The following is a 71,436-nucleotide window of genomic DNA, read 5'->3' on the forward strand; positions in this document are numbered from 1 at the left end:
CCCTGGTCCTGATGGTTTTGGAGTTGGCTTTTTCAAAGCTTTATGGAAAGATATAGGCAAGGTGGTGTCCATGGCAGTTCTTGAGTTTTTTGACACCAGGTATATTCCTAAATTTCTGAACAATACTATCTTAGCTCTCATACCTAAGGTTGATAATCCTGTTAATGTTGCTGATTATAGGCCCCTTGCTTGTTGCACGACTATTTACAAATGCATCTCCAAAATGCTATGCAATAGACTTGTTTCTGTTCTCCCAAATCTGATTAATCAAAATCAGGGGGCTTTTATAAAGCATAGGTCACTTGCTCATAATGTTCTCATTCTTCAAGACCTAATTAAGGGTTATAATAGGAAACATTGTTCTCCTCGCTGCTTGATGAGGATTGACATAAGTAAAGCTTATGATTCCATAGATTGGGACTTCTTGGAGAATCTGTTGAAAGCTTTTAGATTTCCTGGTCGTTTCATCAGATTGGTCATGGTCTGTTTAAGAGGCACCTTCTACTGTTTATTGATGAATGGTCGGATTCAAGGTTGTTTTCAAGGAGGCAAAGGGCTTTGTCAAGGTGATCTTATCTCTCCAATGCTCTTTGTAATAGTGATGGAATACCTTACCCGTCTATTACTTAAAGCTTCCAAGGATAAAGGCTTCAGATTCCATCCTTTATGTAAATCTTTAAATATTACTAGTGTGACAGTTAGAATCTCGTGATCCGTAACGGGAAAGACCGGGTAAGCTGTGCAATCCCACACCGCCTGGGGAAGGTCAAGTGTGATGATTCTAAGGCTGTGTAGTTATGGGACTACACAGTTGAGGAGGGCTTAAATGGATTGATGGGTACTACCTATATCAACAAGATGCATCTTCTTTTCGGTAGCCCATCACTTGAGAACTCCAAAGTTAAGCGTGCTTGACCTGGGGTAATCTAGGGATGGGTGACCTCTTGGGAATTTTTCCTAAGAAGCATGTGAGTGAGGACAAAGCACGCTGAAAAGACTCGTGTTGGTTTGTAGGGCCAGTCGTCATTCCAGAAAGCAGCCATAGTGACGTGGGGCGTCATAACTAGTCTTTGCTTTGCTGATGATTTACTTCTTGTTTGCAAAGCTAATGAAAGTTATGTTTAGATTATTCAAAGAACATTTGAAGCCTTCTCCTCTTCATCGGGTCTGGTTATTAATAATCATTAGTCCATAATTTTCTTTGGAGGAGTTTCTGACCCTGTGAAAGACTCCGTGTTGAATCTTACTCAGTTGGCTGAAGGGGTTTTTCCTCTGACCTATCTTGGAATGCCGTTGAGACCAACAAAATGGAAGGCTATTGACTGTGATATAATACTTAAGAAAATCATATTGAGGTTACATGTTTGGGCCAGTAGAAATCTCTCCTATGCAGGTTGGGTTCAATTAATCCATTATGTTTTGTTGGGAATAAGAAATTACTGGATGAGCATATTTCTATTACCTCAGGGTGTCATTAAAGACATTGATCGCCTTTGTAGGAATTTTCTGTGGGGAGAAAAAGGTTCCTGAAGTAAATTTCACCTTACTTCTTGGGAGCAAGTTTGTCGTCCTAAAAGTTATGGTGGTTTGGGTTTTAAAGAGGGGCCTATTTGGAATAAAATATTGCTAGCAAAATACATCTGGGCTATATCCTCTAAACAGGACCTGCTTTGGGTAAAATGGGTGAATTGTATCTATTTAAAAGGAGCTCAGATCTGGGACTATGTTTTGCAGCAAGATTCTAGCTGGTACTGGAGAAAATTGATCAAGCTTAGCAAGTCTATATCTAACTCGACTTTGGAATCTGCTGTTGTGCAAGGGAAACTTCATTTGAGTAAGCTGTATCACTTGATCATTTATGGTGTTCCAATTAGTAGCATGAAATCTGTTTGGTGTAGTCTTTCAGTGCCCAAGCACAGGTTCATCTTGTGGCAATCAGTAAACCAGAAGTTACTCACAAGGGATCTGTTAAACTCTTTCCATTTGTCTCTTCCTTGTTTGGCTTGTCCAGTTTGTGATATTGAGGTTGAAAGTCATTCCCACCTCTTTTTTGATTGTGAGTTCTCCAAGAGAGTGATTCAGTCTGTCTATGGATGGTTGGGAGAGCTCATTTGGCCTAAGAAGTTTGAAGACTGGTGTTCTTTGCTGGCTGAAGATAGAAGAGGTTGCCTGGCTCGGGTAGTGACTACAGCTCTAGCTGCCACAGTTTATTATCTCTGGTTTAATAGAAATAAATGCTACTTTGAGTATAGCTGGACTACTGTTTTTCAGCTTAATTCTTTGATCAAATATTCTGTTAAAGCTAGAGTTCTTTGTCTTAATATTAGAACTAAGAAGGTGTCTTCCAGAGAGAAACAATTGATTCATTTTTTCTCTAGTTTGTAATTTGAGGGGGAGTTATTGCTCCGGCCTCCTGTTGTATTTGTTTGTTTGATCAATATAATTTTCCCTTCTTGATAAAAAAAAAAGTCCATTTGAGTTATAAAGTTCTTTACTTTAAAAGCACAATGTTAATCTTATGAAAAATCTAAAAATGACAAAATACCCAAGGGCAATAATGCAATAGAGGATTAGATATAAACTTATGTATTAATATTACTTTTACTAATTAGAAGCACATAGAAAGAGCATGACTAATCCTATATACTATTAGCATAAGTAAATAAAGATGACAAAATAGAGATGGAGATGAAAGAACATAAATAACTCAAATATTTTATATTAAGAACATAGTAAATCAAAGTAGCAAAATAACATCACTAGCATATGGAATCATCCCTAACCTTCCTAGAAAGATTATGCCATTATGCTCATGATTCTCACAAAATTCTAAGAAGAAAGTGAGTAGAAATTTTGCTATAGTTTCTTTATTCTAAAAATTACATACTAAGTGTGAAGAAGAAGTCCCTATTTATAGAGGGAGAAAATGACTAAAAAGAAATTAAACAACAAAATGGGGTTTACAAAATAAATCTGAAATATTAATAATAAAATATGATTTTGAAAAATCAAATCTTATTATTAATATTAACCTAGCTATTTTGGTGAATGGTCAATTTGATCTTTCTCTAAAACACCGAATGAGCTTTCAAGCTCAAAATAGAAATTTGCAAGGCCCAATATGCATATGGGAGTGGGCTGGTGGCTCTTATGGCAGCTGGGTTTGACCCAATCCACAACCAATGACAGGAGGACACATGGCACGGCTGGTGAGGAGGGGGACAAAAAGGCAGCTGAAATATTGATGTGGCGACGCTTGATTGGCTGGAGGAATGCGAGTTGACCTGGTTAACGCAAAAGGAGAGGCTGGAGGCTCGCAGGGTTTGTTGGGATTGTTGGACCGCTGGGGTGGGAGCTGCCTTTGGGCCGCTAGAAGCTTGGGAGAAGTTGGCTGGGTCTGGACACGAGTCAAGGCAGAAGGAGAGCTGAAGGGCTAGGCTGCTGGTAGGGGGCTCGGATGCAGCTCGGCTGGGACGCGGACAAGTTGCGCAGTGTGACGTGCTGCGTCATGGCACATCTCCAAGGGGCCATTTTGTATGTATGAGCATGCCTTGGTGCTTGTTCATTAGTCAAGTCTTGCACCAAGTAACCTCAGGGGTAGGGAATGGCACTTTTGTAATTATGTATATGTCTCCCAGACAAAAATCATATATGTTCCTGGGAAGACTTCATTTCCTTAGAAAGCTCCTTAGGGTGGGGGGCGGGGTGATTTGGTGACTTAAGGAAACACCATGGCCACCAGCAGATAGGGGCTTAAGCTGTGTACTCCCTTGCCCTATCAAGGCCTTATATGAATAAAACGATGCTTTGCCATGTCCCTTTGTGTATGCTTTCTTTACGGTCTATGTGTTGCTTGTTTATTACCTTCGTTGGGCCATTGATGCCACTTGACTGTGTTGTATACTCTGATTGTTGTGTGGGATGTTGTCTCTGGAATGCTTTCCTCGTGCTTGCTCCCGCTTCATAATTGCCCTTACTTGTATGAGACTTGTGACGTGGCTAACCATTGAGTTTGCTTGCCGCAGGTGTGAATTCTAGGCTGACTTGCTAGCTAAGAGCGCTAACAAGTGTCGCACATTCCGTCGATTTGAGTATCGAAGTTGGCGGCCCGTGACAGTTGGTATCAGAGCTAAGTTTGAGAAAGCTTGGTGACCCTGCAGGATGGTGAGCAACACTCAAAGGATTGAAGCGCTGGAGAGGCGCGTTGGAGAGCTAGATGGCCTGGACGAAAGAGTCAGAGATCTTGGCTCTGTCAGGCTAGAACCGGAGACGACTAACGCACTAAACCGCGTGGCTGCGTTGGAGCGGGATACGACCAATCTACTAGCCCGCATAACGGTAATCGAGCGGAGAGAAAACCTTTCAAGCACATCCAATACTCCTCCGAGGGTTTGAGGCAGTGGAACGAGCGGTGAAGGACCTACAAGAAGCATTAAATGACCTTGTAGAGAATTGTAGGGAGTCAGTTGAGGCAATGAAGGATGAAATGTTGGAGATGAACACCAAGCTGAACCTCACCATGAGGGTAGTTGGGAATCAGCCTGCAACTGGACCCATTGGCATGGAATATGGGAGAGTAAAAGTCCTTGAGCCGAGGCCCTATGGGGGGGCTAGAGACGCGAAGGACTTAGAGAACTTCCTCTTTGATATGGAGCATTACTTTAGAGCCGTGAGAGCGGAATCAGAGGATGGCAAGGTCGCCATGGCAACGATGTACTTGTCTGCAGATGCCAAAGTGTGGTGGAGGAGGAAGTACGTTGATATTCATAACGGCAGATGCACCATAACAACATGGGAAGATCTCAAGAGTGAGTTGAAGACGCAGTTTCTCCCCGAGAATGTTGCCTACATAGCTCGACGCCATTTGAGAGAGCTGAAGCGCACCGGAACAATCCGAGAATACGTGAAGAAATTCTTTGGGTTGATGTTGGATATCAAGGACATGTCCGAAGTGGACAAACTCTTCACGTTCTTAGAAGGTCTGAAGCCTTGGGCAAAGCAAGAGCTCGAGAGACAACGAGTGGCTGACCTAGCCACTACTCAAGCTGCTGCCGAACGACTGACTGATTACTCATTAGGGAACATTCAATCCAAGAAGACCAATCTGTCGACTAGTGGAAGTAATGTTGGGAGTAAAAAGTTTGGGAAGTCTTGGCAAAGCAAGAGGGGGGGAGGAGAGAAAAGAAGTGTGGAGTCTAACTCTCCTAGCAAAGGTAGTAACCCCCATTCAAGAAGCCTCTTACATGTTGGATCTGTACCGGACCTCATAAGTCGACAGAGTGTCCTCACAGATCCAAGATGAGTGCCATTCAGGTGACATTTTCTCAAGGAGAACAAACCAATGAAGAGGAGGAGGAGGAGTATACGCACATGGGTGCCCTCCGGATGCTGAATGCTCTCAAGAAACACGGTGCGAAAGTGAAGAAGACCCCCGAAAAGGGACTAATGTATGTGGACGCCGCTCTAAACGGTAGGATGGCCGGAAGTGTGATGATCGACACGGGCGCCACTCACAACTTCATTTCGGAGATTGAAGCTAAACGTCTGGGACTGAAATGGGAGAAGGACCATGGCCGCATGAAAGCGGTTAACTCAGAAGCCTTGGCCACAACCGGTGTGGCTAAAAAGGTGAACATGAAGATCGGCTCGTGGGAGGGGCAGACTGACTTGGTGTTCGTGCGAATGGATGACTTTAATGTGATATTGGGTATGGACTTCCTTACGAAAAAGGGAGCCATTCCCATCCCAGCTACGGGAAGCTTACTCATAATGGGGGAGACACCTACAGTGGTGCCTGCTAAAGTAGAGCAGCCCCCAGAAACCAAGCTGCTGTCAACCTTACAATTGAAGAAAGGCGTGAGAAGACAAGACCCCACGTATATTATCCTACCCACAATATACAAGGATACGGTGGATGAAGTCATCGCACCAGAAATTCGAATGGTCTTGAAGAAGTATGGGGATGTTATGCCGAACCAACTCCCTAGAGCCTTACCACCTAGAAGAGGGATTGATCACCAGATTGAGCTGGTGCCGGGAGCCAAACCACCTGCAAAGGCGGCCTATAGGATGGCACCCCCTGAACTAGCAGAACTGAGGAAGCAGTTGAAGGATTTACTAGAGGCAGTCTTCATCAGACCATCGAAGGCACCATATGGTGCACCCGTGCTATTTTAGAAAAAGCACGACGGGAGCATGAGACTATGTAATGATTATCGGGCTCTCAATAAGGTGACAGTGCGTAATACGTACCTCATCCCCTTGATCGCCGACTTATTCGACCAGTTGAGTGGAGCGAAATTCTTTACGAAACTGGACTTGAGATCAGGCTACTATCAAGTGCGGATAGCAGAAGGGGATGAGCCGAAGACAACGTGTGTGACTCGATATGGAGCATACGAGTTCCGAGTCATGCCGTTTGGGTTGACAAACACACCGGCCACATTCTGTACGTTGATGAACCAAGTTTTCCAGGAATACCTAGACAAGTTCGTGGTAGTCTACTTGGATGACATTGTGGTCTATAGCTCCACAATAGAAGAACATCAACGACACTTATCTCAAGTGTTTTAGAAATTGAGAGAGAACCAAATCTATGTGAAGCGAGAGAAATGCTCCTTCGCATGAGAGAGAATCAAGTTCCTAGGCCACATAGTAGAACGTGGTCGGATCCGCATGGATCTAGAGAAGGTGCGGGCCATTCAAGAATGGAAGGCCCCCACCAATTTGAAGGAATTACGCTCTTTCCTTGGTTTAGCCAACTATTATCGAAGATTTGTGGAAGGCTATTCAAGAAGGGCGGCACCCTTGACCGAGTTGTTGAAGAAGGGTGTAACTTGGACGTGGACCGATAGGTGTGTTAAAGCATTTAAGAGTTTGAAGGAAGCCATGATGCGAGATCCTGTCCTCGCCTTACCAGATGTTGATAGGCCCTTCGAAGTGTAGACAGACGCGTCTGATTATGCTTTGGGAGGGGTGCTTGTACAAGAGGGCCACCCCGTAGCTTATGAAAGTCGCAAACTCACGGAGGTGGAGAGGCGTACACTGCACAAGAGAAGGAGCTTCTTGTTGGAAAAGCTTATACAGGATCTTTATTTATTTTTATGTATATCTAATATTAAATAAATTAATACGAGAAAGCCTAAAACATGTTTCTAAAATTGAATTCAAAGAGAAACAAAGAATAGAATACTTACAGTATACGCAGCGGAATTAAGAGTCCTTCCTTCAGTTTCTCTAACTTTTGTATCCTTTCTGTCGCAGAGTATTATCAAGAAACTGAACCGATCTTCTATTTTCTTCACAATATTCCAATGTATCCTTAGAACCACCTAGACTAGTGTGGACAATTCTCAACACATGAGATAGATATAGAGAGAAGAAGAGAAAATAACAAAGTGGCTTAGAAAAGGACTTGTGTTTAGAGATAATATAAAACTATCAAAAAATCTGACTTGTGACTTCTCAAACTTCTGTTTTGACTTCTCTCTAAGCACTCATTTTATAGACTCAATTAGGCCATTTAATTTAATTAAAAAATCAATAAAATAATAGCCATTTTGAAGCCCTAGGTCGAAATTATCATGGGCTATAGGCCCGTAAAATTTCTCATTTGATTATAAGCCCATTGGACTTAAAATCAAGGCCTGTATTATTTTCTATTGATTTAATTAATTAAATAATTATTTAAATCCTTTATCAAATTAATTATTTATAATTTGAACCTTAATTTAAACTTATTTATTAATTTAGACACCAATTTATCTTAATTAATAAATCTGCCATAATTTCTCTTTTCTTCTCAAAATTACACAACTCTGTGAAACTATCCAAAATTGACCTGGTCAACTTTGATAATTCTAATTGATGATTAAATCAATTAATTGAGACTATCTAGATGATTTTATCCAAGGTACAATGGGGACCATGGGCCTATGAAATCAAGCTCCAATAAGTTATCATAAATCTAACAAATAAATTTACTAACTTATTAATTCCTCGTGACTCCACTATAGACTTGAAATTGCACTCTTGAATTCATAGAATGTTCTATAACAAATATAGATACGCTATTAATTATCCATTGTTACAACCATAATTGTCACTCAATCCTCTATAAACGGTCTACAATGAGATAGGACTAAAATATCGTTTTACCCCTCATTGTATTTTATCCTTAAAACACTTAGTTCCTTGTAAATGATATTTCGGTAAACTAATTTAATTACTGAAATGAGATCTCTATCATTTAACACCTTGAACCAAACTAAAAGGAAACCATCGTTTCACTTCCTCATCAGAAGCTATAGATGTTCATATCTATGATTAACACTCCCACTCAATTATACTACTGAGTTCCCAAGATGTAAGTATGAGCTAGTCCGTAGGGTAAGCTGGTAACGAACAAGTCAAAGAACTCAAATAATACAATCAATTAGAATACTAACCACTCAGAATTGAGATTGAATTGACCTGTGGTCAAGTATATGATATGACTAGAATAGATAATAACGGTATGTTTACTTATCTTATCAACAGTCAATATCGGTCCAATCCGATGTAACAAATACATCTGATCTTATCTACTTTGCTAATGTTCTGGAAAGAACATAACACTACAATGTGTAAGTAGATCATATCGTAGATTGACAAGTCAGTGTAAATCCTGGGCACTGACTAATCTTAGGACTAACTTATTTTGAACATATAATCATATTTATATTCCACTGTGATTACGTCACTATAAATAAGATTAGCTATATGCTCGGGATTTAATAGAAGTTTATATTAAACAAATAATCATGAAAATAAAACATGTGAGCAAAGTGATTGACCGAGTCAAAAAATGATTTCTATTCTTTTATTGATAATAAAATGAGATTACAAAGAATTTGAGCTTTAATTAGGGCATAAAACCCCAACATGCTATCCCACAAAGGGCTCCGATAAGTTATCCTAGCGGATATTGCAACCATCTTCCCCTCGTCTCCTACAGCAATTGCTCTATTGGCTTCTCTCATGAATCTCTGTATATAATTCTTTAAAGACTCATCTTTTCCTTGTTTGATATCTGCCAAGTGGTTGGCATAAACTGGTGGAGTCCGGGCAGTGTTGAATTGTCTACAAAACTCCTTCCTGAATGCTTCCCAAGAGGTAATGGAGTTCGGCTTAAACTTCCAATACCATTCCTGGGCAGTATCCGATAATGTCGTCGGGAAAACTCTACACCGATAATCGTCACTTACTCCGAGCAATTCCATCTGGTCCTCAAATTTCCCAACATGTCTGATGGGATCTGCCTTTTCTGTATATACTAGCAGAACCGATGCTTTATATTTTGCCGGCGGCTGGGCTGCTCTAATCCGGGCACAAAATGGGCTACCACTCTGGTGGTCTATCGCATCTATCCCGGAAGGTCGTTTTGACAAACCTTGCACTGCAGCTGTTAGCACGTCAAGCTGGGCTTGGATGGCTGGTGTAACTGATGAAGTTCCAAGGTCTTGACCGCCTGGCCGGGCATTACCATCTGGTGCACTGTTGTCAAGTATTTCTACTTGACTGGCAGGGCGGTTCAGATTTTGCCCTTCGACCGGGACGGTCCTCCTCTTGTTGGTGATAACGTCCCTCAGATCCTTCCGGGAAGCATGCTCTCCTGTCCGATCGAACACCGTACTTTTTTATTTTTCAGAGGGCTTACTACGCGGGACTTGTGCTCTCCCACTACGCTGCTGGCCGGGGTGCAGTGGAGGCCTTTCGGTACACCCCGGGCAGTCTTTTCCTCCTTGTTGGTCGTTGCCCTCCTTTTCCTTTGACTGGTCGGTGTGATGACTATCAGCCTCATCACGACCATGCCCATATTTGAATTGTGAAGTCCTCTTATCTCGAGTAGTCTTGGTCTGATCATGCCTGGGTGGAGTCTTTTTACTGCCCAATCGGTGACTCCCTGATCTAGAAGTCTTTGATCGGTGGCTCCTGGAGGGGGTTCTAGAGTGCTCCCTTTGCGTCGAGGCAGTTCTGGATCAGTCCCCATCATCTTCCCGACCAGGGGGGTTACTCCTGCTTCTGTCCGGTCCCCGAGAATTGGCTCTGTCAATGGTCTTCCAACCAGCATTATTATTTCTTGCTCCCTAGGTGGCTGCTTGTGCCGCGATTTGAGCATTGGCTTGGGCCAATTGGGTAGCCGCTTCTATAGCAAGTGCTGATTCATGATGTCTCCGGTCGACTACCTCTTGTCGCTGTCTGAGCTCTTCGCTTCTGGCCTCCATATCGCGCCTTTGCTGCTCTAACACAGCTCTCTGCTTGGCCATCTCTTCAGCAAAAGACTCCTGCCGAGCATTGAATTGCACCATCTCCTCTTGGAAAGCACCTATTGCTTCCTGGAGTTGTTCAACTTCTGGAGTGGTCTCCTCGAGAAAGACCCTGGGCTCAGTCTCTGGGTTCTGCGGTCCAGGACCTTCTGATCTAGCAGGCTCTTTTGACGTGCCTGACTTTTTGGATGCCACACTGGTATTCTTGGGCGCCATCTTGATACGATAGTCGTGTGTTTCTTCTCTTCAGGCTCTCAATGAAAGCACCAAAATGTTGACCACGATTTTGGCCAACGACGAGTAGACGTCAAAACTACAATGAACCTTCAAGAGAAAAATACGACACAGATAATTTTATAGTGGTTCAGCCCCAATTTGTTGGTAATAGCCTAATCCACTTGGAGTTGTGATATATTTAGCCTACACTTAAGATCAGATGAACTTGAGTCAACTGAGTTTCTTAAGTGCAAGTAGAAAAATATAGAGTTTCTCTCTCTAGAGAATACAAGGTTTATCTCTCTAACCTCTCAGAAAATGCCCCAAGAATGCCCCAAGTAACAGTCCCCAAAATCTCAAAACGAGAGAGTTTTCTCAGTCTAAAAAGATCAAATCCCTAAAATGATGCCATGAGCCATTTATTTATAGGCTCATGGATCGTACATCAGATATTCCCTTTGACCGGGTCATTTGTTCTTCCAACAGACTTTAATTAATAAAATATAAATAAATCTAATATTACAACAATATGGCTATTATTTCGGGATATTTGAGAGATTCCCGCGGCAGTTGAGAATGATTCAGGTTGAAGCTGTTACTGAGGACATAGGCAAACACCTCTCGTCGGCAAATCACACCTCTAGCACACTTCATGACACATTTCTGGTCTAGCAAAACGGGCTGACTGGTCGGCCAAAACAGATGACCGGTCAGCCAAAATGACTGACTGGTCGGCCAAACACCCGACTGGTCGGACAGGTACCTCACTGGTTAATCATGACACCTGACTGGTCGGTCATGACACTTGACTGGTCAGTCAAAAATCCTTATCGGACTGACAGAAACTCTACCAGGTCGGTCAGATCACTTTATCACAACTCTGAAGAGCCAATACATTTATTGACTATTAATGTGTCGTTTACGGACCATGTATTGCCACTTGTCACTTCTGATTGCCACGTCATCAAACTCCAATTTTTGGGGATAACATAAAGGATAATTTATTTAAATAAAATAAAATACATAATAATGCGGTTGATAAAAATACATAGCAATTACAACTTCAGGATATTATTCTTAATATAAGTACACAAGTTTTCATGATATTTCTTTTATTCAGGAGTCATATGCGACGTGTCCATGATGAGATAATCCATGTATTTTGTCATCCTATTATCTTCTGCCTTTTTCTCCTTTATCGCCACCAATTTCTCCAATGCAAATGCTTTCCGTTCACTTTATTTCTATAAATCTAGTATGTGTGTCTTTTTTTTTCCTTCCCTTTTCTCTGTGCTGCCTTTTGGCTAGTAGGGCGCACTTCACATACTTCATCATCACTGCTGTTTGCATTGGAAGAAGAAGTAAATGTCCCTGATTCTGACACCTTTGTTCTCTTACCACATTTTGGTTGGTACATTGTATTCCATTTCGGCTCATCCTTTAGCAATCTCCAACAATTCACAAGCAGAAAATTTGAGTTGCTATTTTCATATTTGTACAATTGATGTGCATTATCAAGAATTTGCTCATCAGACCAACCACTGTGATGTGCATGTTGTACTCGTTTATAACACCCATTGAAACGTGCCACCTTTTAATTCATCTTGTTCCAATGATCTTTGCATTGCCTTCCAGTTCTTGCTTGCTCGCCTTTTTGGTTGGTGTTGTAGTATTCTGCGATCCGAGCCCAAAAATGTGTAGAAGTTTGGTCATTCCCCACAATGACATCCTTAGATGTATTAAGCCATCCACTTATCAGAAGTATATTGGCTTCCTTGCTCCATTTGACTTTACCTTTATGCCTTGATTCATCTTCATTGTGTAGAACTACATTTTTCAATCCTTCAACACCATGTTCAGGTTGGGTTTCAGAGACAGATGTTGATGATGTTTCACGATTCAAATCAATACTAGACTTTTCCATACTTGGCCTGTAATTTCTTGAAACCATTTCGGATTGGTGTAGGGAAGGTATATGAAAGGCATATGGTAGTGAATTTGTTGGTGTGAAGAATGGAGCTTGTTGGGGCGTCTCAAAAGAGCCAAAATTTTGGAAAGGGTAGGAGGATATGAGATCATTTTGAGAATTTGGAAAACTTTGGTTAAATTGATAATATTGAAAATTTGGATTTTTGGGATTAGTAGAGGGAGTATTTTGAAAATTTTGATTGAAATGAGAATATTAAAAAATTAGATAGAGGGAGTATTTTGAAAATTTTGATTGAAATGAGAATATTGAAAATTTGAATTTTGGGGGTTGGTATGTAGTGAATATGATGAAATTTGAAAAACTTGAGAATATTGAAAATTTGGATTTTGGGTGTTGGTATTTGGAGAATTTTGGGAATCCATTGGTAAGAAAAGAAATTTTGTGATATTGATAATTTGAAAGAAGAATGTATAAAATTGTGTGAAAATTGAATGAAATAGATAAGTATTTATAGATTTTTTTTTTTAATAGATTGTGTGCTAAGAACGATAATAATTTAGATCGTTTTTTTACATCAACAGTAATAATAATTGTATGCTAGCTGTATTTTACATACATATGTAATATTTATAGTTTTTTTTAAAAAAAATATATAGCAACCGTTGCCTCTGTCAGACACCGACTGTTTCAAATTTGAAAAGCAATCTCTCTATGCACTGAAGTTGCTCTAACAACCTCAAATTTTTCTATATAAAAAAATTATAGTTTTTTTTATATAGAAAAAAGTTACAGAATGATTTAATTTTAAGAGTGAAATAATATTTTTCTTAAAATATTTTATTAAAATATATGCGATTGGAAATATTTTTGCTTTTTGTTTTTTGTGGACTCCAATTTTTTTTTCAGTGTCCTTCGAAAATGGAGCCATAACTCAGCAATCAATTTTTTTTTTCTTTTTTTTTTCTCATTTTCAAAGCTAATTTAAAATTTTTGGCCTTCAATTTTTAAATACAAAATATATGATTAAATTTTTGTGAAAATATGGCTGAAAATATATTTTGCTTTAACTTTTTATGCAATTTGATGTTTGTGTTTTTGAAATTTGAAACTCGAATTCGGAGTATGTTATTAATTTGAAAATTTATAGAGGACTGAACGTTTATTTTAAAAATGAAAATTTTAAAATACTTAACTAGAAGAGAATTGCTAAGGGTATTATTAGTGTCCCTTAGCAATATCGGGTACCACTTATTTAAATTTAATAAGTATTATGATGTATCGTTAACCAATCATAAGGTGCCACCTCACGTGTTGTTGCACGCCTTAAGATCTTAAGATGTCAAAATGCAACACTAAAGGGCTGATTGGTTCGTGATTAGAAAACTGAGTTTTCTAAAATTATGATTCTGAAATGAAAATCTGAATTTAGTTATTGAAAACATGTTTCTGAAAATATGTTTGGTTCACTATCTGTAAATTATTTTTGAATTTTAAAAAACTGAATCTGTGATTGGTAATAAATTTGAAAATATAACAGAAACAGAATATGTGATTGGTTCACCTCAATCTGAAAATTATTTTAATTTTATATATTTTATATATATATAGGTTGTATTATATTAAATTTTGATTTTTTAAATAAACTTGATTAAGTCAAAATTAATAATATTGTATTATATATATAGGTTGTATATATAATTTTGATATTTTAAATAAACTTGATTAAGTAAAAATTAATAATATTGATAAATCAAAATTAAAATTTAATAATAGTACATTGATTATATTCATAATAATATTGCATGGTTACTAATTTTGGTTTTTTTCTAAATTAAAGTTACATTTTTTCAATTATTTAAGTATTGTTGTTATAACTAAGCCACATTTGTCCAGCAATGTCATCTCTAACATTTTCCATCTGGGCCATATAAGCTTGACTGAAATTCAACTCTGGTGTCTCGGAAATTCCTGCTCCATCTCCTTCTTGTTGGTTTTCATTTGTTGTATTAGATTGGCTTTCAGTTCCTTCAATATCTTCTACAGTTCTGGCATCAACTGAATATTGTTCAAACATTTTATTATTAATAGAATGCATTCTAATCCAGTTATGGATAACACAACATGCTATTGGTATTCGACGTTGCTTTCCAAGCAAGTATGGAGGCATTGACTTCAAAATTGGAAACCTAGCTTTTAGAAGTCCAAAACAACGTTCAATCACATTACGCAATGATGAGTGTCTATAATTGAATAACTCCATCGCACCTCTAGGATGGTTCCCTCTTCCTCTAAAACGACGCAAGTGATAACGTTTACCATGATATGGTGCTAGAAACCCAGGCATATTTGGATAACCAGAATCAACAACATAGTATTTTCCTATATTAAAAGAAATTATTAATATATAAGAACATTTTAAAGAAAATTATAATGTATCAAAATTAGTTTATTTTAATACCTTGTGGTGGCATAGGGAAGTTATCATCTTTTCTCATTGCATCAAGAAGCACTCGGGAATCATTGGCTGTTCCTTCCCATCCAGCGTAGACATAAGTAAACATCATATTAAAGGAGCATGCAACCATTACATTTTGTGTTACATCTACTTTTCTTCCTCTAAATGCAAGTTGTTTTAGAGTTGGTGCAACTACACTTACATGAGTACCATCAATTGCTCCAACACAATCCTACAGAACAAATTAGATAAACCATTACCAACATCAATTAAATTGATATGAATTATAACTGGTATATTATTAAAATTAACAAATAAAATTTACCTTAAACCATGGGAAATACTTTGAATTATTTTGAATTTCTGCTTGCACAGTGTTAAAGTCAAGAGGCCTTATTACTTCATTTCCTAAATAACACAATGCATCTAGCACTCTACCAAATTGACGACAAACAGTTTCTCCTGAATGTTGATATCTTTCAGCCGCAGTTCTAACTCGTTGGTTGTGTGTAACTATCCATAGAAACATGACAACAGCTTTTTCAACACTAATTACCCTATCATGTTCTATGACTTCCATTTCAACTAATCGACGACATAAAGATCTAAAAGTATTAATGTCCATTCTAATTGTGTAAAACAATCTATCAGGGTGTCCATTAAACAGCTCAAGTAAATATTGACGTCCAGACATATTTGAAGTGCATAGTGGTCGTCTAATGTGTTGAGATTTTTGCATCTCTTGTAATCGATTAAGCATGATAACTTGACCAATTAATTCATCGCTTGATGAAGGAGAAGTATCACCAAATAATATTTCAAACTCCTCATCTGAATCATCCATCTTAGGTACCTAATTATGACAATAATAAAAGTTTAATTCGAAAATTCACAAAGGTTAAAGAAATAACAAGGAACCACATAAGATAGTTCAATCATGACAATAAATACCAAGTTAAGTTCATTACACATTATTTAAGAAAATGTAAACTTCATGGTTTAGTAGTTCATGACAGACAAACTCATAATAAATAAACAATATTAAATCACCCCATCAACGAATCAAGATAAGCACGACGACGCTCCTCATTCATTCTCATGAATATTCCACGCCATTCTGGGGTTGCTACAAACTCTTGCAACGCTTTGAGGTATATTTTGTTATCCAGATTTGGAATACCATCTAGAATGTTTTGACAATCTTCCACATTGTAAGAGTTAGTGACATTGCTGGTTTCCTCGCTAATTCTCCTTTCTCTCGATTCATAATACTTACGCATAGTCTCACTCTGTACTAGTGATGCCTCAGTCTTAGCAGAAATACTTTTTGCAAGTTCTTCCATCACATGGTCAATGGATGGATTGGCCCCTTTGTTCTTTTTCTCTTCTGGTTTTGGTGCATCTGGTGGAGCAGAAGTAGCTCGACGACGTACACCAGTAACTTCTTCCTCCTCTCCATAATTATCACCATCAAATTCAAAACCAACATCAACATGTGCTTCAGTTCCAACAAAATGACGCTCTTGTTGGCGTTCTTCAACTGAAGAAGGCGGAAGTTGAGTGTAGGCATAACTCATCCCACCAGTGGCTGTTGTATTATTGAATATTTCTCCAAGCATCTCATAATGTTGCAATCCTTTTTTTCAAAATCTTTTCGCATTTGGATATTTCTACAAAAATCCAAAAACACATAACGTTACAATGTAACATGAATTTAGAATAATCAAGTAATCAACAACACACGTATAATATAAGTATATTACATTTAGATAAGTGTCACATACATCATCATTTGCTGTAACAGTATTTGTTTGAGGATCCCATCCCATACCAGTTTGTTCCAAAAGATGAGAAAATTCACGATGTGCCTTTCTTAACCGATTGAATTTGGATTTCAATTGAGGCATTTTATATCTCTTTCCAAAAGAATTCTTTCCAAAAAAGAATTGAGGCATTTTCTATTTTCAGCCATCCTTTTTTGTCCAAGATTGTTGTTTGTAATCCTTTTTTGGCTTCTTCATATAGAAGACTAATAAAATGTGATTCAATAGCCTCAGGCCAAGAAGCATGATCGTCAATGTCTACATTCTTCTCATCCATCTAATCATAATTTTAACTATCACAATCTATGTCTTCATAAATAATGCTTCTTTTAAATTTAATAGCCCAAGTTTTCAAAATCAAACATTCAAATCAAAGAATTCCAGAGATGTAAAGAAAGTAGAGAGAGGGAGAGATAGAGCTCACCTTAGATGATGCAGGTTGAGCGTAAAGGGACTACAATGGTGTGATGGTGTTGTGGTCAGCTGTTGCTTCAAACAAAAGATATAAAAAAAAAGAATGCAAAACTTTTAGATTGGTATTCATGAATATATGCTAATATACTAAACTCAACACAAAACAGAACACTATAAAGATTAAGCAAAACAAGAGAACTAAACTTATGAATCAAAACAGAAAGTAAAAATAAAAGGCAAGAAATTTTATTTTGTTTCGGCCTCAACAGCAATGGCCTACTTCCAGATGTTTCACTCCAAACTAGAAATCAAAATGTCAACTAATTAATATTGTTGGCTGCCAATCTGTCAACTTAAGATTGTCGCCAATATTTTTCATAAGGTTTTCCATTCTCTTTTTTAATTTTGATCCTGTTATAGATTTATTTCACAGTCAAATTCCTAAAAGAAAACAATTTATATAACAATACTTTTATCAGCACCACCCATTTTAATATTTCCTGAGAAAAAATTAAAAAATGGTTTGCACACCATACATGACAACGTGTCTATTATTCCTTATATTCCTTTCTTAAATTGAAAAGTTTGTCTTTCAATAAATTCAACAGAATTCATCACAAAATAAAAAATAAAAAAATTAACTCATCACCTCGTTCAAATAAAGTACAAACTTCATTCTCTTTTTTTTTTCCAATGAAACCCGTCACAAAGGAACAAACCAGTAAAACACAAAGGCAAAACAAAACCAGGAAACACAAATTCAAAGTACTGCAAAACTGAAAACAAAATATAGACCACAAAAAATGAAGTTGCAGACATATAAATCGAACATGCTTATACAAAGAAACCTCAATCCACTTAGCCAGACTATACCTCAACCCAACTGTCGCACTCAGTCCGGCAATGGTGTCTCTCCGTCAACCCGCAATCTTAGGTCGAAAATGCTTCTCCCCTGCTTGTCGCCGGCAACGGCGTCCCTCTGCTGCAAATCAGTCAGCTGCACATGAGAAACCCATATGTATATATATATATATATATGGAAGACTTCTCAATGGTTACTACTCATAGATGGGTACTAACAATTATGATAATGTGGCAACATAGTGACTTGATATAGCAAGTCAATAACAGGTAAATATTTTTTTTCCACATTAATTTTGAATTTAGTTTTTTTTGCCATAATTAATGTTATTTCCAAGTAATGAGAGACATTAGCTATATTTAAAAATTGACATGCATTTTAAAAATAAAAAGTTCACAATATTATATTTTCATAATAAATACACGTTTTTCATCAGGTTACCCTTGCAAAAATTTGAAAAAATCAAAATTTATTTTTAGAAATATTAATTAACAACTATAAATATGAACAATTGATCTTAATCCAATGGTTAATATTAAAGTAACCATCCATGGGTAGTAACCATTAAGAGTGCACCCATATATATATATATTCGAAACTATACTTAAATATATATATATACCCCTGACCTTCACTACTCAAAGCTATACGAGCTTTACTTAAATCTTTATATATATATAGATATATATATATATATATACTCAGACCTTTACTACTCAGAGATACTTAAATGTATATATATATATATATATATATGTAGACTTGTGTGAATAATACTTCTAATCTAATTTTATTGATGAATAGTATGACCTATATATAGGCTGAATACAAAGAGCTAGACAAAAAATACAACCTAAACATAGTTGTCAATTACAACCTAACTTAGCTGTAAATTACAACCTAAAAATAGCTGTACAAAATGTATTTACAAAGATATTTCTACACTCCCCCTCAAGCTGAGTTGTATATGTTATACAAACCCAGCTTGGAATTAAATTCTTCAAAACTTGTTCTTGGTAGTGCTTTTGTTAGAATGTCGGCAATTTGTTTCTTTGTAGGAATGTAGTTGAGCTCAATGATCTTTGAATTCACCTTCTCAGAAATGAAGTGTCTGTCTATTTCAACATGTTTAGTTCTATCGTGGTGAACTGGATTTTAAGCAATACTAATTGCTGCTTGACTATCACTGTACATTTTAAAAGACTTAGGAGAGTCAAACCTCAATTCATTCACGAGTCTTTTGATCCACATCCCTTCACAAATACCCAAGGCTAAAGTACGATATTCTGACTCTGCACTACTCCTTGAGACCACAGACTGCTTTTTACTACGCCAAGTAACTAAATTACCCCATTCATAGGTGCAATAACCACTAGTTGATCGTCTGTCAGTCAGCTCTCCAGCCCAACTAGAGTCTGTGTAAACTTCAAAGTCTCGATTGTTGTGTGTTTTTGAAGTGCAAACCAAGACCTGGTGTCATTTTCAAATATCTTAGAATACGATACACTGCTTCCAAGTGCTCCTCACAAGGACTGTGCATATGTTGACTAACAACGCTGACAGGGAAGGCGATATCAGGTCTGGTATGAGAGAGATAGATTAGCTTTCCTACTAATCTTTGATAGCTCCCCCTCTCTACTGGAGTTGAATCCTCTCTTCGATTAACTTTCAAGTTTGGATCCATGGGAGTGTCAACCGGCTTGCTCCCAATCATTCCAGTTTCCTTTAGAAGATCTAGGATATACTTTCGCTGAGATATAACAATTCCTTCTTTCGATCGGGCTACTTCCATACCAAGAAAGTATTTGAGGGTTCCTAGATCTTTGATTTCAAATTTGGAGGCAAGAAGTCTTTTGAGATCTGAAATTTCTCCTAAGTCATCTCCAGTTAAGATTATGTCATCCACATAGACAATGAGAATTGCTAGCTTCCCAGTTGAAGAGAACTTGAAAAATAGAGTATGATCAGCCTAACTTTGAGTATATCCATGTTTGACAACTAACTTTGCAAATTTGTCAAACCATGCTCGAGGTGACTGTTTCAAGCCATAAAGAGATTTGAGAAGTTTGCACACTACTCGATCACTGGAGTGTTTCTTCATACCTGGTGGAATTTCCATATAGACTTCTTCTTCGAGATCCCCATTCAAAAAAGCATTCTTCACATCCAACTGATATAAAGGCCACTCACAATTTATAGCAAGTGATAATAAAACTCTTACTGTATTAAGTTTGGCGACAGAAGCAAAGGTCTCCTGATAGTCAACACCATATGATTGAGTGAATCCCTTGGCAACTAATCGAGCCTTGAATCTGTTGATACTCCCATCTGAATTATATTTGACGGTGAAAATCCACTTGCAACCAACTGTCGGTTTTCCTTGAGGTAACTCAGTGAGAACCCAAGTACCATTTTTCTCAAGAGCATTCATTTCTTCATCGACTGCAGTCTTCCATTTTGGATCTTTCAAGGCTTCATAAATGTCTGTGGGAATCTGAATAAGATCAAGAGAAGAGACAAAAGCTCGGTACATAGGTGTTAGTTTCCCATAAGCAACATACTTTTCAATGGGGTGATTGGTACAAGTTCTAACACCCTTTCGATGAGCAATAGGTAGGTCGAGATCATCAATAGTAGGAGAAACTAACCCATGAACCACATAATCCTTACCTTCATGATTTTCGAGGTTGAGAGGGCTTTGATGAGTGTTTGAGCAGTTCTTGTCTTGCATGTTGACCTCTATATTTCCAACTTTTCTCCTACTATAAACACGAAGTTCTTTGTTACCTATATCAAATTGTGCTTGAGTTTGAGGTGGTGGTAAAGTTGAAGGAGTGTTTGGGTTTTCTGAGGAGAAAGGTGAGAGCGGATTAACTATAGAGAAGGACGAGTTGGGTGTGTTTTCTGGACTGATATCTGGTTGGATAGGAAAAGTGGGTAAGGAAGGACCAGTTGATTGATCTAGTTGGATAGGCAAAGAGGGCAAATACTGAGCACTTTGATGTTTGTGTGTCACAACATTGGGTTGAGGAAATGCAGCTTGATGATCCTGAAGCTCCCCTTGAATACCAGATTTGGGAAAGAAAGATTGATGTTAAAAAAAGGTGACATCCATAGTGTTATAGATCCTTTTTGTAATTGGGGAGTAACATTTATACCCTTTTTGAGTGTTGGAGTACTCGATGAAGAGACACTTGTGAGACTTTGGATCAAGTTTGGTTCGTTTGTGATCATAAATATGGACAAAAGCCGTACATCCGAAGACTTTAAATGGAAGATCGGAGGAGAAAGCTGAGATATGAGGGAATGTGGCAAGTAACAGATTTCTGGGAGCTTTGAATTGTAGTACACGGCTAGGCATACGATTGATGAGATAGGTGGTTGTGAGTAAGGCTTCCCCCCAAAACTGTTTAGGAACATGATTTGAAAACATGATGGATCTAGAAACTTCAAGAAGATGTCTGGTTTTTCGCTCAGCCACTCCATTTTGTTGCGGAGTATCAACACATGAACTAATGTGAACAATACCTTGATCTAACAAGTATGAATCAAGAATGGAGTTAAAATATTCCTTTCCATTATCAGTTTTCAGGATTTGGATTTTTCGGCGAAATTGATTTTGAATCATGGAATGAAATTTTTTAAAAATAGAAGCAGTATCAGATTTTTCTTTCATAAGGAATGTCCATGTTGTCCTAATATGATCATCAATAAAGGATACAAACCATCTAGATCCATTAATATTAGTTACTCGTGAGGGTCCCCAAATATCACTATGTATCATCGAAAAAGGTTGTGAAGGTTTGTAAGGAAGACTGGGATAAGAGTTTCGAGTATGCTTAGCAAGTTGACATACTTCACAATGAAAGAATTTTGGTCTTTTGTGGACAAATAACTGAGGAAATAGTTTTTCAAGATAACCAAAATTTGGATGTCCTAGTCGAAAATGCCATAACATAACACGATTTTCATTCGAAACAGACACAGAATTGGAAACAGAATCTAAATTGGAATGATTACCACAACTGGATTTGTGAACTTGTTTAATTTTAGGAGAATCCTTGAGAATATAGAGCCCATCATGCATTTCAGCACTGCCAATCACCTTCTCCGAGCCCTCAACCTGAAATTCACAAAGATTTGGATAGAATTTAGTTACACAATTCAGATCTCGAGTAAGTTTGCTTATTGAAAGAAGATTGCAATTTAGTTTAGGGACAAATAGAATAGATGAAAGGCGAAGTTCATCTGATAAAGTTACTGAGCCGGTCCCTATCACTTTTGAGAGAGAACCATCGGCAATTCTGACGGTGTGGGATTCAGCACATGGTTTGAAGGTGCTAAAGACTTGTAAATCACCCGTCATGTGGTCGGAAGCCCCTGAATCAACAATCCAAGTACCTTTGTTGGAGGTTGCAGTAAATGTGTGAGACGTAGGACCTTGATGACACATTATGCTGACATTTGCCTCGATTGAAGATGGATTTGGCTGCTGCATACACTGCCCAAGAGGTGTTGGAGTTGCATTGATTTTGTCCTTTGAGAAGTGGCTAACTTCCAAGTCTTGAAAATAGAGGACTTTATGAGAAGAATTGGTGACAAGAGCAGCTGATTGAGGAGTGGGTTTGGCTGATTGGAGAAGTTGAGGAGAAGCCATTGATTTGAGAAGGTGAAATGTTTGAGATTGGCTTTTAGATGAGGAGTTGGCTGTAACAGCCATGGATAAGAACAGGGAAATGCAGCAAGGAGTGCCGAGGAAGATGTTGCCAGAAAAAACTCGCCGTCGGGGTGCTGCGCGCGCCACGCGTGTGGGAGATGGGGCCGGAGATGGAGGCAGCGCGTGAGGCTCACGCGCGGCTCTGCTGGGTGTCGAACTTCAGGGTTTGGCCGACTGGAGGTGCAGGAAGCTTCCTGTGAAGGAGGTGAGAGTAGAAGATTGCCCTAAAATAATTTTCTAAGGTTGAGCTAAAAAGTGCAAAACCCTAATTATTTTTACTGAAAGAGGGCAGAAAAGATTGGAAAGAGTTTTCAATTTTTAGACTACTAATGTCTCTGATACCATGTAGATTTGTGTGAATAATACTTCTAATCTAATTTTATTGATGAATAGTATGGCCTATATATAGGCTGAATACAAATAGCTAGACAAAAAATACAACCTAAACATAGCTGTCAATTACAACCTAACTTAGCTGTAAATTACAACCTAAAAATAGCTGTACAAAATGTATTTACAAAGATATTTCTACAATATATATATACTTATATGTATTACATATGTATTATGAGAAGATTTTACCTTGTGTTAAATGGAGAAGAAAAGTAGATCTAGAGCACGAGAAGACTGGTTGATCTGATTAATGACAGAGGAGAAGAGAAGTTTCAATGGTATGGTTTTGTTGAGAGAAGAAGAAAAACTCTGCTTTTGACAAGAGAGGAGCAGAGAGAAAATAAGAAGAAGAAAGTTCACAAAATGATTTTAGGATTTTTAGATTGGAATTTTACAAAACTCAGAAAACGTGATTTTATTGTTTTCTCTTTTCCTTTATAAAGTTGGGATACTGATTTCAATTTAGTTTTCAAAAATAAACTTTCAATCAGAGATTTTAAAGGGTACCACTAAGTTTTAGTATTTGAAAACATTAAATTGTATCCCAATAACATACCAATCATACCCTAACCTTTTTGTGTAGGCATTCAATTTATTGATGCATAGGACTTCGGTTGAAAATGGAAGTCTTCTAACTCTACAGCCGAAAATTATCTTATTTGTTCAAGGTGAAATTTTAACAAGCCCATTTTCACCGTAACTTCGAGCATTTTATCGTAGCTTTTGAAGTGCAAAGATGCTGAAAATATTACCGACCAAAGGATATCACACTCATTACGTGAGAAAATGATATCCAATACAAGTTCATAGAATGAACTTAAAGCTAACCTTAAACACAAGTAAGCTTATTAAAGAAAAAAAATTTCAGCGCAAGTAGCATGATATCCATTTATAAACACCACAATGAAATGGAAAATTCCTCATTTTACTTGTCTAGCGTAGAAGATGGAATTTCACTTTTCAAGATGGCATTTACTAAATAAACAAGATTACACTCTTCTGCTTTGTCGACACCATTTCATGGGATATAATAAAACCGAAACTTTTGTACTTGCACGATGATCTTATAATACTTGCTCATCAAATAGAAAAGTTCACCAAATCTGTACAAGCTGCTAGGTAATCGGTTCTAAGAATATATTCTGTACAAATACATATGCATGACCTTGAGTATGATTGCAATCAAAGCCCCATATTAAAGACTAAAAAGGAAAGACACCAGTTACCCGACGCTTCAGAGACTCGAACTACAACCAGAAAACACACGCTGAACTTTAAAAGGCTGTCAACTCCACAGGCGCCAAAGGAGATGTCAACCTTTTTTCAGTCTGTCCTATAAGCCCAACCATGTTTACCCAAAAAGGCTTGAACAGCTTCCTTTATGGCTAAGTTTGGAACTAGCTGCTCTTCATCAAGCGGCTCGCGTGTAATTGGATCAAATTTACCCACCTGATTACAATATAAAAGAAGTGTCAGCATAAACAGTGTTTTACAAAAGAATGAGAACACCAAAGCTAGTAGAAACAATTTACAACTAAAAACTACACCTTTGAGATATGCTCCATAATAATAGATCGCTCGTATGTAAGGCCACTAGGAGTGATGACCGGATCACGGAATATATCTAGTGTAATTTTACAACATAGGTAATCTGGCACCTGTAATTTTTAATCAGGGTCACTCACTAGATACCTAGTAAAGATTTTGTCAAAAGAGCAAACTAGATAGGAAAAAAATAATATGGATGATTAAATTCCACACCTCTTGTAGTGTGTCTGCATCTTGAGCTATCTGGAAAACTCTTTCTAAAGTCTTTAACTGCTTAATTAGAGATGCAGAAGCTTCATCAAGAAACCCCTCTGTTTCATAATCATCAAGGGAGTATTTCTGTTTGAGTGCGATTTCACAAGCTTCTCTGCAGCGCCAGAAGAAAAAGAAAATGGACCATTCAATAACAGAATGAGCAGATGCTCTAATTAACAATCAGGAAACTGTTTCCCATTGCAAAGGCCTAAACTTACAAAGAATACTTACTTCAAATTTTGCAATTCCCATGAACGCTTCGTAGATGCATGCTCCCACTCCGTGTATTTTGCTTTTGCAAGCTCTTGCCAAATCTCCTCCACCATATTACTGTTGGGGTCAGCACCCCTCCCAAGGTCCAAAGCCTACACAAACACAGTTCAAACTTTAGACAGAGTATTGAGTCTTCATTGTGTTTACAAGTACAATAAACCACAAAGTAATTAAAAAATAAAAGACCTTGCCACAATTAGTCATAATATGCTGAAAAGGACTACAAACATCCTAAGTCAGCTGCAACAATCGAGAGAATACTAAAGAGTCATTCAGGATTCAAAGCACTTCATACCTTCTCCAATTCCCTAATTCCTTCTGCATGTTCTTTCCTCTCCATTAAAGCAAGTCCCAACATATAATGGCCCTGAGTACAACAAAGCAACATTGATAGGGGAAATGTGTAAGTGTAAAGACCGGTAAAAGTATGAAGAATGGAAATAGGGTAACAAATCAGACTAAAGCCCATCAGAGTAATAATCATACGTAACAAAGTATCAAAACTAGCATTAGAAGGAAGTAAACACTACACATATATTTACCCCCAAAAACATCTAAGTATAACTTCTCAGTTAACTTATCCCGACTTTAATTTCCAAACATAGTACACAGAATAACAAGCATATTCAATATATATATATATATAACTTATAGATTACCCTCTTGCACCATCAAACTGCCAATCATCAACGAGTAAATGAAAACTAAAGAACCAAAACTTTTAAGGTTTCATGAAAAGGGAAAATAAGTACAAATAAATGCATACAAGCTCAAACCAGCTCAACCGAGATTCTGACCTTAGCTGAGCCTTTGTCAAGCTGAATAGCTTTTCGACAATCATCTTCTACTTTTGTCCATTCACTGCATAACACCATAACCAATTGAAAAACAGAACATATTTACATTAGAAATGCAATTTTTTTTTTTAAAAAAAAATGATCAACTTGGGGAAATGTATCGCGTAACGAACATACTTCCGCTTGAGATGGCATAGAGCACGATTCGTCAAATATACAGGCACATTTGGACAAAGGGTAATTGCCTTTTAAGAAAATAGGGAGAGAAAAAACATTAATTTGAGAAAGTAGAGAAGGCATAAATGGGGTGAAACCCAGAAATCGACTCAGCCCATATCTAATTCAATAAATATAACACCCAAAATTAAGTTCTTTGCTAGAACCATCGCAAAACCCATAAATGGATTAAGAATCGATCCACAAAAGAATAAAAAAAAAGCCCATCAATGAAGGCAATTTTCCCCCCCAGACAAAAAAAAAAAAGGAAAGTACCGCAGTATAAGCATCTATGGCGGCTCCAAAACGACCTTTTTTGAAGTAATGATTCCCGTCTTTCCTAAGTTGCTCCGCTTGTTTGGCCGGAGACAAACCCACACCCGGCCCCATTTCTTTTCTTTTTCTTTCTACGACTCCTTCGCCAGATGATCCTCTACGAAAACGAAAAGGATGATCTTCCCCAAACTGTATGGAAAAATTAGGGCAATAATTAAAGATTCAGGAGCTTTGTAGACGAAACCAAGGAGAAACTACCCAGACCCAGTTGACGAATTTTGATTTTTCATTTCTTTCGGATTTTATAAAAAAAAAAATATATACAAGTATTTCTTGATTTTTCTTTTTTTCAAAATCGAAAGAGAACCGGACAGTCACGTGCCGGGGTGTCGGAGTATGGATTTAATTGGACTGCTTATGGCTCTAATTGTAACCTAATTGGTGGTGAGGGGAAGCGAGGTCACGTGATCAACTTTTGTTTACAGAAATGCCCTTGCCCCTTGTACTAGCTAGATTATATCATTGCACCTGTGTGTTAAAATCAAAAGAAAGTGTAGAGTTATCCATTTGAACCAATAATCAATATTCAATGTGGTTACTGGGTCAATCATAAAAAATCTATAATATTATTAGTTTGAAAGGACTAAAACTTATATCCTTGGATCACCAAAACAAAGTTTAAAAAAGTAAACAGAATTTATTATTTTGGAAGGAGAACCATCAGCATATATGGCCAATCTAAAAACAGTTTTGTTGGTCTTAATTAGCTCATCATATTTAAGTGCATAATTTTCTATCATTATTATTATTTATTTGAGAAGTTAAAAAAAGGAATAACTTAAATTCTTTAATTTCTTTTGAGTTGACCTCTACACTGGAATCAGGTATCAAACTACCAAAATCTTAGGGGTGTCTTGGATCTCAAGTCTAAACAATAGGCAATGCTCACCAAGAAATTAATTAGGTACTTGAAACTCAAGTCTTCTGCCAATAGTTTTTTTTTTTTGGTGAAGAAAAGAAAATCAATTAGTGTGAGGTCTAGTCAACAAATAATGCCAATATTAAGTTGATGAAATGGCTTTTGATAAATGGAACTTTTACATAAAGAATAAAACAAAACACATATGGATGGGTTAGAAGATTTGTCTATTTTCAGGAAAGCAACTCAGACCACCAGTCAATCTCATAGCCAATTAGCAATGACTACTTCTCTCCAAAGTAGTAGACTTAAGACAATAAAAAAAAGTAATAAAAAGATAAAGAAAAAGTGGAACTACTCTTTCTTGGTAACTCCCATAGAAGAATATAATACAAAATAGTTTTTTGTGCAAGTGAAAGAATATGCTGAATATTGACATGGTACAAAAGTTTTACACTAATTAAGATTACAAAAAACATGAGATGAAAGACACACTAGTTTCTGCTGAGGTTAGAACCCTCTCCTTCACTAACTTCACAGTTGCCGGACAACGATGAGGATGACGATGACAGCTGCTCTCGAACAAGATCTGCTAGTCTAGAAGCTTCTTGGTCTAATTTCAGGGATTGCCTCCGCAAACTCTGTACATATTTTGCTACATTAGATATGTTTCTCTACAAATTATTCTAATTTCTTATAAAACAAACATAGAACAAAGTGGTTCTACCTCGGAAGCCCATAGGCAATCATGTGCCTTGCGAGGAATTATATGAATATGTGTCTGGAAAGTGTAAGAAAACAATATTAGCTGAAGAAGCTTACTGATTTTCCTCCATACATACATCTAACTAACTGAACTTGTTTTCCAAAACAGCTATTTCAGTGTTCATTCAAAATAATGCAGACAAATTCTTGTCTAGTTTAGTAGTATTGCCCTCACTTAGGTTAGTTGCACTGTGATAAACATTAAAAAAAAAAAGGGAAGGAGAATATAAGACATTTTAGTCACTCACGTGAAATATAACTTGGCCCGCAGCAGCACCGTTATTAACTAACAAGTTGAATGAATCTGCAAGATTTATTTCAGAAAGCAAAGGCATGATTACATGAGTTGAACTCAAATTTACAGGAAACAAAGCAATCTACAAAACTGAAAAATTAAAGGCAAACAGAAATGCTAAAGAAAACTAGATTTACTTCCAAAATCCTCAGAAGTAGCTTAGCAAGCCCAAGTTCGACATTGTGGCTCCCTGTTTAACCCTACCATATTTGGGAACCCTCAAACCTTGACAAACCCAGATTCGGTAAACTATAAGTACTTTTATGGCTAGAATAATTATTCACAGTTGAAAACAAAATATAACAGGAGCTATAGAGATACACATCTAAACTAATGGCTTTTGGCTCTCTTGATAGCTTATGTTTACAAGACAAACTAAACAATCCATAGTAGAGTTTCGAACAATGGCATGCCAACTCTATCCATGCTATATAACCCTACTTAACCCAGTTGATAACCTAACTAGCTAAAGGTCTATAGATGCAAAATAACTTTAATTAGCTAAAGTAGAAAACTTATGTTTTTGAGCTGCAAAACAAAATAAATATAGTTATAAGGTCTTCCAAGCTCTCACTAAAATGGTGTATATTTTGGAATGAATGAATAAAGCCCAAAGCTTGGGAACTAATACCGTTTTTATTTATAACCCAAAAGCTTTTATCAAGCTTTAATACCAATAATGTCCAATGTCTAGACAATGAAGAAGATGACATTGACTAGGTAAGGATAATAGATCACATACTGAATCAAAAAATTAATGAGAATGGAGTATTATGTTATTTTCAACATTTTCCCACTATCTATATCAATAACCTATGTCTTAACTTAATCCCATCACAATGTATATTAAGTTTTAAATACATGAATTATGGCTATAAGTCATCCAAGTAATATTATACATTTATTTCTTAGTTTTTAAACCATATGTCCATTCTTGGTACAATAAAGATAAAAAATTTCAAAATTGAAGTGCACATAAATATGAGAAAATATTGAAATAACAATTTCATCAAAAAGTTTCTTGTACAATTAAGTCTACACAAAGGATCTAAGTCTCACGCTTACTATATATAAATAGTCAATTAATTAGATTCGGACTTCGCTAGCTGTATTAATTCACATAAATTAATAATTGATTAAGTGTTTATATTTTGTTGGTGGAGCTGTATCATGGAGGAATACTAAACACACCATGACTGCTACTTATGGAGGTTGAGTTCTTTTCTTATTTTGAGTCTACATCACATAGTGTATCTAGGCCATTAATAATATACTATGGTGATTCAGGTGCTATATTTATGGCTAAAATACAATAAAAGTGGAAGTCGAAATAAACACATCATCGACATTAAGTATTTAGCCATTAAAGAACATGTCAAAAAAATGTTTATTAAGCACATTAGCACTGAGATGATGATTGTTGATCCTTTGACTAAAGACATGCCATTACAAATTCAAAGATTATGTAGTGAACATGGGATTTAGATCATTTATGTGATTCTAATTTTACATATAAGGTTTAATAAAATCCTCTAGTGCAATGCTGACACTATGGTAGGGTGGAAGGAGAATAGGAAGGATGGAGAGTTGATAAAAGTATAAAGGAAGGAGAAGGAGAATCATAATCCTTTTAAATTGTTTAGTAAAAAGGATGTAGGGTTAGAAGGATTGATTACTATTTATTTATAAATTTACTATATTATCCTTTCTAATAATAATTTAAGAGTACATGTAATTTCAAAAAACAATTATGGAGAGTCTAAATCCTATTGTTTATGGAAGGATTCTAAATGGTGAATTTAAGGAGATTTATAATCCTTCTACCTCTCATCTCCCTTCACAATTCTTCATGCCAAACAAAGGGATTTTACCTCTCCCGCCATTTCTCTCCCTACTCTCTCCATCCATCCATTCTTCCTTCCAAACATAGTCAAAAGTTTGTACCAAATTTGATACAAAACTTTTAATAAATGTTGCATATAGCCTTCATGCATTGAAGCATAATATTAAATATTGTGTCAAAAATATCATTTAGTCACTTTTTGTTCCAAATTTAGCACTTGCATTGGAGATGGTCTAACTATAAAAAGAAACTTGTTAATGTAACAATGGGTAATTATAAAGACATACCAGAACCAGTAGCTTTAACTATTGCGGAGCTTATTAAAGGAACTTTGGAACACATCGCAGCAATCACCTGCAAAATAAAATTAGTAATTACATGTAAATCTCCCTCTCCATTTAACATATTTAAAAAAAAAAAACTAGTGAACCATAGATTTACCAGAATAAACGATAAGAACTCAATGGAATGGCTATCAAAAGCCCAAAGCTACAAGTTTAACTCAAACGAAAACAGCTATACTATTTGTGATAGTGTTTACAGCAAACAAAGAATATGTTTGGAGAATAAGAGCTACATGACCTAAAGAAGGAGAGAGGGAGTCTATCAAATTGTGGAGAAGGATTAAAAACTAGCTAAAATTGATATTGAAATCTGTAGTCCTAATCCTTTCTCCCCAAAATCCTTACGGCCAAAGAATCATCAAACACACTCTTAGGCTATGTTTGCCACTATTGGTAGGAGCGAAAGAGAAGTAAATTACCGAGGAAAAGAAGATAGAAAGGAAGGAGTACTCTTACCTTGTTGTGTTTGGTAGGGGAGAGTAAGGAGAGAATCATCTCCCTTGTTTGATAACAAAGAAAGTTGGAAAAAAGAAGGCTAAAAGATGACCACTCTACTATTTGAGTGGACAATTTCCTCCTAAAGTCATTCCAATTTATAGAGATTGAAAATTGGATAAAATTAAGGATTTGAAACCCATCCACTGTTCTCTTCCCTCCTAAATACTTCCTACGAAATAACCACAATACCCCAAATCCATCAAATAATTCCCTACACCCTCCCTCCTACCATTTCTGAACATACCAAATACACTCTTAAGGTAAGGCCCTATTTATGGATTGAAATTGGTTGTGCACATTTAAGTTACTTACTGATGGAGGAGTGGTGTCCAATGAAGAAAAATGAAACTTTGGGATGATAAGAGAATGCCTGCAAGGACCAGAAACAACAACATAGAAACTTATATTAATCAACAAAACAATCAAAAAGACATTATCAGTACTAGAACATCTACTTTTAACATGTCTGTGCTATGCTAGTAAGGCAAAGTACCAAATAAAGAAAATTGTAACTGTCACTTGCATAGATGATACCTTACCCACGACTCAGCGGATTCGAATCCAATATACACAAGCACGCATCATCTTCATAAATCTGTAGGTACCAAATTCAGCAAATAATAAAACACTGAAGATCAATTACCTAGAAAGAAAGATTGTTCCATGTCATATCAATAAAAAAACACAGCAATTACATATATCAAGTACCAAAATTGAATCTCAGAACATTTTGAAATGAACCCAGATGGAATTTTAGTGATTTATTCATGGGTTTACTAAAAATATAATAAGAGCAACCAAACAAATTATCCAACTTTGCAACAAATTTTCTAAGCAGCTCTATAACAACTTTCAATTTCACTCAGATGACTTAGACTTCAAATAGCGTAATCACAAGTCTTACGTAGATTTCATAACAAGTTTCCCACTCTAATTTCTCATCAACCAAACACACATAACGAGCTATAGCGGTGGAAAAGATAACCCCAAAACAAAAATAAGCAAATATTTTCTATTTATGTATATCAGAAAACCTTAAAAGCCGGTGATTCGCCGCGTATAATCCTACAAAAGACGCATGCTCCATTGGTAGACTTCCCTTGATCACCATCAGAACCGGAACTGGAACCTGAAGCAGAAACAGGTTCGAGTCGGGTCTGATTACAACCCGACCCGGGTTGACATATATGTGAGGAGATTACGGCGAGTCGGCGGCGTGCCTCCATTTGCTCAAGACGAAGCTTCGGTGGTTTGGTCAGTGGAAGAAGCCATCTTCATTCAAGTTTTGATTACTCAAACTCAAATCAGTTCAGATAAACCAAGGAACGGTAATGGAGAAAGAAGGCAAACCGTTAAAATTTCCTCTCAATTATTGATATTATCATGTACCCCAATTATGATCTTTATAAAATAATTAGCATTTTCGATCTAAACTTTCAAAACTTAATTGTGCCTATTTTAATTATAAAAATTTTTAAATTTATTTTTCTATTAGTTTTTTAAGAAAAATTATTAAAAAAAATTAACAAAATTCTAAAATTATGTAAAATTCATTTTAAATACATTTAAGTTTAAAAATATTTAAAAAAAATTAAATTATTACAATTAAAAAATATATTACTTTTTTTTTATTAATTTTTCTAATTACTTTCTACTCCCTCGTTTTCCCCCCTAAAATTATTTTAAAAATTAAATATATATAAAATATTATAAATTTAAAATATACTAATTTTAAAAGAAATATATAAAACTTAATTAATTATAAAAATACATTAAAAAAGAATAAAAAATAAGAAGAGAATATGTTTTTTTTTTCATTTGTAAGAATTTAGTTTTTCTTTTAAAATATATTTTCAAACTTAAATGTATTTAAAAGGAATTTTAAATAATTTTAGTTTTTTATTGAATTTTTTTAATAATTTTTCTTTAATTTTTTAAGAACTAATATAAAAATAAATTTTAAAATTTTTATAATTAAGGAGGTACAATTTGGTAGTTAAAGTTTATGGAGCAAAAATAACAAAAATATTAATTATTTTATGCAAATTATAACAATAAATATAATTTAATAGTATTAATAATTCAAAAGAAAAAAATTAATTGACTTTAGAGGCACAATCAATCTAGCAGTATAAAAAATTCTCGGAAAGAATTACTATTTATTCTAAATTTTCAGAAAATAAAAGGAGTGGGGGTGGGGCCAAGTGAAATAGGTAAGTGTGCGGTGGAGGAAAATGGTTGCCGGTGGTTGGCTATACTTATCCAGATGGAGATAGTACCAGGGACACGTGTCAGGTGTTGGGTTCGATTGCATGAAATCTATTTTTTTCTTTTTTCATCGACAAAGTGGACATTCTTTATGTTAAAAAATAAAAATAATAATTGACTGACAATAAATGGTAAATTTATATCTAGGATAATGCTAATGTAGGTCTGTTTTTTTTTTTTTTTTTATGTAAAATACTATATATGTTTCTTCATTATTTAAAAAAAAAAAAAAAGATTTCTTCATTTTTATAAATGCCAAAATATTACTTTTGTTTTGTTAACCATACCAAAATGGTACTTCAATATCAAAATGGTATGTTAGATTTATTTTTTGTTAAAGTTGTTTTTTCAAAAATACTTTTACCCCTCACTTATGCATTTTGTTTATAATTGAAGTTATTTGTAATTATTTTAATAAATTAAAGAAACTTAAATAAATAAAATGTAAACAATAATAAAACTCAAATAAATTTGTATACTTAAATAAATCAAACTGAAATATATATATACTGAAATAAATTATAACACTATAGGTTTATTGAAGTTAAAATTAAATATTAAATAATAATAAAATGTAATGCTTGACTTTAAAATATTTTATTCTCATTTTTATATTATTTCTTTAAGTTTATATGTTTTTTTAAAATAGAGTTTAAGTATTAATAATTTATTACAAGAATTAAAAATAATTTTAACTGCGGACAAAATATATAGGTAAGTTTTTGAAAAATAAATTTGACTAAAAATAGATCTAGGCTACTATTTTGGTATTTATGAAAACTGATATATATATGGTACTTTCCATAAACTCTTTGGACTAAAATGGTATGTTTCCACTTAATTATTATGCTAAATATATTTATTTATTGAGAAATAAAGAAAAAAATAAGTATGGGAGAATGAGAAATAAGAAAGGTAATATATTTTATGTAGGGAGAGAATAAAAAGATTAATGATCATTTTTTGTAACAACACTTGTACTTATGAGCTCCATTGTTTGACATCATCCATTGAAATGGGCTCCATCTTCACGTTATGGACAATTGATCTTTGTTACATATTTTCATCTAGTGATGGAGGCAGGATACCTTCTAGGAAAATTAAACACAAAATATACATGTAATAAATAAAAAAGATTACAATTATTGTGAATGTTTTTTTTGGGTTTATATCATTTTGGACCCCGTATTTTAATAAATTATTTTTTAGATTTTGTATTTTTTTAAATTGTTGAAATAGACTTCTAAATTCAATTTTGATGAACAAAAAAATGAATATTTGATCAAAATAGAGTTTAGGAGTTTATTTGAACAATTTTACAAAATACAAAGTCTAGAAAATAATTTACCAAAATGCAGAATCCAATCAAGTAATGAGACAAAACACATGGTCCAAAATAGTAGAATACCATATTTTTTCATGCCTTGAAAATGTTGAATATTAATACCATTTTGAATAGTGTTAAATATATCTTACAATGTACACAAGTGAACTATCAGTCATTTTATGATCTCTCATTCAATTCTTCACAAAATTAATTGTTCAAAATACTCAATCCACAATATAGTTGTAGCAACTGGATAAACTAAAGTCAAAATCACAAGTCGATAAATAGGCATGGAAAAATGGGGCGGTGAGACGAGGCCCCGACCCGACGGAGCGTCTTTGCCCCGGTAAAAATGGGGTGGAATTCGGGACAGGGTGCCACCTCGCCCTGTCCCGCTATGAATTCAAGCAGGGCGAGGCTGCCCCGCCCCATTATTAATTCTATACTCTAACTCAATTCTCTCATGTTACTTATATACGTGCATAGTACGTAAAATTGACATTTTATATATGGTTTAGAATATCAATAATTCTAAATAAACTTTAGGTGTAAGATTTGTATAATTTTTTATTCTACAACTACTCTATGAAAGAATTGTAAATATTAAAAAGTATGTTTTATAATTCATATTTATTTTTATATTTATTTATGTAAGTTTTAAAGTATACAAACAACATAAAATATTTGAGGTTGTAGTTGATACGAAGTGTAAAAAATAAAGATTGTAATAAAAAAATAATATTTAGGCTTAAGGAGAATTCTAAAATTATAATTTAAAATTTCTTTTAAAAAAAAAAATTTAAATGGGAAAATTGAGGCAGGACAGAGGCGAGACAGACTCGCTCCTAGTCCAAGAAACTAATCAAGGTAGGGCAGGGCAGGACATAGTGTTTGCGGAACAGAACAGACCTGCCTCAGTTACATGCCTATTGATAAACTAGTAAATAGACCAAATTATTTTTTGTCTCAACCATTTACCATGCAAGATTACTAATACTTTTCAAAGATACAAAATTATTTCTTGAATGCACGTCAATATAGTATAATTATTGAATTGACAATATTCAAGGGCAATAAATTATGTTGCAGAAAAGTCATTTGGATAATACTTGACGTTTATATGAACTTCTTGTTGTCAAAACCATATAACGAATCATTTAGACACGAACATGAAAATACAAAGAAGAAAATCATTATTGACCTCATTAAAATTATCATTCAACTCTAAAACAAGTCAACACTAAAGTGGTGAAAATTTGTCATCTCTTGAGCTCGCATCATGATTGTCCTCGAGTTACAAACATATCATCCATACTTGGAATAGTTATAGTATGTTTTCCACAAAAAATAATCTATCGATTGAATAATGAATCACACCCATTGTATCTCATATTTTGAAATCATTGCTAACACACTTTGACTGATGCATAACATTCACAATGCCTTGATCTTTTATTTATAATGTCACTAACAATTCATTTGTTACCCTCAACAATATTTTTATTAAATGCAAAGTGAACACAAAATCAAATATGAATTGAGCTTCTAATAGGTTGGTTAGCCCCTTCCAAGGTAGCCGAACTCGAGGATGCAGGGCAGGACCTTCGCGATCATTTGAATAGTCCTCTAGGTGAGATGCTTGCTAGGATGAATTGGGAGCTGAAAGAGCTATAGGCGAAATTGCTTAGGTGTATGTGTTAGGGATGAGAGCTTCAATCCGCAATGGAGAAATAAAAAATACTAAACTTAAACAAGTAACAATGTAGCAAATCAAATAGAGGCTTGAACAAGATGAGAATCTTTGTCCAAATTTTCTATACCAAACCACTAGAGATGATTGTTATTTGAGGTTTCTTCAAAGATAGAATGAAAATTGTGATATAACAAGTCTTGAAACTCAACAATCAAACAATTTCTAAGAAATTTTTTTTATCTTAAAGAGCTAGAGAGAGTTCAAAAGTGCGATCAATGCATTTGGACTCTTAAAACTCATATATATAGACATAATAGTATATATAGTATTAGCACTATAGACATCTCTCCAATGTGTTTAAACTGAAATAACACGTTTTTGGAGCGAATAGTCGTGACATGTTGCCAAGAAGAAGGAAACATGTTGTAGCTCACAATAGCCCACGTGCCATATCGCCTAGTGAGAGGGGTAATAAACATTACATCAATCAAACGGTTGTGGAGTGAACAGAACGGTTGTGGAGTGAACAGAATGCATCCCCTAATGAAACAAAATTAGATCCCAAAAATATTATTCTTAAAAATCATAAAATATTATATATATATATATAATTGGGTAATTTAATATAGAAAATAATAATACTTAAATATACTCTTAAAACAAATAAAACACACTTCCTAAGTAAAAATATGGATATGGATTTTTTTTTTAAAAAGTCTACAATTATATGGAATTAATAATCCCATAATTTTGATTAAATAATTAAGATCCCATTAAAAAAATCTAAAATTCCATTTCAATAAAAACTTTGTAAAAAAAAAGTAGGTCATATTTCATGTAAATTCATTTTTCTAAATTTGAGTGATGAGCAAAGAGAAAACTTTTACAATACACATTCCAAAATTTTTTTTATCTATTTACTCTTATTTTTAATTCAAAATAATTTATATAAAATTGTTAAGTTGTAATCTTACTTCCATATACTTATTTTCATTTCTCCTTCTTTATTCAAAATAATTTATATAAAATTGTTGTAATCTTACTTCCATATACTTATTTTCATTTCTCCTTCTTTACCAAACAATATAAGACCATCTCCAATAAATATTATAAAATTTGAGCCAAATTTGGTACAAGAAATAAGTCAAAATTATTAAAAGAATAATAAATATTTAAAAGGTTGTTGAACCCCACGGAGATTGATTATAAGTAACACACTTTTTAGTCTCTTGTTTTAATTAGATGAAACAAAATTTTGAATGCTTTAAGAACAAAAGAATAATAAATAACATAAAAGTAAACAAGGTAGTTTTACAATTTCAACGAGAGAATGTAAACCTAGAGCATTGATTTCCCTATTCCAAATTATGAACATCAGTTTATCAATTATCCTAATTTATCCCTAATTTGTAGTTTCAAAAATCCTAATGTAATCTATTAACATTTCTCAAGTGATCATAGAATTAACTTAATCAACTAACAAAATATCTCTATTCATTATTAATCAAACAAGTAGGAATAAAACATTTTGATTCTCTTAAATAAAACTCATAGAATTAGTGGAATCTCTCAACCTCACACTTCTCCCATATCATGCAATTTTAAGTCTGATTTTAGATCACCTCTCTCAAGTGTAAAACCTAAAATCTCAATACTAATTAATGGTGATCAAGCATTAACAAGATAGTAATAATCACAAAATTGCAAAAACAAATCACAAGAATAAATATGGGAATAAACTAAAACTTTAATTCATAATGTGAAATAGTTCCATCAACACTCTAGAAAAGAGTGTTTAGTTCATAATCACAAACATAATAGCAATAATCATATTCATAATTAATTCACTAAATAAGAGAATAACGAAATAAAGAACTCTAATGATGATTGTGATCGCTTGGAATCTCGTTCTCTCCTCCTCTTCAATGTGTTTCTCTAACCTAAAACCGAAGCTATCAGATTATATCCCTTGCCCCGTAAAATTCACGTTTTAAAAATAGGTTAATTAAAATCGGTAGACGCACGGCGCTATGGCGCCTAGCAAGCGGCGCAATTGCGCTTGACTTATTTTCTCGAAGTATCGTTGTTTGCACATGAAGTATTTTTTTGTCCACGAACGTCGCTATTGCGCCATAAATAGCGTTTCTTGATTTTTGCGTGGTTCTTGACCCAGTTGTTTCCTGGTTTCAACACTTTATTCAATTATGTACAATGTTCTCCAAATTTACTATAAAATCATCATTTTAAGCTTAACACATCACACAGCAGAGAACACATCAAATTTATACAAAAATCTTAAGAAAAACACAATAATACATATTATCAATGATCATGAATGAGTGTATGTGCACTCATAAAAAATTATGGACTCCAATTTGTTTTATAATGTTGCACAAATAAAAAGAGAAGCTAAAAAGTTATTCATTATATTAATTAGTAGTAATATGATAAATAAAAAATTAAATTATACTAAATTTGAGATAACTTTTAACATATATCTGCAAATTTGATACACTTTTTAAATTACCATTAAAGTAGTGTTTCTTTAAAATGTTCTAAAATATAGCCCCACTTTTGTGGCACTACACTGAAAATACTCTAGAAAAATATATTTTCTTTTCTATTATCTCTCAATTTTATCTTTCTATTTTTCAATTTGTTGTGTGATATAAAACACACTTATATAACAAGAGAAGATATTTACAAAATATCTACATCTCTCAAAATCCCATAAACGAAATAGAAAAGTACAATCAATTCTCATTCATTATGAGATTTAGAGATCAATTCTCTTATTGTAATTTTCTCTCTAAATAATGAAAAACTACATAGTCCAATTACACACATTTTTTTTATATATATACAATGAGTATTTGATTTGATCCACTCCCCTCTCCCACAACCACTCACACAGTCAACTACTTGACCTAGCCACAAGTGGCTCACACAAAAATTCTCTCAATAACTATTTTGATCATTTTTTCAACATAAAAAATTCTCTTCATTATTATTTTGATCATTTTCTCATTGACTATTTTTTACTTGAACACATTCCTTTCTTTCTTTAAACTTCGATTTTTCTTACAATAATAATGATATGAATGGATCATGATTTGAAATGTTTTAATTATTTTTGTAGAAACAGTTATCGGCAAGTGTGTTATTTTTCAGCTGAAATTGAATAAATTGAAAACCTTGGATCAAGTTGATAATAGTTGATGTGAAATTGGTGTCATCCAAGGGATCTTACTTTTCAAAGTTTAAGCAGTGGAGACAATTTTTTCAACAAATGCACTTTAAAAAGAAAACTAAAAAAATTAAAAACATAAAAAAAATTAAAAAAAAACATGAGAGATCACGAAAGTGAAAATTACAGCCATTGTTTTCATTGATATTGGTCAAACAACGTGAAAATATGGATTTGAATGTTAAAAACAATTGGGTCCACTACTTTTCAAGTATTTAAGTTGTTATATAAAAATTTAAAAACAAAAAATTTAATATATATGTGATAAACTTGATATCAATTATTTTTAAATTAAAAAATATAAGTGTGCTTCACGCAGTTTTTTTAATAATTCTTAAAAAAATATATTTTTAAGGAGCTTTCTTATTTGTATTATTGTTTTTATAATTTTTCTAAAGGTTTCTTTTATAATCCGAGTGTGAGAAATTGATGACTTTAGTAGTTGTTTAAATTTTCATCATTGAATGTGTAGTACATTATTATTATTTGAGATATTTGCAGCGAAAGTATTTAAATAATACAAAATATTGCACTTAAGTACTCAAGTTATTTTTTTGACGGCAAAAGTACTCAAGTTCAACTTTTACTTGCACTGTTAGTACCCGTCATTACCATCTAATGACAAAAATTAACTTTTATAACTTGTGTTTTGTTAAAAAAAATAAAAAATATGAATATATATATATAGATTATTTGAACCAAATAAATTTTGGTTGATTACTCGTTTGAACTCTTTATTTTTTTTAGGGATATTTGCGGCGAAAATACCTAAGTTTTATAGATTGTTACACTTAAATACCTAAGCATTTTTTTTTGCGGCTAAAATACATTCCGTCAACATTTCTTGGCACCCGTAGGTACCTGGCCATTAAGTCCCAGGTAAACGTCTATGTGGCGGCTTCTGTTTGGTCCAAGTGGATATTTTTTTTTATTTAAAAAAAATTAATTTAATAATTAAATAAAATTAAAGCTTAAACTATATAAAAATTACACTGATTAAAAAAACTAAACTTAGACAAAAAATCAAAATATATATCCAAACACAATTCCAGAGAAAGGAATATAGTGTGGAGACAAACCTAGCTCTCAACTGAAATGGACAGAGCTCAACCTCACCCAACGGACATCGTCATGTCCGATGCGGTGCATCCCGAACCTCAACCCCAACCCCACCCACCCACCCATGGGTATGGACAGCATCCTAGCCACCCTCAGCCACGGCGGCAGATTCATCCAGTACAACATCCTCGACAACATCTTCGAGGTAATCGCCAAGTACAAGCCCCCTATCATGCCCATCGGCAAGGGAGCTTACGGCATCGTCTGGTAATTTCACCCCCTTTTCCTTTTTTCCTTTTGCTACTTTAAAGATGAAAGATCAAATATTTATTCATCAATTGAAACCATGATGGTGATTGATGTTCTTTCTTCTTCTTATATTCATTAGCTCCGCTTTGAATTCGGAAAATCAAGAAGATAGCAAATGCTTTTGATAACAAGATCGATGCCAAGAGGACTCTCCGTGAGATCAAGCTGCTTCGTCACATGGACCACGAAAACGTTTGTGCCCCCATTTCTTTCTCTTTCTCTTTCTCAATGCAATGTAGTCTGAAAGTGGTTGCTTTAACCTTTAGAATGGGATTTTTTCCCTCTTCTCTTGTTTTTGGTGATGCAGGTTGTTGCAATTAGGGATATCATACCACCCCCTCAAAAGGAGGTCTTTAATGATGTCTACATTACTTATGAGCTAATGGACACTGACCTCCATCAGATTATTCGTTCCAATCAAACCTTTCCAGAGGAGCACTGTCAGGTTCCATTTCATTTCATTTTATTATTATTGTATAATCTTTCTATTTTATGAATATCAAGTTTACTAGCTCGCCAATTTCATTGATTTTGTTTTGATGTTACTGTTACTGGTCATGAAAATTGACTCAAATTCTGCCCATCAATAATGACTATGACCCAGTGGAATTCTTTCATTTCAGATGAGCTTCTTTTCCAAACTAAACAGTATTTTCCTTATTTTTTAAAATGAATTATTGTCCACCACGCATTTCGTCATCCCTAGCTCCGTTGTAGATCTGTCGTCCCAAGACCTATGAACCAAGATCCCATCCCGAGCATCGATTCAGGTCTCTTCGCAAGCTTCGTCGGTGGCTGGGTGCCATTGAAGTCAGCGGCAGCTTCGTCGTCCCAACCGTTGCCTGAGAAGAAAAAGAAGAAGAAGAACGGGGGAAGAAGGAACAGAAGAAAGAGAGAGTTTTTAGGGATTTTGTTTTTTATTTTGATTTTTTGTCTAAGTTTAGTTTTTTTTAATCAGTGTAATTTTTATATAGTTTAAGTTTTAAATTAAGTTTTAATTTTATTTTATTATTAAATTAATGTTTAAAATTTTAATTATATAAAGATGAATTTTTAAATATTTAAATTATTTTTTTTTAAATAAAAAATATCCATTTGGACCACAGAAGCCGCCACATAGACGTTTACCTGGCACTTAACGGCCAAGTACTTACGGGTGCCAAGAAATGTTGACGGAAGGTATTTTAGCCGCAAAAAAAAAAGACTTAGGTATTTAAGTGTCACAATCTATAAAACTTAGGTATTTTCGCCGCAAATATCTTTTTTTTAAATGTTAAAAATAGGAATAAATAGATTATTTATTATTATTACCCGTTTGAACCATTTATTTATAAAAATTAACTTTTGGACCTTGTATTTTGTCAAAAGATTAAAAATAAGAATAGGTAGATCACTTATTATTATTATTAGGAATATTTGCGGCGAAAATACCTGAGTTGTTAGTTTTATAACACTTAAATATCTAACTCTTTTTTTTTTTGCGGTGAAAATACATTCCTTCAACAATCCTTGGCATCCATTGGTACCTGACCGTCAAGTGTCATGTAGAGGTACACATGGCAATTTGTAATTGGTCCACGCAATTTTAAACATGACAGGTTACCTAATTCCTATTATTTGAAAAAGTTTAAAATAAATCTGATATAATTAAATAAAACTAATAAATAAAAACTAAAAACTAATATAAATAAAAACTTAACCACTGGAAAAACTTAAAATTAAAAACCCCATTATTCGTGTATCATTTGAAGAACACGAAGGTCTAGGGCATAAAAGTTTGAATGTGACCATGGAACAATGGAGCTGCAATTGTCGGCCATCGAAAGCAGTCGTCATCAAGACTTCTTGGACCAACGATAATCCTGGAAGAAGATTCAAGTGCTGCCATAAGTATCGGGTGTGGTCAATTTGTAGTTTTTTTTTTTTTTAATTTTGGGTATGTTCAGCTCTTCTTAACTTCTACTGGTTTGATGATTTCTTTTGTGCTTATAGAGTAATGGTGTTTGTGTGTATTTCTGCTGGTTAGACCCTCATATGTGCGCCCGAAACAAGGTGGTCATACCTGGGTTGTTGAGAAAAATTAAACAGTTGGAGGATGAGCTTGTTTCTAGAAACACACATGCCGATTGGAGCACACAGCAAGCTTTGAGTGATCTTTCTGCGGGAGAGGATATGATTTTTGTATTTGATGTTGATTACAAGGATGGAGTACAACATGAAGACGAAGTTAAGGTGGTAAAAAGTAATAAAAAATTATGGGTTGATGTTTTGCTTGTGTGGTTTGGCTGTTTGCACTTTTTGCACAAGTGGATCTCACCAAACCTTCGAGTTTTTTGTTGAACTTGGGGGTGGTTCATCAGACTTTCTTCTTCTGGCCTTTTTTTGGTCTCCCTAGCAAATTAGTTTCTAAAGGTGGGTATATAGGATTCAAACCAGTCTCTAGCCACTGCTCTGGGCTTGGCATAGGGTATATGATTACTGCATAAGCTTTTAGAAATGTCTCTTTCTTATAACATTCATGGATATAGTCCATTATCTCTGCCCCACTTGTCCATATGGCAGCTAGTGCGTGACCACACAGGATACCAGTGAGTTGAAATCTTCGGCAATTGGAAGTCCTTTTTTGCAAATCAACATCAAATGACTCATTGTTTGGGCAGTCAACTTGAAATTGATAAGTTGCAGCCCCAGTAGTCAGACAATTCTTGGCAATATTCTTGTTCCTCTCCACAACTTGCAATATTCTTTTCCCCACGGGATGTATCCACTTCTTCAGACTTTCCTTCTTATTGAAAAACCGACTCATTAGCCAATAACGAATCTTTTCCAGCAAAGTAATTATCAACTTGTCTCTAGTATCAACTATTGCATCATTAAAAGATTCGCATAGGTTGTTTAACAACATATTACATTTCATCATTTCACTAAAATGTGACCTAGAACACTCGGATGGAGTCTTTAGTGCCAACCAGTTGTAAGAATTTTCACTAGTGTCCCTTAACTCGCTCATCCTCTTTTGAAACTCTGGAATAGTGGTTGTCTTTGCTGCTGCCCATAGTTGTTGTTTCAATAACAAACCTGGGTGGTCTTTCTTAAAGTTGGAATGCAAGTGCCTAACACAATTTCTCACCTCTGCACCCTAAAAAACAGAAGCAATAGCATTCTCCAACCCTTTCTGCCTATCGCTCATCATAGCAAACTCAGAAGGCCTGTCAATATCTAGATCTTCCTTCAACAATTTTAAAAACCAAGACCAAGTGTTAGTGTTTTCTTTCTCACAAACTGCACAAGCAATAAGATACATTGAGTTTGTTGCATCTATTCCTACTGCAGCCAAAAGCAATCATTTACAATACCCTTTGAGGAAGCACCCATCATAACCAATGAGTGGTCTACAACCAGATCTGAAACCTTCCTTACAAGCTTTTAAGCAGATGTATACCCTCTCAAATATCTTTTTTCCTTCTACCATATTTGATTTGATGATGGCGGTGCTACCTGGGTTTGTAGCCAAGATCATTTTGCAGTAGTCTTCCAAGATAGCATACTGCTCAGAGACACTACCTTCAAGCAATATTTTTGCTCTGGCATTTGCCCTGTAGAATATCCAATTGGAAACATGTGAGTACTTGGTTTTAGTTGTCATCTCTCTAAAAGTCTTATACTTCATATCTGGATTGATTCTGAATTGCTCTAATAAATACTTAGACAACTAGGGAGCATCGACATGACTATTATTAAGGACCAAACCACAATTGTGGTTATCTACTAAAGTCTGCACTTTGAAAGTAGTGTTGTCAGCTCTTGAAACACTTGCATACAACAACCAAGGACATTGTTTAGCTTTGCATTTGACCCTAATTCTTCTCATGTCATTGCTTGCATATTTAAACTCCCTATTACTTTCAATAAAGTACTCTTTAATAGCAGTCATCAGTAGTTTTGCAGTCCCAAATTCCATTCCTAATACAAATTTGAAATCCTTAAAGTTGGACCTAGGGTTGTAATCGTTTTTTGACTTCCTAGGCCCAGCCTCTTCACCATCACTTCCAAGACTTTGCAAGTCCTCTTCAGTGTCAACCCCATCTAACTCATCTCCCTGAACACCTTGGCTGCACAAATTTGTCACACCGCCCCACCATTTAGTTGGATCAGATGGCCTACCCATCTTTTTTTCTGCCTCAACCTCTTGCTCATACTCCTCATCGTTTAACTCAAAGTCTTCCTCTTGCAGACACCCTCTTGACTGCCTCTGATTAGAACTTTCAGGCATCTCATGTCTTGCATCATTCACTTCATCTAGTAAGACTTCCTCATTTTGTGTGTCAGCTTGTGGTATGGGTGCATCATCCCCAGCATCCATTTCAAGAGCTGCTTCCTCACTATCCGAAGCAAAATGGACATAAAAATCTTCCTCATTACCTTCATCACTTGCAGCCTCATAATCATCCTCATTCTCATTCCCTTGTTCTGCCTCATCATCATCACCATACTCATCACCATACTTAGTTTTCTCACTATCTGATGACAGTTCCACTACAGGTATACCCACCACATCAGGCATCACATCAGTATCGGGTGGTAACTCCTCAATCACACATCTCCTTAATATTTTAGAGGGAGGGTCAGGTATATGGGGTACTGCAGTGGGGTCTTCCTTCCATTCCAAATCAAATGTAGCCTCAGGTAGGACCAAATACACTTCAACCTCTGATATTCTCTTGACATCCATTTCATTAAGTATTTCTGAAGCTTCCTTAGGCCCAACAACCATCTTCCCAGCATTAAGATGCTTCCCATGTGGCTTATATAGAAACTCGAAAGGCATAGAATAGCCTAATTTGCTAGCAATATCCTCTAACACAAGCCTGCTGAATTTTCTCTTCGAAACATTGTCAAAGTAGTCTATTTACCCTTTCTCATATCTTTTATTACCAAAAGGCGTGAACCAATGCCCCATATGATGCAATTTGACTGTAAACTTCCTAGAATTTTCACCTGTGTAAATTAAAGTACAATATACACCAAAGCAGCAGTACACAGGGGAAGCAAACCAAGTCAAAAGTAGTAATAGTAGATAAAATAGTCAACAAAAAATCAGATGCACTATTTTACTCCACAAAAAATGTCAAAACTTCAAAATTGTCACATAGAGATTCCCACAAAAATTCATACGTATGGACCCCACTTTTTATTCTTAAATATGCTTTAAAGCATCTCCACCAACCCCTTTACCCCAAAAAAATTGATATAAAAAAAATTAACTCATTTAGAACCCCCAAAATACAGACAAAAAATTTGAAATGGGTTCTAGCAAACTTACCGTACGCTGGTGGTGGGTCGTTAGGTCCCCTACGTTTCGCCATAGTGATCGACGTCAACGTCTGCAACTCGGTTCGTCTTCCTCCTTCGTCTAAATGCTTTGAATCGTTTCTTCACGTTTCCTTCTTCCTCATTCAGATGAATGCTCTTTGTCTTCAAGTTTGTTTTTCCAGTTTTTAGTTTTTATTCAGATGGTTAAGTTTTAATTTTTTTATTTATATTAGTTTTTAGTTTTTATTTATTAGTTTTATTTAATTATATCATATTTATTTTAAACTTTTTCAAATAATAGGAATTAGGTGGCTGTTATGTTTAAAATTGCGTGGACCAATTACAAATTGCCATGTGTACCTCTACATGGCATTTGACGGTCAGGTACCAACGGATGCCAATGATTGATGACGGAAGGTATTTTCACTACAAAAAAAAAAGAGTTAGGTATTTAAGTGTTATAAAACTAACAACTTAGGTATTTTCGTCGTAAATATCCCTTATTATTATTATTATAGATATTTATTAATTATTATTATTGTGAAAACAAATCACAAATCCAAACAATATTATATATGTTGTTAAGATATATTTTGTAAAACTGTTTACACATAAATAATTTGAATAATTATTTATTATTATTATGAAAACAAATCACAAATCCAAACAATATGCTTACTAATCCTAATAAAAAAAAATGTTAGTCCATATTTTTTAATGCATACATAAGATTATTAAAAAAAGATGATCACATTTAAAAAATATTCAGATTAGTCATATATAAAAAAAAGGGAAATTTCACTATTTATGCATAATATTGTGTGTAATTACTAAATAATACCACCACTAATTAGTTTTTCAAATTGGTGCTAAACTTTCACCAAGTACCAAAAATACCCCTCTCATTTTTTCCCACCCGAAATTCCCCCCCACAAACTCTCTCACACTCTCTCTATCTCTCTGTTTCTCTCAATCCCTTCCTCCCCAAAACCCAAACCGAAGGTAAACCTAAAAAGAAAACCCAATCGATCTCAACCTCTCTCTTTCTCTTCTCCGAAGTCGGCCACCCAACCTCGTCGAACCTGTCGAACTAATTTCAAACCCATCGAACCTATCGAACCCGTCAATCGAACCCATATTCTCATTGAGGTAAATTCTTAAACCCATATTCTCATTATTGTTGTTTTGATCCCTTTGAATCTGGTGGTGTGGAATGGGTATGGCAGTTCTTAGGTCTGTCGTTTTTTCTGGGTTTGAACCAGTAGCTCGATATGTTCGATAGAAGCTCAATTGATATATGGCAATATATGAAACTAGCTCGATAGGCTCGATTATAGTTCGAAAGTAGGCTCGATAGGGTAGTTTGAACAATTCGATGGTGGATCGATAGAAGCTCGATGGATCTGTGGTATTAGATAAAAAGGGCTCGATAGGTTCGATAATGGTTCGATAGTAGGCTCGATGGATCTATGGTATTAGATTACAAGGGCTCGGTTATTTATGTAGATAGATTTTGCTTAGCTCGATAGGCTCGACATTGGCTCGATAATTTCTATAGATTTAGGTTGTCGATATTGCTCGATAGGCTCGATAGTTTCTCGATAGTTGCTCGATAGGGTATGTTGCAGCTCGATTATAGCTCGATAAAGCTCGATGACAACTTATTTCAGTGTTTTGATGAAAATTTTTTTATTCTGTTTTCTTACCAATTTGTTTTCATGTGTTGTGCAGATGCCTAAGTTGCTTGTTCCGTTCAGTGATCACTTTCCTGGTCGAGTGACATATCAGGGTAGTAGCACTTTAAATCACATTAAGACTAGGTTTGTGGAGCTCGGGCTGGTTGAAAGGGCTAAGGAATCCCCTTTCAAGCAGTTCTTTTTGGCTTCAGAGTTTAATTTCTCTGGAGTCCTTGTTCAGCAACTGCTGTTGAGGAAAATCGCCAGCAACAATGAAGATGAGGTTCATTTCTTCTTGGGGTCGAAGTCTTGTAGATTCGGCATGGGAGAGTTTGCCCTGGTGACAGGGTTGAATTTTAGTACCTTCCCGTCACCAAAAGAGTTGGAATAGTGTAATCTCACCGACCGGTTGATAAAGGAGTATTTCAATGATGCTGAGAAAGTAAAGCTCTCACAGGTGGACCATGCTTTCAAGACTTGTACTGTTGTGGAAGATGTGTACAAGCTTGGTCTATGTTTGTTGGTTGAGGGAGTTATGAATGCCATAGAGGGCAAGTTGCACATATGGCGAGATATTCTGAAAATTGTTGAGGACGTAGAGTACTTCTTCAGCTATCCACGGGGGAAGTACTCTTATAGGAGGCTATTGCAGTCTTGTAAGAAGGACATGGTGAAGTAAAAGGCCAACTATGACAACAAGAAGGATGCAAGGTGTAGCAAGAGTCCAAGTACAGTATGTATGGTTATGCCCCAACCTTACAATACTGGGCATATGAAGCTATCCAGCAGCTTGCGACGAAGTTTGTTGTGAGCTCGGGAAACATGGTCCCAAGGATGCTTAGTTGGTTGCATCGGAGGAACAAGGATTTCACCAAGTCTGTCATCTCACCGATGTTATCGAAGAAGAATGTAAGTTATATTTTATTGACATTAAACAATTATTTTATATATATATGATTATTTGAGTTAACCAAATGTTTTATGTTGTTTGCAGTTGATCGTCCTTCCGATGTTGAAGCCTCGGCCGGCAGAAAAGGACTATTACTTGTCGTTGACAGAGGGATATCTTCCTCTTTATCCTGGGCTTGGCAAGGATCCCTCGGAGGCTAATGAAGAGGAGGATGCGACTTTTGAGAAAATCGCGGAGATAGTTTCTCAGGCAGCTGAGGCAGCCAAGATATTTGATGATGTTGCCCTGGAGGAGGAGGTTGCAAGTCTCACCCCTCTTGTTGCCCTAGCCTCAGCCCCAGCCTTAGCCTCAGCCTCAGCCCCAACACCAACCCTAACACCAGCCCCAGCCCCAGCCTCAGCCCCTGAGCTCGCCGACTTGATTGAGCGGTTGGACAAAGTTGAAGGTCGACAGGAGACCCTTCTGAAGAATCAGTCAGTGATCCTGAACGTAGTCAGTCAGATCCTGACGTTTATTAAGGAGAAACCAAAGGGCTCTAATGAAGATTCAGACTCAAAGTCATTGGATATTCCTCAGGACTATGTTGATGATCCAACCACGCCTCCTACCATCATTGTGACACCTGATGCTGGGACTCTGGGAGTCGTTATTGTCAACCTTAAGGATGTTGCTGGGGTTCGGTTTTAGAGGACTAGACGCCAAAGATGCAAGCCATATTGGTTTGAGGACTACACCAATCCCACGAGGAAAAGACCTCGCACTGGTGCAGCTGCACCAGAAGATGAGGCTACATAGGTGCTGGACCCTCTCAAGAAGCCAGATCGCAAACAGTATAGGACAATGTCCAAGTGACTGCTTAGAGACATCCCCAACAAGACCCCGAGGGATGTAAAGACTGGGAATCACGGTCCAGCGTGATTTCTGACGTGGAAGACACCCCAGTCGTGGCTCAATGATGGGGTAAGCCATTTATACCTAATGACTCGATAGTGGTAGAAATTATGTTTTTTTTTCAATTTTACAAGTTCTGTTTTTATTGACTCGATATGAGCTCGATGATAGCTCGATATGAGCTTGATGGGGGGTTTCCAAGATCGATATGAACTCGACGGAGCTCGATAAGAGTTCGATATGGGTGTTAAATTAGGGTTGTTGTTAACTATTTGAGATTAGCTCGATGTGAGATCGATAGAGCTCGATAGTAGTTTGATATGGGTGTTAAATTAGGGTTGTTGTTTACTGTTTGAGATTAGCTCGATGTGAGCTCAATAATAGTTTGATATGGGTGTTAAAAATAGGGTTGTTGTTTACTGTTGGAGATTAGCTCGATGTGAGCTCAATAGAGCTTGATAGTAGTTCGATACGGGCGTTAAATTAGGGTTGTTGATTACTGTTTGAGATTAGCTCAATGTGAGCTCGATGTATCTCGATAGTAGTTCAATGTGAGCTCGATGGAGCTCGATAGTAGCAATTTATGATGGTCTTTGCTAACTTTTTATATCATACTCTCTTTGTAGCATATTGATGCGGCAGAACACATGATTCGTATGCGTCGCAAGTATTTTCCCAATATATATCGACAGAATGCAGTTATGATGAGCATGTATTTCTCACAAGTGGTACCTGCCCAATATGATCAGTACAAGAAAATTGCCAACAAAATAAAGTATACGTGGGATTCTTACGTTATGTCCATGTTGACCGGCATCGAGCAGAAGTTTCTGGCATCTTGGGGAGGAGTTGAGGATGTATATTGGTGCCAGAACTATGGACAACAACATTGGTTTGCCATTGAGGCTTCTATTGATAGCTGGACCCTCACTGTTTACGATTTGGACAACTCGGTGATTAGTGATGCAAAGCTGGAGGAAATTATGACTCCATGGTGCTTTTTGCTTCCTTCTCTATTAATGCAGAGTAAGCTGTTTACTGATAGCTTGATGTTGAAGATTCCATCAGCAGGAAAGAGGTCGCATCAGTTCACATGGCGTCGCACACATAAACACGAGCTCACTCAGTCAAAGAGAAGGTAACAAGCATCATCTTCATACTAAATTTGTTTCTAACTAAAATTATAGTAATGTACACTTAATGTTTACTTTTTTTTTACAGTGGGGATTGTGGTGTGTATGTTATCAAGCATATTGAGCATCTAATGGTCGACTTTCCATTGGAAACTATCTGCGATGAAAATATGGAGGTGTTCAAGAACAAGTGGACCACAAACTTGTGGTATCAAATTTTGTTACCTTGATGATTGTATATATACAGGGTCTTTAATTGTGCATTTTTTTGTTCACATTTTTTTGTAACTTACATATGTCTGTTATCAAGTTCATATCAAACATTATCGAACTAATATCGAGCTATATCGAACTGTTATTGAACTAATATCGAGCTTCAATCGAGCAATATAATTTTCATAACCATTATCTAGTTGTTATCGAACTAATATTGAGCCATATCGAACCAATATCGAACTACTATCGAGTTATGTCGAATCATTATCGAACTATTATTGAGTTATTTGAAGTCAGTTTATAAGCTAACAAACATATTATCGAGTTCATATCGAGCTACTATTGAGTTAATGTCGAGCTACAATCGAGCTCATCGAGTTTAACATAACTTTTAAGAAAAATCAAATAAAAAAGAAGGGAAAACAACATAGGTTATTAATACAACAAATCCAAATGGGAAAAAAGAGTTTATAGCCTAGCTTTGCATGTAGCCCTGTTGTGTCCAAGCCCACCACAAATACTACACTTGCGCTCTTTGCGAATGATTTCTCCATTCGATGGAGTGTGGTTTGTCTTCCTTCTTCCCACCTTATTCTTCTTCGGTCGACCAACTGGTTGTTTTTCAACGGGAACCCCAACTTGCATGTATTGTATGTTCTCGAGAACTTCCCAATCATCCTCGTTGCCAGTTGGGTAAATTGTTTCTTTGTAAGATTCCCTCCACATCTCAGTAGTGTAATATGGGGAACACAGCGAGTAAATTTTGACACCGCGCAGGATGGCCGCAGACACACCATGAACACAAGGGCAACCCATTATTTGAAACTGGCCACAAGAGCATGATTTGGTCATCAAATTCACCTCACCATCACCTTCTGGGTCTACCATATGAAATTCGAACTATCCAGGAGGATGGACTTTCAAGTATCTTGCTTCATCTGCAATGCCTGAGACATCTTTCTCATATATTGTTGCTAATTTGGATGTGCACTTCTCTACCTCTTCACGACACACATCAAACCATGACTGAATTGTGAAACGAATGAATTCCACAAAAGTAGTGACTGGGAAGGTTCTTACATCTCTCGTTTTGTTGTTAAAACTTTCAGCGTAGTTGTTTGTCATTACATTGTATCGATTCCCAGGAAAGTAAGCACAAGTCCACTTATCGAAGCCAATACCCTCGAGATATTGTGCTATGGCAGGATCCATTTGCTTTGTATTATTGAAGAACTTGTGAAATTTTGACTTCCGAAATGCATATGCCGCATTCCACATCTCCTTCTGACAGATATCAGTCTTGAACTTAACTATTGCATTCATACTTATGTGATGGTAGCATGTGTCGTGGTAGGCATCAGGGAAGACCAACTCAAGAGCATGAATAATGCTAGCATGTTTGTCTGATACAAAAGCCAGATTATCAACAACTCCAATAGCTTACTTCAATTTCATCATGAAATACTTCCAAGAAGCATGATTCTCACTGTCAACAATCGTGAACGCAATTGGATAAATTTGGTTATTCGCATCCAATGCGACAACACACAACATGTGCCCATCGTACCTTGACTTCAAAAAAGTGTCATCCACACATAGAACAGGACGACATGATGTAAATGTAGAGTCCAAGAACTTTACTTAGCTAAGATAGATAGTAGTATTATAATATTTATAGTATTATCTTTGTAACTGTAGATTTTTGGTTCAGACCGGGAATTATTTGGACACTCATAGTAGTACTTATAGATTTTCTAAGTTTAACCTATAGTTTAAAAATATTAATCTTAACCTAAGGTTTGATTAATATGACTGATATTAAGGATAATATTTATTATACTATAAGGTTTAGATAAGAACCAATAGGATTTTAAGCACATGTTATGAATGGGTGATTAAGGATTAAGTATTTTGAGGATTAAATTTAATAAGAGGTAAAGTTTGAATGCTATAAGGTCAATCAGCAGCTTTGAATACGTTGAGGGCTTAGTCAAGGCTATTTAATCCATTCAAATTTAGCTAAAAATGTGTAATTTCGTGTTTAAATAATCAGCGTGTGCCGATATATCGCAGCTATAGGGGCGATATATCGCAGCACGTAGATACGGAAAACACGAGACGATGCACGACATCCTCAGGCATACTGGCCTAGGTGATATATCGCCTACAGGGGGCGATATATCGCCTCCTTCAGTATATTTTGAAACATTTTGAAATCGTTTTCCATTCAGCCATTCAACCTCTTGATAAGTCCAACATCTTTTTGAACGAGTCTTCAGCCTCTGCTGAACAACAATTCAAATTATTTTCACCTAAAAAGCTATTATTTTTATTCAAGTAAAATTAAGATCATTTCATTCCTAAACTCTATAAATAGGACCTAGTACCCAGCCATTATTCATCTTTTGCTCTAAGTTCAGAGGCTGCAAGTGCTAAGTGAGTGTGAGAGTGTAAACACCTGGGTTGGGGAATCATAAGCTTGATCATCATAAGCTTATCAAACACTTTGGGAAGTAAGGTTTTATAGTATTTCGGTTTGAGGTGTAGATTGGTCTTACAAGTCTTCAAGGTAACCCAAAACTCTAGTTCATTTCTGTACTTGTTCTTTTAAGTTCTCATAGTCTTCTACTCAGCCTCTAACCTTAATTTTATTTTGGTTAGGAAATCTAAGTTCTTGAGCAAAAAGGTTTTGGTAAGTATTTTTCTCAAGGTTTAGTCCTTCCATTCCTTTCATTTCTTTTTCTTCAAATCTACTCACCCTGTTATATATGGTTTTAGGAGTGTTCCAAAAGTCCCAACTCTGTCCTCATATCCAGGTAACTTTGGTAAGGAAAATAGGATAGAATCTATATGTTATATGCTTATGTTATCTTATGTTTTATGCTATGAAATATGTTATAAAATATGTTATGAAATATGTATGTTTGTAGGCTTGGGCAGATGACCCATTTGACTAACAAGCCCCAAATAGATTATGGGAATATGACCTACTTAGCTAGTAGGACCCCACTAATCTAATGGGCATATGACTTGATTAGTCTATGGGACCCCAAGTAATAATGGCCATTATAGTATGTGCATGATATAAGTGTTATGTTAAGTTTTTATGTTTCTCATGAAATTTATGTATATGAACTATGTGTTAGATTTTTCCTTGCTGGGCATTAGGCTCATTCCTTTTTGTTTTTATGTGTAGGAAAATAGCTATAGTGGCGGTAAGATTCGTGGATGCTTGGGGAATGTGTATCGGTGGTGAATGGAGTCAAGGAGTCGAGAGTTCGATTTTCGAGGATGTAGTCTTGTTTTACCTTTTTTTTTTATGGTTTTACATGTATTTTTCCGCACTTTCTATGTAACTCCTTTTCACTTTAAATTATGTTTTGTTTTTAAGACAATGGGATCCCATATCCTACTTGATATTTTATGAAAGTAACTCCTATTTCTACAAGTTTTTCTAATAAAGTTATGGTATTTTCGCAAATGTAAGTTTTATTAAGGATTTGTATGTATAGTTTCGTTAATGGTCCAAAAGTCTAGAGTAGTGGGTCATTACAGTAAAACCCCTTCTAGAAACTCCAAGAGAGAAGGAACAGTAAAGAAAGCGACCGTCATCTGTGACAAAATCAGTTATTGTACCTAGATTCTTTTGCTGCAGCATGTACAAATAAGAAGGTAACTTAGAGTACGATTTTTCAGGTGTCCCCCTGACATAACTGAGTGCCTTCTCTCTGGATCTCCAATCCTTCATATAACTCATATCGATCCCAAAATTATTCTTCATATCATCCTTTATGTTGTTTGCTTGGTAGCTAGTGCCATCAGTAGCATATTTTTTCTTGATAAGGTGCTCAATGACCGAAGGTGCTGCTTGACAGTGGTCTTTCTGTCGCAATTCTAGTGAGCAAGTATGTACACTATTATAAACAGTGATCTCAAACATCTCCGATCGCGCAAATTTTTTCCCTCTTATTCTCCTACCACAATTAGGATCCTTGCAGGTGATATACAACACATCAGTACCAAACTTCTTAACCATAAACACAAAATTATTCTTCATTGCGAAGAGAGCTGCTTTGGTTTTCAATTCCATCTTGTTCTCAAAAGTCTTCCCAAGGTGTAATTCTCCCAATGGTACGTCGGATGAGGGTGATTCAGAACGACTAGAAGCCATGATATCTTCTTTTGTAAACATGGGAGCACTCCATTTTCTGTGATCTTCTGTTGAACATATTGGAACGCTCCCTATATAATTATATTATGTTCCACCTGGACGACTAGAGTTGGTGCCAGGTGTTCGACGTCCTTGACTTGGTGGGTTCACTCGTGCAATATGACGTATTGGCTGTTCTTGTGCTTGTTCTACTTGCAAATGTTCAGCTACTGGATCATCATTCACTGAATTGTATCCTAAGCCCTCATTATATTCAGCTACTGGATCATCATTCACATAGGGGTTGTACTCATACTAGTTTTCCCTCAGGTCACCAATAGGACATCCCAAAGTACTGGCTGCTCCCTCAGGTCCAGGAGTGGAATATGGATCTGCAATGACAATATTTTTAACAGGAGTGACACACAAGGCCAACCTTTCTTTAGATGTTACTCCTAAGAATGCACGGACACCAAGATCACTTTCAACATGAACGGGTGTAAACGGTTGGTTGCCGCATGTGTAAGGAACCTCCAATTTCAACCCATACATCAGTTTATCAACTTTAAGTTCATTGTGCAATATGTCAAGAAGTTGCAAGTACGTTACAGTATCCTCCATCGGTATCACCATGCATTGAGGGTCCTTGAAAATCCACTTATTTCCTTGTAATTCCCAAACACCATTGTAGGATACAAAAGCGTAGACAATGGAACCTGTGTTGGAAAAAAAAAAACATTGAAATTGTCAAGAAAATTGCCAATTTTTCAGAAATTCATGAAAAAGTACATTATTGAGCGTTATCGAGCTATAATCGAACACTATCGAGTTACCATCGAGCCCATAATCGAGCTCTTATCGAGTTAGTATCGAGCTACCATTTCTTGAACCGAACATAAAACCTAACCAAAACCTTCATCGAACACTATCGAGCTCCTATCGAGAAAACAACAACACTAAATATTCTAGGGTCCAATCTAACCCTTATCGAGTTGACATCGAGCACCATCGAGCCCATAATTGAGATCTTATCGAGTTAGTATCGAGCTACCATTTCTTAAACCGAACATAAAACCTAACCAAAACCTCCATCGAACCCTATCGATCACATATCGAGAAAACAACTACACCAAATATTCTAGGGTCCAATCGAACCCTTATCAATTTTCCATCGAGCACAATCGAGCAACAATAGCCTAAAACTATCGAGCTATAATCGAAGTATATCGAGCAGCATCGAGCTCATAAAGAACCCTATTCTACATACCATCGAGCCCCTATCGAATCGATATCGAGCTCCTATCGAGAAAAAAAGTTGCAGGAAACTCAGATCGCATAATCTCTCTAAAAAACAAAAAAAAACACACCAATATAGGCTTAGATCTGTTCAATATAGTCAAGAAAATGTAAACAAATAATACCCAACACAAAAAATGAAAAATCTTATTACCCATGGTTTTTCTCCAAAAACCCTCAAAATGGATGTTGCCTTTGATATAAGTGACTTCACAGAGACAATGGAGATGTCTTACAATGATTTCGACAAGAAAATCATACAAATCTGTAAGTGTTAGGGAGGATTTTGTGAGAATGAAAGAGAGGGAGGGAGAGATAGGGAAGAGAGATGAAGATAAGGTTTTAGGATTCTTGATATAATGAGAGGGGTATTTTGGATATGATAGCAATGTTTAGCATCAAATTGAAAAGATTAATAGTGCTAGGATTTTTTGGTAATATTAGGCATTATTACGTATAAATAGTGAAATTTCCCTTAAAAAATAGATATTTTATAAATAATTTATGTTAATCGCTTAAAAATCATAAAAAATAAATTAAAAAATTAGTTTTAGTTTAAATAAACTAATTAGTTTTAAAAAAAAGTAAGAAAGACATGAAAAGGAATAAAAAAAAATTAATTAGTTTTGGAATAGTAATTAAATAAATATATCATAAAAATGAATTAAAAATAAAAAAAATTAGAAAATAGATAAAGTAGTTTGGAGAGTTTATAAAGTGTCGCATCATTTCCTTGAAGCCTAGTTTAGAAAAAGTAATTAAATAAATACATAAAAAAATGAATTAAAAAATAGAAAATAGGTAGAGTGATTTGAAATTTATAAAGTGTCACATCACTTCCTTGAAGCCTAGTTTAGGAAAAATAATTAAATAAATATCTCATAAAAAATGAATTAAAAAAATAGAAAATAGGTAGAGTGGTTTGAAGAGTTTTTAGAGTGCCGCATTACTTCTTTGAAACTCTCTTTTATATAAATATATAAAATTATATGTTATCTTAATAACCATTACTTTAAACATTTATTTGTTTTTCTTAAAATATCTCCTCTAATTTTTACTACAATAATCGGTTATATGTTTGTTTCATTTCGTTTAATAATTTTAAAAATAGTTAGGTTTTCATTTCAAGTGAAATTATTCTTATTTTGTTGTTTATGGTTGCACTATGACCATTGTATGATCGTGCCCCTCGAATGATTCATGATGTTAAAAATTCCCCTCGAACTATACACGTTACTGAAATATGAGACTTCTGTTAGATTTCGTCCTAGGTGGCTAACAGAATGATGATGTAGCACTTTGTCTCTTGATGTGGCAGTGCCATGTGTAGAATAATTAGAAATTTTGCCCCCTGACTTTGACCACTACCAAATTGTGCCCTTTTTATTAAAACTAATTAAAAAAAATTCTTTTTAAAAATGATAATTAAATTCTTAAAAATTATAAAAAACCATTTTAAAAGATTAAGAAAATAAACAATACTAAAAGTTTCAAATTAATCAAATAAAATTTAAATACTCAAAAATTAAAAATCTAATTAATAGCAAATGACTTTTTTTTATTACTTTTTCTTTTCTTTTACAATATAAAAATTAAAAAATAAGTCCTAAAACAAAGTTTTTTCCCATTTGTCCTCCTCCTCTTAAATTAAATTATTTATTTAAGTCTGTTGATGCTGTTTTTCGTCAAACAGTGAAAGAAGAGCACATAAACAATAGTTAATAATGGCCAATTGAAATAAAACAATGTAAACACACAATTTTTACGTGGTTCAGCAGTTAAATCTGCCTAGTCCACGAGTCTTTGTTATTAAACTCAAGATTATCTCTAGGAATTCTTCAAGAATGAATTCTCCAGAGTTTTCTCTCAAGGATCAGAATTTCGGTCCTTTACAATGGTGCATGGCCTCTCTATTTATAGAGAAGGCTGCAGAATACTATCCCACATATTTTGGGTAGTTACTCTTTTTGTATAAATAAAATCAATGGCTTTAAATGCCTATATTCAGATATAAAAGGAAACGTCCCCTGAAGACCAGGAGACGTATAACTGACCAAATAATATCCCACGATTCTAGGGGATTTACAATAATAAATGAGGATTACATCTCACATTTATAACACTTGTAGATATTCAAGGTGGTTATCGCATATCTCTAAAGTTTTAGCCTCCCAGGTTTCCCGTCATCTATCGAGCTAGGAATATCTCCCGAGGCCACATGGCTTTCGAGATCGTACGTGCGTCGAGCTCGGGACCCCTGACCCGAAGTCGTCCCTGAAGATGAGTGTGTTCCCGAAGCTATCTTTCGAGATCATGAATACTTCGAGGTCGTCTATATCCTGCAAGCTCGACATACAATCCTGGAGCATGTTCCCAACCTTATGAGTCCACTTATTTGCGAATCCAACTTTCGAGGTCATAATTAACATAGCTCGAAATCTGGGTGTAACATCTTGCCCCCTCAAAAGTATTTGTTCGAATCCTAAGAGAATGAAACTTTTGAACTACTTTCTTTGAGAACTGTACCGTCATACACTCTTGAAAATGGACACGTGTCAATTGGGTATTGCTCATTGTTGGTACTTGAGTACCTTGAAAACACGCCCACGATCGTCCGTCTGACACCTTTTCGGCGCCATCTTGTCATTGATCCCTGACCGTTGGATTTTGCAAGGGTTGTGTTCAACGTTCCAGATTAATTCCTTTTTCCCACCTATATATATACAAGACCTCACCCTTCGTCTTCATTTTTACCTTCGTTCACCAAAAGCAAGAAAAGAAGAACAACGAAACCAGAGACCTCTTTGTAAAGTTTCCAATCTGTGCATGTTTTCTCGGCCAAAGAAACAGAGACATCCTGGTCTGTTCGAGTCCATGAGCTCTTATTTGCAACCTCTTCTTCAATCGACAATCTCTCTGCAATCGCCATTATTGTGTAAGTATGCAATCTTTGTTTCCCATTTTGTCAGTTTTTATTCAAACTGTTCTTGTTGTGTATGTGTATATACTAGTTTACATCCTCAGCACAATACGATAGGAGGTTTTGATCCGATAGACTCTTATGCTTTTTAGACTTCCATACTGGATTTACACCACTGGCTTATACCCAGTTTTCATACTTGAGTGAGGTTCCAGTTTTCTGGGTTTTGAAATTTTTTTTTTAAGCGACGTTTCTTGTACACCAAGTTTTTGGGTAAAAAACATGGGCCTTGATAAATGCACGAAACCCAAAGTTGCCTTTCCTGGTTAACCGCCACTCTTTTTTCCCTTGATTTTCGGGATTTTCAAAAAACTTTCCACTCTCCTTCCTTTCCCGTGGAATGCACGCCCTGACTCTTCAATAAGGGTCTTGATATTCAACTTGTTTTGCTCCCTGACCCCGAGCTCGTAAGTTCGAGTTCAGAACTCTTGCATGCATGGCCCTCACCATTTTTTCTTTCTCGTTAGATGTCACAGAATCTGGAAAGACGGTGGGGGTCGTTGCTGGCACTCCCTTACGAGCCAAAATCTCCGAGCCCAGAATCGCTATTCGCCCGTAATCAACGTCGGATAAGAGAATACGAGCTTGCGCGCGAGCAAGAGGACATTCAAGCTCACTACCACCGCCAGATTGACGAGGTCATAGAGGGGAAAAGGAGAGTTCTTCGAGAGGCCCTCTATCCGGAATTCAATTCAGGACCTAGGCCGATTCCTCTCGATCCTTCGTTAAAGGTTACTGTCGCGTACCATCCGGGAGAGCTCAAATTCTCACTAATGGGGGAACCTTCCTCCTCGCAGCCGGGGAGAGAAATGTTTGAGGCCGAGCACTACTGGAGCTCGGTTACCACAACTAGCCAGATAAGTGACATCCTGGCTTTCCACGGCCTTAGTCTATTAGGCTCCCTGAAGTGTCGAGCTCCGGCCAACCATGAACGGAGCTGTTTCGCCCCGGGGGGCCGCGACGCCAGTGTGAAATATGCGGCCTGGAGCCAGGAACACATGAGGGCAGGAGCTCTGTTGCCCTTGAAGTCTTTCTTCAAAGACTTCACCGACTTCGTTGGGTTGGCTCCATTCCAACTCAACACCAACTCTTACAGGGTACTGTCTGCCCCAAGGTCCTTATACCACGAGATGGGGTGGAAAGGACCTTCGCCTCAAGAGATCTTGTATCTCTTTTGTCTGAAAAGTAACCCCTCCCGAGCTCGGGGAGGGGATGGCTTTTATTACCTTTCGAGCTATCCCAAGGAGAGGAAGGTCTTTGAAGATCTTCCCAATCATCCGCCCGATTTCAAAAGGGCCTTCTTCTGGACAGATGGTCTTTCCCCTTCTCGACATTATTCGTTCAGGCGGATTCGTAAGTATCCTTGTTATCTTTATTTCTGTGCTCGTGACTTTAGCTCTTAGACCCATAATTAGTAGAAATATGTTGTCTTTCAGCCAATTTTCAGCGTCCCACTCCCGAAGATACGATGAAGGAGCATAGAGAAACCCTGCTCCAACTCCCACATGGCAGGAGGTCTCTCTTATACCTTTTACACGAGGAGAGGCTTCGAAAGTGTGGACTTTTGGGAGAGGGCCAGTCTACCTTTGACTGGTCCAACAAAAAATATGAACACTGAGAGCAGGTCCCCCTGCCCACAGGCGCCCTCCCTCCGAGGAGAGACACGAGGCCACTACTTCCAGTTCGCCCGAGGAGTCCGCAGTCGGGGAATGAGGCTAATGACGAAGCCTCGAGCTCGGATTCGGATGAAGGTAAAGTCTTTCCTACCTCGAGAATGTGGTCCCCGACCTTACTAAAACACAGGCCCAATAGGTTAGTCTCGTGCCCACAGGATAGATACCACTTCTATATATGGAGTTGGGTAGATGACTGTGTCCATAGGTTTGATAGTGGGCTCGGGAAATACGACACCATGTACACCACGAACGAGATGTGGAACGGGATAGCCATTCAGTATGGGACCAACGATTATAGGGACCTCTCGAGGTTATCACCCGCATATAGGGAAGGCACTCCCCCCGCCTCCTCTGAAGACGGGGGAATTTCATGGTCCCCAAGTTCGAGCTCGGGGGAGAGTTCCAGTTAGGTTTTTTCTTTACCTGGTTTCCCTCTCTTTCCAAACTTATTATCATTGTCTAACTTATTGGAACTGCGCAGGTGCCATGAATCCCGACCTCGACGCCGTGCTCTTTAGCGATGGGGGAGCTGGCGCCCAGAAGAGCAAACGTCCGAGAATACCACGGAGGTCCGACCGACCATCCAAGGTACCCAGACGCCACGAGACGACCCCCACGGCCCAGACTACTGTGAGCACAGCCACGGAACTGACTGTTCAGGTTGATGCGTCTGGCTCGACCGTGCCCATCTCGCTTCCTCCGACCGAAACTCAAATAGCAGTTGTTCGGCCCCCGAAGAAACCTTCTACCTCCAAGTTTCAGCTGCCGACGGCCCGAACTCATATTGAGGAGTTCGTGCTCGATGGTGCCGCTGGGACAGAAGGGGCTGTGCTCAGCTCGGATGTCCTTTCTCGAGTGGGTCAGAGCTTTTCTGGCTTCGACGCCGACCACTGGGACCTCGTGCGCAAGGCCTCGGACTGCAATACTCTTTATGATAAGAGTATCGAACTCACCACCGCGGTAGCCTTCGCAACTCTATTTTAAATATTTGTGCCTCAGTTCGTAATTCTGATTCGTTCTTTGTGTTTTAGGCCCTTGTCGTTTCGGCACAGCTCAACTATAAGCTGACCAACGAGGTGCAAACGAGCATGTCTCTGGCCCAGAAATCGAAGGATCTCGAGCTTAAGATGGCTGACGAGCTCAAAGACTCGAAGTCTGAAATTGAAAAAATGAAGATCCGTCTCGAGGAGCTGGAGAAGTCGAATGCCGAGCTCGAGAAGGCCAATGCCAAGCTCGAAGAGGAGAAATCTGCCACCTTCGACTTCATTGAGAGCGAGAAGGCCCGCCTCCTGGACGAGTATAAGGAGCAGAAGGAGAAAGTGGTCGACCAAGCCATGTACAAACTTTGGGCTGATAATGCCGACCTTGATACCAGCTTCCTGGGCCCTCTCGAGGCCACATATGTTGAGCGGTGGAATGCCTGTCTTGAGGCCAGTGAAGCTGCTCGAGAGGCGGCTCAGAAGGATAGTCATGCTATTCGTCCTGGGGGTCCGGTGCTACTGATGCTGAGAAGGCCAAGGAGACTCCTCTTCCTTAAATCTGATCTCGGGGAAATCATTTATTGGGGCTGCGTCCCCCTATTTTTGTAACTATCTTAATTTATGCCCACGGGGCTGATACAATTTCTTTAAATATTACTTACATGTGCTTTACATTTCTTGGTTCGAAATATTTTGCACATTTTTTATGGATGAATCATTTATGTTTATTTGTTCATACAAACATATCGTGGATTTAGGTTCGAAGCTCAATGCATTCATGCATAGTTTGTTCAAATTATCCGCTTCCGACCTCGTTATTTTTCAAAGTCGGGTATTACTTTAACCATGAACCCAAAAGTACTTATATGGTATGTAATGTGAATGATTTGGTTATATCTTTTTTTGTTTAATCACTTTTACTCATCCTCAGTTTTTGCTCCGAGGTTAAGAGTTCGAAACTATTTTTCTTTAAGATATTCCAGCCTCGATCTCGACTTGTTTCGCAATAGGTTTAGGTTCCTACTTCTCATCGATTAATTTTTTAGCTGGTTTGTTCCAAACCTGTTAAGTTTGCACATCTGGTTAACTCCAAACGTTTTAGGTCTTTGGTAGTTCGGTTACGTCCGAACTATCTAAGCTCGTATACTTGGTTATCTCCAAATACTTTATGTTTTTGATAACTCGGTTATGTCCGAACTATCTAAGATCGCGTATTTGGTTATATCCAAATACTTTATGTTTTTGATAACTCGGTTATGTCCGAACTATCTAAGCTCGCGTATTTGGTTATATCCAAATACGTTATGTTTTTGATAATTCAGTTATGTCCGAACTATCTAGGCTCGCATATTTGGTTATATCCAAATACTTTATATTTTTTTTTTTTTGCATATGTTATTTTATTTTTTAAGCTGATGGTATATGTACCAATGATGCCCCCTTAATATCCTATGAGTGTGACCATAGGTTATTAAATTAAGAGAGATTGCAAAAATGAAAAGAAATAACATATTTGAACGAAATGGAACTTTTATTTGATGGTATTCAAAAACAAATAAGCTAATACAAATAGAAACTCATGGTTATAGGCAACACTTTTCCTATACTACTGATAGTAAGGTCTAAGGTGTTCGCCATTCCATGCTCGCGGTACTAGGCTCCCGTCCAATCTCGCAAGTTTGTACACACCAGGTCGGATGACTGACTCTATCTGGTATGGTCCTTCCCAGTTCGGCCCGAGCACCCCGGCTGCGGGATCTCGAGTTGCCAAGAAAACGCGTCTTAACACTAGATCTCCCATTCTGAATTTTCGATCTCGAACCCTCTTGTTGAAATATCTGGTAGTTCGTTGTTGGTAGGCAGCGTTTCTCAGCTGGGCCTCTTCTCTTTTTTCTTCAATCAAGTCTAAGGTCTCCTCGATCTGAGTATGGTTCAAACTTTGGTCGTAAGTCTGAGTTCGGATCATTGGGATTTTGACTTCTATGGGCAACATTGCCTCGCAGCCGTATGCTAGAGAGAACGGGGTATGTCCTGTCGAGGTCCGAGCCGTTGTCTTGTATCCCCAAAGGACTTGTGGCAATTCCTCGGGCCACCGTCCCTTTGCTTCCTCCAACTTTTTCTTTAGAGAACTCTTGAGATTTTTGTTCACAGCTTCGACCTGGCCATTCGCTTGAGGGTGAGCCACTGATGAAAAACTTTTTATTATACCGTTCTTCTCACAAAAATTGGTGAATAGGTCGCAATCGAACTGAGTTCCGTTGTCGGATACGGTCTTCCTCGGTACTCCATATCGGCACACGATGCTCTTTAAAACAAAATCAAGGATCTTCTTCGAGGTTATGGTTGCCAATGGTTCAGCCTCTGTCCACTTTGTGAAGTAATCCACGGCGACTACAGCATATTTCACTCCGCCTTTGCCAGTTGGGAGAGAGCCGATGAGGTCGATGCCCCATACCGCGAAAGGCCATGGGGATGTCAACATGGTCAGCTCGGATGGTGGGGCTCGGGGTATCGTGGTGAATCTCTGGCATCTGTCGCATTTCTTCACATAATCGAAAGAATCCGTTTTAATGGTTGGCCAGAAATATCCCTGGCGTATTATCTTCTTGGATAGGCTATGCCCCCCGGTGTGATCTCCGCAGAACGCTTCATGGATTTCTTTAATGATTTTCTTAGCTTCGGGAGGGGTTACGCACCTGAGTAACGGCATGGAATATCCCCTTCGGTATAGCCTTCCATCCATAATTGTGTAACGGGGAAGTTGATACATCAACTTTCGAGCTTGGCTCCGATATTTTGGAAGAACTCCGTTTTCGAGATAATCAACTATGGGGGTCATCCAAGTCGGCTCTGTTTTGATCATACACACATCTTTCTCTTCTGGCTCGTTAATGCTAGGTGTTGATAGGTGTTCTACGGGCACAACATTCAGCTCTTCGTTTTCGAGGGACGTGGCGAGTCGAGCTAAGGCATCTGCATTCGAGTTCTGCTCGCGGGGAACTTGTTCGATTGTATAGAATTCGAAACACTCTAACGCGGATTTTTCCTTTTCCAAATAAGCTGCCATTCTCATGCCGCGAGCCTGATATTCTCCCAAGATTTGATTAACCACGAGCTGAGAGTCACTGTAGCAATGTATAAATTTAGCTTTAAGCTCGTTAGCTATATGAAGTCCCACGAGTAAAGCCTCGTATTCGGCCTCGTTATTCGATGCTTTAAAGTCAAATCTTAGGGCGGAATGAAATCTGCTTCCTGCGGGGGTAACCAAAATGATCCCTGCCCCTGCTCCATTTTCATTTGACGAGCCGTCGACGTAGAGTTTCCACAGCTCGTGGGCCGTGGTTATTACCTCGTCGTCGGCTATACCCGTACATTCCACTATAAAGTCCGCCAATGCCTGTGCTTTAATGGTCGTTCTCGGGTGGTAGGTGATCTCGAACTGTCCGAGCTCAACAGCCCATTTAAGAAGTCGACCTGAAGCCTCTGGTTTAGATAGGACTTGTCTAAGTGGTTGATCAGTCAGCACATGGATGGGATTTGCCTGAAAGTAGGGGTGGAGCTTCCGAGATGAATGAATTAGACTGAGCGCGAGTTTATCCATCAATGGATATCCTGACTCTGCCCCCAGTAATCTTTTACTGATGTAGTAAACGGGTCTCTGCACCCTCTCTTCTTCTCGGACGAGCACTGCGCTTATTGCGTGTTCGGTAGTTGAAAGATATAGGTACAGTATTTCCCCCGTTTCAGGTTTTGACAGGATGGGTGGTTCCGCAAGGTGCTTTTTGAGCTCCTGAAAGGCCAGCTCGCATTCCTCCGTCCATTCAAACTTCTTACCTCCTCTCAATAAGTTGAAAAATGGAAGACCACGATCTGTAGATTTCGAGATGAATCTGCTTAGGGCCGCCATCCTGCCAGTCAGACTTTGGACATCCTTATGCCTTCGAGGTGAGGGCATATCAATTAGGGCCTTGATCTTGTCGGGGTTAGCCTCGATTCCACGAGAGTTTACAATAAAGCCCAGAAACTTTTCTGAAGATACCCCAAAAGTGCACTTCTGAGGATTTAGCTTCATGTTATACTTCTTGAGCACGCCGAAGCACTCTTCGAGGTCATCAACATGGTTCTTGTTAAGTTGAGACTTAACAAGCATGTCATCAACATAAACCTCCATGTTGTTCCCTATTTGCTCTGAAAACATCATGTTTACGAGCCGCTGGTATGTGGCTCCAGCATTCTTGAGCCCGAATGGCATGACATTGTAGCAGTATAGCCCTTTATCCGTGATGAAGCTCGTATGTTCTTGGTCGGGGGCATGCATGGGGATCTGGTTATATCCAGAATAGGCATCAATGAACGACATCAGGCCGTGCCCCGCCGTGGCATCCACGAGCTGGTCAATCCTTGGTAACGGAAAACAGTCTTTTGGGCAAGCTTTGTTGAGATCTGAGTAGTCAATACAGGTTCTCCACATCCCATTGGGCTTTGGGAACAACACCGGATTGGCTACCCAGTCAGGGTAAAAGGCGTCCCTAATGAAATGGTTTGCCTTTAACCTGTCAACCTCCTCCTTCAGTGCTTTCTTTCTGTTTTCGTCCAGCTGCCTTTGCTTTTTTTGCTTTGGGGGAAAGCTTTTGTCTATGTTTAGATCGTGGCTTGCTACATTCGAGCTTATCCTCACCATGTCAGAATGTGACCATGCGAAGACATCCTGGTTTTTCTTCAGAAAGAAAATTAATTGTTATTTCGTCTCATCTGGGAGGTGTTTCCCGACCTTCACCTTTCTCAAGGGTTCAGCTTCCTCGAGCTGAATTTCTTCGAGTTCCTCTAGAGGTTCGAGGTCAATTTTCTCCTTAATCCTTGGATCAATCTCCTCGTCGATTTCTAAGACCGTTCCATCTTTATTTTGTATGATAACGAGTGCCTGAGCGCTCGTTTGCTTCTTTCCCCTCAAAGAGATGCTATAGCACTCTCTCCCCGCCAGTTGGTCCCCTTTCAATGTCCCGACACCGCTAGGGGTCGGGAACTTAAGGGTCAGATGCCTTACTGATGAAACTGCCCCCAGCCCGGCCAGGGCGGGTCTCCCGAGCAGCACATTGTAGGCAGATGGCAAGTCTACCACCACGAACTCCATTATCTTGGGCACTGAGACTGGATAGTCTCCCAAGGTCACGGGGAGCTCAATGGATCCCATGCAGGTAGTTCCTTCTCCTGAAAAGCCGTACAAAGTAGTTGCACATGCTTTCAGGTCGCGAAGGGAGAGTCCCATTTTCTCGAGGGTTGCTTTGTAAAGAATGTTGACTGAGCTCCCATTATCTATGAGAACTCGGTGGACTCTTTTGTTGGCGAGCTGAAGAGTAATAACCAGCGGATCATGATGTGGGAACTGAACATGGGAGGCGTCCTCCTCAGTGAAGGTTATGGGTTGTGATTCAATCCTCTGGCTTTTAGGTGCCCTAGGTTCGGGTTCATAAGGAGACCCATCCCCTGTCTTAATCTTGTTAACATATCTCTTTTGGACATTCCTGCCCCCTCCTGCGAGATAAGGCCCTCCCGAGATGGTTATTACGTCCTCTCCATCTATCGGGGGGGGGGGGGGGGGGGGGCCTGTCCTCTTCCCGAGATCGAGAGTTATTATTTTGTGTCATCGGAGGCGCGGCTACTTTCTGGCTTGCGGCCGTCTGACCAGTATTATGGTTTTTGACATACTGCCGGAAGTAACCTCTCGAGATCAATCCTTCGATCTCGTCCTTCAGTTGTCGACATTCATCAGTTGTGTGCCCGGTGTCTCTGTGGAACCGGCAATACTTACTGGAATCCCTCTTGGATTTTTGATTTCTCATTGGGTGCGAACGCCTGAAGGGGACCTGGTTTTCATTAGCCAGGTATATGTTTTCCCGAGACTCGTTGAGCTCGGTGTGTACTTTATACACGGAGAAATACCTCTCTCCTTTCTTTTTCTTTCCTCCCTCAGCCTCGGGATTACTTCCTTCGTTCTTTTTCCTCTTGGATGGGTTCTCCGAGGCAGGCTTTGATGCCGCTGGGTCCACCGAGGTTGAGGCAGAGTTGATGTTTATCGTTGTAGTTTCGGACTGGGAGGTCGCTTTGAGCGTCGACCTCGCTTCCTCTACATTGACAAACCTCTGCGCTCGTCTGTTAAACTCGGTTATCGACCTTACCGGTTTCCCTTGCATGTATTCCCAAAGGGAACTTCCCGGTAATATACCAGCTCGGATATCCATGAGGTGTCCACTGTCATCCACATCCCGAGCTCGGGCTACTTCCAGATTGAATCTTGTTAAGTAACTCTTCAATGTTTCACCCGGTTGCTGCCGGACGTTAGTTAAGGTGGATGCTTCTGGTCTGACCCCTACCATTGCTCTGAACTGCTTCTTAAAGTCTTTGGACAACTGCTCCCATGAGGTTATTGAGTGTCTCTTATACTTTTCGAACCAACTCTTGGCAGGTCCTGCCAATGATGTTGGAAACAACATGCACCTGAGCTCGTAACCCACGTTACTGGCTCTCATGATAGTGTTGAACGTGCTCAGGTGACTACACGGGTCGGTCTTTCCTTCAAACGTAGGGACGTGAGGAATCCGAAACCCTTGAGGAAATTGAGTGTCAGAAATATGGGGAGCAAACGGCTCGAGCTCCTCATCAGAGTCCTCATATCGACCATTTCCTCGTTCATTCTTTAAAAGCCTAAAAGCTCTTTCGAGCTGATCGATTCTTTCTTGGACTGGGCCAGTAGGAGGTACTGTTTGGAATTGACTGTCATTGATCGTGATTCTAGGCTCGCGTCTCCGCGAGGGATCTCTACGCCTATTCAAGCGATCCCTCAGGTCCGGATTTGTTTGATCTCCATTCCCCCGACTCTGATTCAGATGATTGCGCAGGTCGGGACGATTCTTGCGACTTCCAGTATTCTTACGACCTCGGTCATGCTTACTGACCGACCTGGTATTTCCGGAATCTTCACTGGTAAAACTCTTTGCGCGGTTATTTCGAGATGGATTCTTTCCACGTCGCCTCGTCTCCGCGGTGCGAGACCGAGATGTCTGACTTTTCTCAGATGGAGCGCCTCTCCGCTCCTGGAAAGTCTCCCTGTTTCCTTGTCCATTCCTTGCACGCCCTTGATCCTGATCTCGAACAGGTTGAGCGTTTCTGCGGGGCGGTGAAGGATATCTTATGGGTGACGGAGGGAACCGTATTGGCGACGGTGGCTGCCACCCTTGTCGCGGCCTAGAGGGTCCTAAATTTGCCCGAGATGGGTCAGTCGCATTCGGTGCGCTCCCAGGTACCTGAGTCCGAGCCTCTTCAGGGGTTCGGTTATTCTCAGTTCCTGCAGGCACTTCCACAGGCGGGTTAGGCGGGACCCGATCTCGGGTACTCCTCTGAGGCCTAGGAGGAGCAGATGGCTCTGCTGGCGCTGAAGGTTGAGTCGGCCTCCTTGTGGCAGCATCCTTTCGTGGACGCCCACGGGGCCTCCGGGGAGGAACATGCACGTCCCTTGGAGGAGGGACTTGGTTTTCGCGCAGAGGCGGGGGCTGAGCCACCTGCGCCTCTGCGGCTATCCTAGTCAACTCCTCGTTCCGTTTGTTGGCCTCTGCCAACAGCTATTTCAACTGCCGGTTTTCCAGTTCTACAATAGGAATGTAACGCTCAGGATTGTAGTACATATCCTCATCCCTTGGTGGAGGCGGTGGTCCCCGAGAATCAGAGGACTCACTTCTCTCCTCAGCATCCGGGTTCTCCATTGGTTGTTTTCCAGGACGCCTTGGGTAGTTTTCATCAGGGGTGTTCTGATTGTTTGTGGCCATGATTTTCTTAGGGATGAACGCTTAAGGCTCTCAATGAAAGCACCAAACTGTTGACGCCGTTTTTCGTCAAACAGTGAAAGAAGAGCACATAAACAATAGTTAATAATGGCCAATTAAAATAAAACAATGTAAACACACGATTTTTACGTGGTTCAGCAGTTAAATCTGCCTAGTCCATGAGTCTTTGTTATTAAACTCAAGATTATCTCTAGGAATTCTTCAAGAATGAATTCTCCAGAGTTTTCTCTCAAGGATCAGAATTTCGGTCCTTTACAATGGTGCATGGCCTCTCTATTTATAGAGAAGGCTGCAGAATACTATCCCACATATTTTGGGTAGTTACTCTTTTTGTATAAATAAAATCAATGGCTTTAAATGCCTATATTCAGATATAAAAGGAAACGTCCCCTGAAGACCAGGAGACGTATAACTGACCAAATAATATCCCACGATTCTAGGGGATTTACAATAATAAATGAGGATTACATCTCACATTTATAACACTTGTAGATATTCAAGGTGGTTATCGCATATCTCTAAGGTTTTAGCCTCCCAGGTTTCCCGTCATCTATCGAGCTAGGAATATCTCCCGAGGCCACATGGCTTTCGAGATCGTACGTGCGTCGAGCTCGGGACCCCTGACCCGAAGTCGTCCCTGAAGATGAGTGTGTTCCCGAAGCTATCTTTCGAGATCATGAATACTTCGAGGTCGTCTATATCCTGCAAGCTCGACATACAATCCTGGAGCATGTTCCCAACCTTATGAGTCCACTTATTTGCGAATCCAACTTTCGAGGTCATAATTAACATAGCTCGAAATCTGGGTGTAACAAAGTCTTTCGTCCACTTCTTTAATTAATTTTTTTTTCTTTGTTTTAATATTTATTTTAAATGTTCATTCTAAAATAGTTTTAATTAATATTGTAAAAGAAAAAGTAAAAAAGAGTTATTTGTTGATAATTAAAATGTTTATTTATTAAGGATTTAATTATTATTTTTAAGAAAAAACATATATATTTTTTATAAAAGGGGTATAATTTGGTAGTTGTCAAAGTTCGGGGGGCAAAATTGATAATTAAACAATACATGGCACTGCCATATCAACATACAAAATGTCACATTATCAATTTGTTAACCACATAGAACGAAATCTAATAGAAGTCTCATATTTTAGTAACGTGCATAGTTCGGGGGGAATTTTTAACATCGTGAATCATTCAGAAGGCACAATCATACATTCGTCATAGTTAGGGGGGCAAAAATGATATTTATTCTTAAATAATATCTCATAAAAAATAAATTAAAAAATAGAAAAAAATAGAAAATAGGTAGAGTAGTTTGAAGAG

At 37.4% G+C, this 71,436-nt stretch overlaps 5 protein-coding genes and 1 long non-coding RNA gene across 8 annotated transcripts; 1 reads left to right on the plus strand and 5 right to left on the minus strand.

The window, feature by feature from the left end:
• Positions 1-11,775: 11,775 nt before the first annotated feature.
• Positions 11,776-12,474, minus strand: LOC133781542 (glutathione S-transferase T3-like). The gene is made up of 2 exons (XM_062220610.1): positions 12,152-12,474; positions 11,776-12,064 (listed from the first exon to the last, which is right to left on the minus strand). The coding sequence occupies exons 1-2, from the start codon at positions 12,472-12,474 to the stop codon at positions 11,776-11,778; spliced, it is 612 nt and encodes a 203-aa protein (XP_062076594.1).
• A 1,834-nt stretch (positions 12,475-14,308) lies between these two features.
• Positions 14,309-15,880, minus strand: LOC133781626 (protein ALP1-like). Its single transcript, XM_062220713.1, has 4 exons — positions 15,860-15,880; positions 15,234-15,761; positions 14,912-15,140; positions 14,309-14,832 (listed from the first exon to the last, which is right to left on the minus strand). The coding sequence occupies exons 1-4, from the start codon at positions 15,878-15,880 to the stop codon at positions 14,309-14,311; spliced, it is 1,302 nt and encodes a 433-aa protein (XP_062076697.1).
• Positions 15,881-24,176: 8,296 nt separating this feature from the next.
• Positions 24,177-26,800, minus strand: LOC133785732 (E3 ubiquitin-protein ligase CHIP). 2 transcript variants are annotated; one of them, XM_062224948.1, is made up of 8 exons: positions 26,483-26,799; positions 26,168-26,235; positions 25,991-26,054; positions 25,489-25,560; positions 25,152-25,285; positions 24,879-25,032; positions 24,665-24,775; positions 24,177-24,566 (listed from the first exon to the last, which is right to left on the minus strand). In XM_062224948.1, exons 1-8 carry the CDS (start codon positions 26,594-26,596, stop codon positions 24,441-24,443), a joined length of 843 nt encoding a protein of 280 aa, XP_062080932.1. In that variant the 5' UTR covers positions 26,597-26,799; the 3' UTR covers positions 24,177-24,440. The 2 variants fall into 2 exon arrangements, with proteins under 2 accessions (XP_062080932.1, XP_062080937.1); XM_062224953.1 differs by lacking the exon at positions 26,168-26,235 and having other exon boundaries at positions 26,483-26,800.
• Positions 26,801-27,739: 939 nt separating this feature from the next.
• On the minus strand, positions 27,740-32,547 carry LOC133785743 (adenylylsulfatase HINT3). 2 transcript variants are annotated; one of them, XM_062224960.1, is made up of 7 exons: positions 32,181-32,543; positions 31,686-31,741; positions 31,459-31,516; positions 30,592-30,658; positions 28,415-28,470; positions 28,129-28,182; positions 27,740-28,042 (listed from the first exon to the last, which is right to left on the minus strand). In XM_062224960.1, the coding sequence occupies exons 1-7, from the start codon at positions 32,370-32,372 to the stop codon at positions 27,896-27,898; spliced, it is 630 nt and encodes a 209-aa protein (XP_062080944.1). In that variant the 5' UTR covers positions 32,373-32,543; the 3' UTR covers positions 27,740-27,895. The 2 variants fall into 2 exon arrangements, with proteins under 2 accessions (XP_062080944.1, XP_062080948.1); XM_062224964.1 differs by lacking the exon at positions 28,129-28,182 and having other exon boundaries at positions 32,181-32,547.
• Positions 32,548-40,748: 8,201 nt separating this feature from the next.
• Positions 40,749-41,666, plus strand: LOC133785767 (uncharacterized). The gene is made up of 3 exons (XR_009871429.1): positions 40,749-41,007; positions 41,129-41,241; positions 41,357-41,666. It is a non-coding gene; the product is annotated as an uncharacterized LOC133785767 (long non-coding RNA).
• Positions 41,667-43,405: 1,739 nt separating this feature from the next.
• Positions 43,406-44,695, minus strand: LOC133781786 (uncharacterized). Its single transcript, XM_062220894.1, has 3 exons — positions 44,461-44,695; positions 44,198-44,331; positions 43,406-44,140 (listed from the first exon to the last, which is right to left on the minus strand). The coding sequence occupies exons 1-3, from the start codon at positions 44,693-44,695 to the stop codon at positions 43,406-43,408; spliced, it is 1,104 nt and encodes a 367-aa protein (XP_062076878.1).
• Positions 44,696-71,436: the final 26,741 nt, after the last annotated feature.

This window comes from Humulus lupulus, chromosome 1 (genome assembly GCF_963169125.1).
Source record: "Humulus lupulus chromosome 1, drHumLupu1.1, whole genome shotgun sequence".
NCBI lineage: Eukaryota > Viridiplantae > Streptophyta > Magnoliopsida > Rosales > Cannabaceae > Humulus > Humulus lupulus.

What these genes read in the sequence shown, in the direction of transcription:
- LOC133785743 (XM_062224960.1), bottom strand. Translation starts at nt 32,372, where the DNA reads ATGGAGGCACGCCGCCGACTCGCCGTAATCTCCTCACATATATGTCAA. An exon ending in TCGAATCCGCTGAGTCGTGG is followed by an intron (nt 31,517 to 31,685) that starts GTAAGGTATCAT and finishes TGGTCCTTGCAG; the next exon opens with GCATTCTCTTATCATCCCAA. An exon ending in AGTTAAAGCTACTGGTTCTG is followed by an intron (nt 28,471 to 30,591) that starts GTATGTCTTTAT and finishes TAAATCTTGCAG; the next exon opens with ATTCATTCAACTTGTTAGTT.
- LOC133781542 (XM_062220610.1), bottom strand. Translation starts at nt 12,474, where the DNA reads ATGGTTTCAAGAAATTACAGGCCAAGTATGGAAAAGTCTAGTATTGAT. An exon ending in GAGCAAGCAAGAACTGGAAG is followed by an intron (nt 12,065 to 12,151) that starts GCAATGCAAAGA and finishes TGCACATCACAG; the next exon opens with TGGTTGGTCTGATGAGCAAA.
- LOC133781626 (XM_062220713.1), bottom strand. Translation starts at nt 15,880, where the DNA reads ATGTGTAATGAACTTAACTTG. An exon ending in TGTGTAATGAACTTAACTTG is followed by an intron (nt 15,762 to 15,859) that starts GTATTTATTGTC and finishes TGTCATAATTAG; the next exon opens with GTACCTAAGATGGATGATTC. An exon ending in CTTCCCTATGCCACCACAAG is followed by an intron (nt 14,833 to 14,911) that starts GTATTAAAATAA and finishes CTTTTAATATAG; the next exon opens with GAAAATACTATGTTGTTGAT.
- LOC133785732 (XM_062224948.1), bottom strand. Translation starts at nt 26,596, where the DNA reads ATGGGGCCGGGTGTGGGTTTGTCTCCGGCCAAACAAGCGGAGCAACTT. An exon ending in CTATGCCATCTCAAGCGGAA is followed by an intron (nt 26,055 to 26,167) that starts GTATGTTCGTTA and finishes GGTGTTATGCAG; the next exon opens with TGAATGGACAAAAGTAGAAG. An exon ending in TTGACAAAGGCTCAGCTAAG is followed by an intron (nt 25,561 to 25,990) that starts GTCAGAATCTCG and finishes TGTTGTACTCAG; the next exon opens with GGCCATTATATGTTGGGACT.
- LOC133781786 (XM_062220894.1), bottom strand. Translation starts at nt 44,695, where the DNA reads ATGACAACTAAAACCAAGTACTCACATGTTTCCAATTGGATATTCTAC. An exon ending in CTTAAAAGCTTGTAAGGAAG is followed by an intron (nt 44,332 to 44,460) that starts GTTTCAGATCTG and finishes TTGCTTGTGCAG; the next exon opens with TTTGTGAGAAAGAAAACACT. An exon ending in TGGAGAATGCTATTGCTTCT is followed by an intron (nt 44,141 to 44,197) that starts GTTTTTTAGGGT and finishes TCCAACTTTAAG; the next exon opens with AAAGACCACCCAGGTTTGTT.